The 72089-nt window shown below is 36.2% G+C and overlaps 3 protein-coding genes and 1 non-coding gene across 6 annotated transcripts in view; 3 read left to right on the top strand and 1 right to left on the bottom strand.

Moving 5' to 3' along the window:
• The window catches only part of LOC106875632 (uncharacterized), a 9214-nt gene extending 109 nt beyond the window's left edge, over nucleotides 1–9105 (top strand). Inside the window, exons 1-2 of the transcript XR_001410146.3 lie at nucleotides 1–204; nucleotides 8524–9105. The exon at nucleotides 1–204 is cut by the window's left edge and continues 109 nt beyond it. This is a non-coding gene — a transcript (uncharacterized LOC106875632). The remainder of the gene's footprint in view (nucleotides 205–8523) is intronic.
• Nucleotides 9106–16712: 7607 nt separating this feature from the next.
• On the top strand, nucleotides 16713–21734 carry LOC149134456 (uncharacterized). The gene has a single exon (XM_089356679.1). It carries the CDS (start codon nucleotides 16862–16864, stop codon nucleotides 18617–18619), a length of 1758 nt encoding a protein of 585 aa, XP_089212805.1. The 5' UTR covers nucleotides 16713–16861; the 3' UTR covers nucleotides 18620–21734.
• Nucleotides 21735–42499: 20765 nt separating this feature from the next.
• On the bottom strand, nucleotides 42500–47606 carry LOC149134455 (uncharacterized). The gene has a single exon (XM_089356675.1). The coding sequence runs from the start codon at nucleotides 46338–46340 to the stop codon at nucleotides 44331–44333; it is 2010 nt and encodes a 669-aa protein (XP_089212801.1). The 5' UTR covers nucleotides 46341–47606; the 3' UTR covers nucleotides 42500–44330.
• Nucleotides 47557–70675, top strand: LOC128248589 (uncharacterized). Of its 3 annotated transcripts, none has more exons than XM_089356689.1 (3): nucleotides 47559–47697; nucleotides 54233–55237; nucleotides 66721–70675. In XM_089356689.1, exon 3 carries the CDS (start codon nucleotides 67135–67137, stop codon nucleotides 67897–67899), a length of 765 nt encoding a protein of 254 aa, XP_089212815.1. In that variant the 5' UTR covers nucleotides 47559–47697; nucleotides 54233–55237; nucleotides 66721–67134; the 3' UTR covers nucleotides 67900–70675. The 3 variants fall into 3 exon arrangements, with proteins under 3 accessions (XP_089212817.1, XP_089212815.1, XP_089212814.1); XM_089356688.1 differs by having other exon boundaries at nucleotides 54233–55623; XM_089356691.1 differs by lacking the exon at nucleotides 54233–55237 and having other exon boundaries at nucleotides 47557–47697.
• Nucleotides 70676–72089: the final 1414 nt, after the last annotated feature.

The raw sequence follows: 72089 nt of genomic DNA, 5'->3' as shown, positions 1-72089 counted from the left end.
CTAATGCTGTGTGTGGAACAAACCATTTAATTACTTCTTTGCCAACTATATTTCATTGGACAAATTATTTTACTTCGTTATAAACACTTGGCAAATTTTTGCTGACGTTAGATATTTCTGTATAAACGTCATATTAATATAAATGAATTTCAGAAACTGCCCAATCTAAATTCAGTTTATTCACACCTTATGGAATGATATCAAGTAAGTATTCTTAATATATCTAACACAAACACATCAACGACATTTTCAGTATTTAAAATTGTTTTTATAATTGAATTATCACAATATTTAATATTTAATGATCTTTAAGTGATAAGGCTGCTATCATTATATATATATAAAAAAATATATCAGGAAATTATAATTCAGTGTCGAACTTGTTGATCATTTGCGGGTGAGACAACACAATGTTTATTGAACTAATAGTGTTGATAATTGAGGACATTCCAGTCTTAGGAATACAAAAAGGTGACTGAGCATTTTGCTCTGTTTTGGACATAGGTTTCTCCCTCGTTGTTTATACGTTTCTTGCCAATAGATTTAGAAATTTATTATATATTTCCATACAGTTTTACATATTTACACACGTCTATGGTTGTCGACGATACCATTATGATTTAACGTTCGCCTTATCTATACACAGGAGTACACACACACACACACAAATATTTTTGTGTGTTTAGATATTCCTTCTTTTTTTTTTTTTTTTTTTTTTTGGAAGAATTTTTAGTCTAACGAATCGAACTCAGTGTTTTTTTGGTTTTTTTAAAGCCTGGTAACTTATTCTATTCTTTTATTTTGCCGAACCGCTAGATTACGGGGACGTAAACACCGGTTGTCAAACGGGGTGGGGCAAACAAATACAGAGTCACGCACTCATCTGTGTGTGCGTGTGTGTGTGTATATATATATATATATATATATATATATATACATACACACACACACACACACACGACGGGCTTCTTTCAGTTTCCATCTACAAAATTGGTCGGCATGAGACTAAAATAGAAGGCCTTCGCCGGCTTTCTTTCGTTACTACCAGCATTTACGTCAATTAAGCACGTGGTATTGTTATGGTATTGTTCGTTAATTTCCGTAAAATTTTATTTATTAATTTTTTTTTTACTAGTCTTTGGAAGGTAACCATTTACTTTGAAGTAAGAGCAGAAATTGAAAGAGACGAGAAAGTTAAAATGCGACATTTGCTTTGAAATGAGAACAGGAAGTTGAAAGAGGGAAGAAAGTGAAAATGTATATACTTGTATATGAAATAGATGTGTGTGAGACACAGACAGAGAGAGGTGTGTGTTGTATGTATTTTTTTGCATGTGTAAATGGCACTCATTCGCTCTCTCTCACGCACACATCTTTCCTATACACGTACATCTTTTTTATGTATGTATGCGTGCATGTGTGAGAGATAGTGAGCGAGTGAGTGCCACTTACACCTACATGCAAAAAAAAATACATACATGACAACACACATCTCTTTCTCACGCGCGCATACTCATGTCCATTTCATATACATGTACATACATGTTCACTTTCTCATCTCTTTCATTTTCTGCTCTTCAAAGCAAATGGTCACCTAAAGATAGGTAAAGAAATAAAAATTTTGTACAGAAATTAATGAACAATACCATAACAAGGCCACATGCTTAATTGATATAAATGCTGGTAGTAACGAAAGAATGCCCACTCACCGAAAGTGCCACACAGTTCGACAGTCCCATGTAGTCAAAAATGCAGACAGTTTTTTTAATGATAGAAAATGGTGTGTCAAAACAATGGGAGAAACCATTGATAAATGACAGCAGTCAAGCAAATATATATATATATATATCATCATCATCATCGTCGTCGTTTAACGTCTGCTTTCCATGCTAGCATGGGTTGGACGATTTGACTGAGGACTGGTGAAACCAGATGGCTACACCAGGCTCCAATCTGATTTGGCAGAGTTTCTACAGCTGTATGCCCTTCCTAACGCCAACCACTCAGAGAGTGTAGAGGGTGCTTTTATGTGCCACCGGCATGAAGGCCAGTCAGGCGGTACTGGCAATGGCCACGCTCAAAATGGTGTATTTTATATGCCACCCGCACAAGAGCCAGTCCAGGGGCATTGGCAACGATCTCGCTCGAAAGTCCTTAGACATGCCGCGGGCACAAGTGCCAGGTATATATATATATATATAATGTATTACTTGAAGCTAGACGTATTACTTGAAGCTTTTGTGGAGGACAATTGGAGGTTCCTACAGGACAACCTGTTGAGGGCTACTGACCAGATTTGTGGCTGGTACAAAGTCCCCTTTTGACGTAAGGTCATATAGTGGTGGAACAATGTAGTTGACTGGGTCATTAGGGAAAAGAAACGGGCATGGAAGGACTGGAAGTATGGTGGTAGTAGGGAACTATCAGATTGCCAGAAGGGAAGCTAGGAGACAGGTTTACATAGCCAGAAGGGAAGCAGATAAGAGAGAAATTGCCAATGTTCTGCTTTGTGATGACCTGATACTTGAAGTGTTTCAACTTGCAAGACAGTGTGTGAGAGAAAATTGTGATGTCATAGGAGAGAAATGTGTCTGCATGGATGATGGCTCACTTGCATTTAATGAGGCTGCAAAGAGAGAAACTTGGAGATGCCACTATGACAGGTTTCTAAATGAAGAGAATGAATGGTAGAAAGAGAGTCTGCTAAATGTCCGACCCAACAGAGGGACCAACTATTCGAATTGAAGTACCTTGGTAGATAAAGCAATGAATGATATGAAGACAGGGAAAGCCCCTGGCCCATCAGGAATCACTGCTGAGATGCTTAAAATATCTGGCGCGGTGTCAGCTATAGTCTAGTTACCCGTACAGTCAACCAGGTGATGCATGAAGGAGTGATACCCAATGACGTGTAGCAGCACTATAGTCAACTGCTACAAAGTTAAAGGTGACTGAATTATTACAGAGGTATCAAATTGTTGGATCAGGTGATGAAAGTTACAGAGAGGATCATAGCCCAACTAATTAGAGAGAGAGTTAGTTTAGACGTGATGCAGTTTGGGTTCATGCCAGGGAGAAGCACCACTGATTCTATATTTCTGGTAAGACAGCTGCAGGAGAAATACCTAGCCAAAGATAAACCTTTGTACTTGGCTTTCGTTGATATGGAGAAAGCCTTTGATAGAGTCCCCCGATCCCTTATCTGGTGGTCAATGTGGAAACTAGGGATAGATGAGTGGTTGTTGAGAGCTGCACAAGCCCTGTATAGGGTTGCTATCAGTAAGGTGAAGGTTGGCAACGGGTATAGTGAAGAATTCCGGGTAGAAGTAGGGGTTCACCAAAGATCAGTCCTCAGCCCCCTCTTCTTTATCATAGTCCTCCAGGCAATAACAGAGGAACTTAAGACAGGATGCCCCTGGGAGCTCCTCTATGCTGATGACTTTGCTCTAATAGCTGAGTCACTATGAGAACTAGGGAAGTTTCAGGTGTAAAAGCAAGGTCTAGAATCGAAAGGCCTTAGAGTCAATCTAGCAAGACCCAAAGTCTTAGTAAGTAGAAAGGCAGACAAATCACAAATCCCTTCTGGTAGATGGCCCTGCTCAATCTGTAGAAAAGGCATAGGTAGAAACTCCATAAGATCTACCCCTTGTATGCTATGGACACATAAGAGGTGCCGCAATATCAAAGGAAGATTATTTGGGAAGATAGTTTTTGTGTGTGGCAGATGCACAGGGGCAATAAACACCGAAGGTGTACAGAAAACAAATTCCATCACTTGCTAGGGGGAAAAGACTAGAAATAGTTGATAGTTGCATTACCTAGGTGACCAAGTCAGTAACAGGGTTGCGAGTGTAGCTGCTTTAATAAGAATAACCTGGGCAAAGTTCAGAGAGCTCCTACTTCTGCTGGTAACAAAGGGCCTCTCACTCAGAGTGAAAGGTAGATTGTATGATGCCTGAGTGCAAACAGCCATGTTAGACGGCAGTGAAACATGGGCTGTGACTGCTGAGGACATGCATAGTCTTGAAAGAAATGAAGCTAGTATGTTCCGCTGGATGTGTAATGTCAGTGTGCATACATGACAGTGTAAACGCTCTGAAAGAAAAGTTGGACATAAGCATCAGATATGATGTACAAGAGAGATGACTGTGCTGGTATGGTCATGTATTGCATATAGATGAGAACAGCTGTGGGAAGAAGTGTTGTACCCTAACAGTGGAGGGAACCTGTAGATGTGGTAGACCCAGGAAAACATGGAATAAGGTGGTGAAGCACGACCTTTGAACGTTGGGCCTCACAGATGCAATGGCAAGCGACTGGGATCTTTGGAGATACGCCATGCTTGAAAAGACCCAGCAAGCCAAGTGAGATCATAGCCATGGCCAATGCTATTGTCACATAACTGGCCCATTTAAAAGTACTCTTCAATCATCGGGCAATATGCTGTGCTTGAGAAGACCTGTTGAGCCAAGTGAAATCATCATGGCCAGTGCTGCCTGACTGGCATGTAAAAAGCACCCACTACACTCTTGGAGTGGTTGGCGTTAGGAATAGCATCCAGCTGTACAAACCTTGCCAGGTCAGATTGGAGCCTAGTGCAGCCTCCTGACTTGCCAGTCCTCAGTCAAACACTCCAACCCATGCCAGCATGGAAAGTAGACATTAAACAATGATGATGATGATGATGATGATATATATATATATATATATATATATATATATATATATACACACACACACACACACACACACACACACACACACACACACACACACACATATACATGCAGGAGTTGTCTAAGAGACCATAAGTGGGGGAAATGATGCACTCATATATCTGTCAGTAGAGTGGGCATATTATCCGAAATGTAGTGTTAAATATCCATCACAGCTGGTTTTACCAATCAGTTTCACGTAAAGAATAAAATGGAGTGTTAGGTAACAAACCAATTATATAACTTTATGCTCATCAGAGTTAGCCAATATGGAAGGGAATATGATGCCATATTCCCTTCCATATCAGCTAACGCTGATGAGCGTAAGGTTGTATAATTGGTTTGTTACTGTTGTATAGTGAAACTGTACACCCCTTCTGATAAAAAGTGGTAGTATCCAGCCATTATAAATAGACCAGTAGCCGGTCAACAGAGTCAAAAGGTCAAGAGTACGTGTAGACTGTTGATAGTTATGTCTGTGCTGATATTGTAATTATACTGTGATACTGAGTGGATGTTATAGATACCCTATTCCGCACCGGCAAGATTTGTCTTCTACCTTGCATGGATGCACTGTTTTTTTGCAAGGTTGACCTCGTCTGGGTGTATCATCAAATTCCTCTCAGCCTGGATGATATGGATCCTTCGAATTTCTTTCCATGCCTTTTGGGTTTTGGAATGCTGCTAGCACATTCCAGAGTTTTATAGACGAAGTTATTTGTGGTCTGGACTTCGTCTGTGCGTATATTGATGACCTGCTCATCGCCAGTTCTACTAAGGAGGAACATACTCAGCATCTAATGCTGCTTTTCCAGCTTCTTAATGACTATCAAGCAAAAATTAACCCTGCCAAGCCTGTATTTGGTTCTTTGTCTTTAGAATTTTTGGGTCACATCATTGCAACATTCAACCCCTTCAGAATCTTCCTGCTCCCACTTCTCTTAAGCAGCTTCGCCATTTCATTGGATTGGTAAATTTTTACCGATGTTTTATCCCACACTGCACAGAAAAATTGATTCCCCTCACTTATCTTTTGAAAGATCACAAGGAAAAGAATGAGGTTATCTTCCTTTCACTGCCACTTACCGAGAATTTTCAAACTGTCAAAAGTGAGCTTGCTAAAATATTGTTATTAGTACACCCCAAATCTGATGCAAAGCTTTTGCTTGTTGTTGATGCATCTGATTCAGCTGTTGGTGCTGTCTTACAACAATCTCCTCAAGGAAATCTGCAACCTTTGGCATTCTATTCTCGCCAGCCGAGACACGCTATAGCACTTTTGGCAGAGAACTGTTAGTGATTTACCTAGCTGTCAAACACTTTTGTCATTTTCTCGAGGGAAGAGATTTCACTATCTTCACAGATCATAAACCGCTTACTTTTGCCTTACATTCAAAGTCAGATAAATACTCACCTAGAGAGACACAGCATCTGGATTTTATCTTGCAATTTGCTAGCGATATTCAGCATATCTCCAGTTCTTGCAATGTAGTTGCTGATGCATTATCATATCTACCAGTCTGTTCATTGTCGTTCACTTCTTCGATTGACTTGATCACATTAGATGCTGACTAACCTCCTTCATTGGACACTTCATCTGCTGAGTTTGCACATTGTAAATTCAAATACCTGCCTTTGTCGATTGCTGACCGATATATATTATGTGATGTTTCTACAGGTTTACCTTGTCCTTTTGTTCCTGAATCACATTGTTTGATTGTTTTTAGCTTTTTCCACACCTTGTTGCATCCGGGCATAGTGGCTTCAGTAAAGTTTATTATGGCCCATTTTTTCTGGCCGAATATGCGACAATATTCGGCCAGAACTGTGTAGTCATGTTCTTGTCTGCAATGCCAGCACTCTAAAGTACAGAGACATGTTCGTGCACTTCTTGGTACCTTTGAAAATCTGGACGCTCATTTCCAACACATCCATATTGACTTGGTTGGTCCTGGCCAGTTAGTCATGGATTCATTTATATACTTACATGTATTGACCACTTTTCATGTTGGCTGAAGCCATCTCTTGTCAATATCAGCACATAATCAGTGGTGTAAACCCTAATATGAAGTTGGATTTCCCGTTTTGGTGTTCAATTACAGATTACTACTGATTGCGAGAGGCAATTTGAATCCCAGCTTTTCCATTGACTTCCAAGCATCTTAGGAGTTTGCCATATCCGGATGACTAGTTATCATTCAGCCTTGAATGGCATGATGGAACAGTTCCACCATCAATTAAAGGTGTCGTTACATGCCTATCTGGATCCTCATCGATGGAGTGAATACCTACCTGTTGTTCTTTCGGGTTGCCACTCATCAGTGAAAGAGGACCTAGGATACTCTCCAGCTGAACTTCTCTATGGTTCACCATTATCCCTACCAGGCCAGATGTTGGCACCTGTGGACTTATCTACTCAAGATACTTCATCTTATGTACATAGACTACAAACTTTACAGATCTTCCACTGATGTCTTCTCAACATCAGACTGTTCCAGCAGACATCACTACTTGGACTCGTGTTCCTTAGGGATGACTGTGTGAGAGGTCCTCTCACACAACCATATAAAGGACCCTATCGTGACTTCACAAGATCCAAAAACTCTTCACCATAGACATTCACGGTAGAAAAGAAACAGTGTCTATAGATAAGGTGAAGCATGCTTTTTCTGAGGCCCTCGCTCCAGAGCTAAACATTCCCCTCCAATACACAAACTACAAGCACCGCACCCATGCAATCACCACCTCCAAAAGCACATGCACCTTTCCCTTCATCAACACATGTCACGATGACTCGTAGTGATCGTCGTGTACACTGGCCAAAAAAAGACTATGCCAGACTGTTTATATTTAAACTTCCTTTTAATGCATCACCTTTTGAACTGTTTTTTTTGTTTCACTTCACGTGTATTCATTTTGTTATTTGAGATTGTTATGTTTTTTATGTTCTGCTTTACCTCAGTCGCATACATTTTCTGCTTTGTTGTAAATATTTGTAACGTAGCTTGTCTTTCTTTCTGGTCCCCCATCTCAGAGCACTGACGTTTTTGACTGGTTGTCGAAAGGGGGAGTATCTGTGGCAGACTCTATCTGAGAGACAGGTAAATAAATGAGAGTTGTGTTCCTTCCTTCACTACAGAATATTCTGGGATATGTTGCAACTTCTGGTAGGATTGCCAACAGATGGCATTACCACCGGTCAACTATAAAAAGCGATGTACGATGCAATTCTCTCTTTGCCTGGCTCCCTCTGGCACTTTCTGTCTTGTGCTTGGCTTTTCGCCTGTCTCCTGGCCACTCGACTTGTGTAGTCACACACAGCTAGACTGATGTATCTCATTTACACCTAAGAACTTTATAGTGGCAACCACTAGATAGAACACACCCAACTAAAACGGTTATATCAGATTTTAATGTAAAAAGAAAAGGAAAAAAATTGTTGGGTGCGCACATAGACATACTGATACACATCGCAATTTTTTCATAATTCAACTTACTTTTTGTAGATATATGTGCGATGTCTATCTGTCTGCATGCATGTATCTGCATCCTCGCATAATTATATGGCGTCCAGGAAAAAGTCACCATTTTTACATGATCTTACTTTACTTAAGAAATTGAATAAAAAACTTTTTTCTATATGTGTAAAAATTGTGTATCAGTCACGTATTATCAGTTAATAACTGATTTAATATATTTTTTGTTTTATTATTTCAATTGTTTATAGTAATGAAATAAAATGTGACTTTGCTTTGAGACTCTTTTTCCGGCTACTGAATTAATGCTAAATTTTTATTGTTTTTTCTAGTGACCAATGAAGATTCGTTTTGAATGAAATATAAGCCCAAGAAGTGTTTAGTCGTAGTGTAACATGACTGAGTACACCTGTGATTGATTAAAGCTCTTTTAGTTGTGACTATCCTATATATTTATATCCAGAACTATGTTAACGCATGTATCCTTCCTTTTTTTTATGACGATGGATTTTTGGTGGGGAGGAATTGCTTGCTATTTTTAGCAGGTCACACAACTATATAGAGGCTTCTTTGTTGGTATGTGATTCTTATTTTGCTGTGTCATGTATTTGGATTTAGCATGGGTTGGATGTGTAGATGTTTTAAATTTTGCGAGGAACCTTTTACCCATGATACTGGTGTCTTTAACCCATTAGTGCCCAAATTTTTTTTCTTTATTAGCAAAAATCCTTTTTTAATACAACATTGATACTAAATATATATAAAAAATATTATTACAATATTCTAAGAAGAAAATACATTTTTAGTTTGGTCCTTTTTTAGGACCATGGGAATATGGGGTACTTTTGTTAAAAAAACAGGATTTTTTAAATAGAATACTTGATTTCAAAAAGGAAAATAAAAATAAAAATGCACTTTTATTTATTTATTAATTCAAATGAAATGCATATTACTTGAAAAAAAAAGAATAAAAAGTAATTTTTTTTCTGAACAATCTAAATATAGATTGCTTCAAATGCCATTTGTTGAAATATTCACCCATATGAAGACTAACATCATGTTTTACACATTGTTTTGAAACCCTTTTTAGCAAAAGGCATATTTTCTTTGTTTCCCTCCCTCTATCAAGAATATGTCCAGTAGTAGAAAATCTAATTTCTGGTATTACTTTTGAAGAAAATACTTTTGGCCGTCCTGAATTTTTGGGATCAGAATCTGAGGCTAACTCCAAATAAGCTTGTGTAACTGACCTCTTGAAATTTAGTAATATCAAAGTATTTCCATTTGCAAAACAATATACAATCCAGGAATTAACCATTATAGTATCAAGGAAATTTGTGAATAGACTAAAGTACCACTTCTTAGATGTAACAGAGATGTGATACCTTTGGATAAGCCATACATTTGTTATACTTGGATATGAGAAATGGCTGAGGAACAAATATTTCCTTTCTATGACTGGTTGACCATCTTTTAGCATTACCAACAGGGGTGGCAGACTAATGAGTGTTTGCAATTGTGAAAACATTGTTGTCATGCCATTTAAAAAAAAAAGAGTTCTTCCTTTTCTTCAAATTTGTAGTCATATGACCCATGATTTTCCTTTTTCAGAGTTCTGTCATCCTTCAGGGGACATTTGGATGTTCTATTTGAATGTACTGTACCTGTGATTCTGATTCCTAAGGGTTTCTTTTGTACAAATAAGGCTATAACTTGAGAAGAAGTTATCAACATAAATTTCATGATCATTGGGGGTCTCTAGGTGATTGGTCATTGATAAAACCACTCTTGAACCTAGACTGTCATCATTCTTGGTATTGGAAGTAAGATTTTTTTGCTTTCCTTGATATAAATCCATTTGAAAACAATAGCCACTAGTGGCACAACAAAGCACCCACTGCTTGAAACCAAATCTTAATGGCTTACCTCTTATAAATTGTTTTAGAGAGCATTTTTCATATTATTTTACTATCTGTTCATCTATAGACAGTCTCTTAGAGAATATTCCAAACTGCTTGAACTTCTGAATCAGAGCATCAGCTAGCAGTCTAATTTTGAATTCTTTATCATCTTTGTAGTTTTCTGCATTTTCATTGTGAACAAAATGAAGAAACCTTTCGATGCTTAGAAATTTGTTTCTTGGTATTATTTTTTTTTTTTGAATAATTGAAGTTTCAAGGTTTTCAGACACACTCCAATAATGTTGTTCACTTGGTAGTCTGTGGTATCCTGGAAAAAGTAGGATTCCAATGAAATTTCTCAGACAACTTGTTGACAGACTAAAATCATGTACATTTTTCTGTGTGGATTAAGTGCCAGATTCTCTGCAAATTTCATTTAGTAAATCTTCCTCAAGGAAAGGTTAAAAAGTCTCAACTGGTCTCTTACCAAGTACTTTATCTTTCATTGATTTCATTCTTTCATCTGCTCCATCAGTAGTTGGTGATGCAAATATTGAAAATTTAGGCAGTCTTTTTCCAAGAGAAATCTGAGCTTTTCTTTCTTTTTCCTTTTGGTTGTGTTAGTTCTTCTTCATTATCATACCAATGAAGTTCAACCCTTCCTGGCACATCCTGCAAGGTAAATGTCAGATCTCTGTTCTCGTCATATAAAATCTCATCATCAAAGTCTTCTTCATCAGTTTGTTCATTTACTGGTGGAGGAATTTCAACAATATCAAAGTTTTCATCACTAGGAGACTTGTTTTCTTCCGCATAATTTATTGCATCATGAACTGAACAGAATGACTTGACTGAATGGTAGAAAGCCATGGAAGAGTATTTGAAAATAAAACTAAAATAAGAATAACAAATAAAAAATATATATTTTTCACAGCTGTTTATACATAGTAAATGTTCTCAGCATGAAAAATTTACCCCTGCAAACCATTTTCTCTTTTATGCAACATCCATAGAAAACGGAAAAAATGGAGGTCTAGTGACCATGGTCCTTATATTAGGACCAAACTTTTAGAGCAAAATTACTTTCAAAGATTTTCTTGACTTTATAGGACAGTTAGGACAATTATTTATACTATATACAAATATGGATTGGACATAAGTACTACTTACCGAAAAATTTTTGATCGAATAACAAATGAAACTGAGTGTATCCTTTCCCTCATGATTTTCACACTGTACATCAGACAGTAGGTGTAATATTTGAAAGACACTCCAGTCTTGATGATTAACTAAAGATATCTCAGAAAAATACAGGTGTTGCAGAAGTATGATGGATTATCCTTCTAGTCCTAAAAAAAAAGACCAGGTTAAGGTAAGGGAAAAATTATCAACAATACCACTAACTCTATGAGTTTAGGTAATTTGTAATCATGCATAGTAATAATCTCAGATGAGCATTAATATATGGGAATAACATACTGTAATGTACATGTTTAAGGTACATATGTATGTAGAGCAACTTGGTGTTCTATCAACGTCCTGATAAATATTTTGTGTCTTTAAGCAGACAGGGTAAATAAGCCAAGAACTTCTCTCATCATTCTTGACTTTTCATTTGGCTTTTATTATTTTGATTGGTTACTTGGACACCAAAACAAAAACAAAAAAACAGTCTAATAGGTGTAAAAAAAATGTGTGGAAAACGAATATGAAAACAAAAATTTACGTGGAGGTGGGGAGAGGACTTTTGGAAAATTCACACAATCCAATTTTTCCCTCATAACCTTCAGGAAAATGGATATATATTGCTGAAATTTTATAGAAATACCGTTCAAATGGCATAGATTTTGATTGTAAAAAAAAATTATCAAAATTTCTGGGGGAAAATGTTTTCCAAAGGGGTGGGAAGAGGATTTCAGAAAATTCACACGATCCGATTTTTTCCCTCAATATGAAGTATAAAATGGATATCTTCTGATGAAATTTTACTGAAACGTCTTTCAAATGGCATAGATCGTGATTATAAGGAAATTTGTTTGGGGGAAAATATATACATATGATGGCCGTCCACTCGTGACCAAGGAAGACCTTTGCTGACCTTTAGGAACATTGTTTGTTCTAGGAATAACTTATATTTCGCATTTGCAGCTCTGGTTAATGAGCTCTGCTCTTGACAGGCATGCAAGACTGCAAGCATTGCAAACCAAGCTTTCCCCCATTCACTACTCTAGCAGTGCACTTTCGAGCAGCATGCTTAAATTCTTCATGAAGAATACATGCTCTTTCAAAGGTGTCGACCCCCTCCTTAACCTGCTTCCTCCATCTGTGGCAATGACAGGCATTGCTCTCCCAGTCGGTCTTCTGCATATCACAAGCCTTTAATGAGGACTTGACACAGTCCTTAAATCACAGCTTTGGTTTCTGCCAGGGTCTCTTTCCACTGACAAATTCCCCATATAGCATCTGTTTAGGGTTCCTGCTATCCTTCATTCTAATAAGGTGTCCAGTTCAATGCAACTGGTGCTTGTGCACCATTGCCTCAATACTCAAGATATCAGTTTTCCTCAAGACCTGTGTGCCTGGAGTTTTTAAGGTCCAGCTAACATTCAGAATGTGTCTGATATTTCTGATGAAAGCGTTCAAGGACCTTTACATGACGTTTGTAAAGGGTCCATGTCTCACATGAGTAAAGAAACGATGTCAGTACACATGCATGGTACACAGCAATTTTTGTTTGCCTTGTGATGCTATGCTGGGATCAGACACAACACTCAAGAGACCAAAAGGAATCAGTTGCTCTCTGCAGCCTAAAAGATGTATTTCATCATCCAGAGAGTGATAATGGCTGAGTGTGCTACCCAGGTAGACAAACTTGTCTACCACTTTCAGTATTGTTCCTTCAACCAAGATAGCTGGTTCCACATATGGATTTCCTGGTGCATTCTGAAACATTACAACAGTCTCGTTCAGGCTAATGTTGAGTCTAAATGATTTGCAAGAAGCAGAAATATGATCCACAAGTATTTGCATGTCATCCACTGTATTAGGAACTATAAGTCACAGACATCTGCATATAGGAGGTCACAAATAAGAGACTAGAAAACTTTTGAATTGGCAACAAATCGGCGCAGATTAAAGAGGCGGCTAGAAGATCAATTACCAGACATACATGCCCAAAAAAGCTAACCTTAGCAAAAGCATGAGTAAAAGCAGCAGCAAAGTACAAAGAAATGAGAGTTAGGGCAAGAATGTCACCCTGCTTGACACCATTCTCTACAGGAATGGGTCCCACCATGCCACCATCAACATTGACCCAAGCCTCATCCCCATCATGAAATGATTTAATTATCGATACAAAGTGACCCGGACATCCAAGTTTGCCAAGTATTTTCTATAGCAAGGCCCTATGCACAGTATCAGAGGTTAAGTCAATGAATACTTGGACAAGATCCATATTTTGCTCATAGCACTTCTCCGGCATCTATTTTGTTGTGAAAATCATATCCATTGTCCCTCTACCAGACTGGAAACCACATTGAGATTCAGATAGGACATCATTTATTAGACACCCATTCAGGCGGGTAAGAAGAATACTTGCCCAGATCTTGCCAACAGCTGATACTAGAGCAATACTTCTGTACTTACCACACATTATTCTGGCTCCTTTTCCTCTATAGAGAGGAATAATTGCATCCTTCCAGTCCTTAGGCATTGCACCATCCCTCTAGACTACACTATGTTCATGAAGGGACTGTAATCACCACCAAATCGCAAGACCTCAGCACAAATTCTATCCCTTCCAGGTGCTCTACCAAGATTCAGTTTACTTTTGCTGTCATTACCTCATCTATTGAGGGCATGGAATTTAAGGAGCCAATGGTAGGTCTTTGTTGCATAGTATCACTCACTGTTTCATCCACAACTGACTCATGGTTTAGGAGTTCTGAGGAGTGTTCAGTCCAGCAACCTGTGATTTCTGTTGATTTAGTAATTAGAGTAGAAGACTCCTTTGAAAGCAAAGGAACTGATACAGAGCTCTTAGACCCATAAACTTGCTTCATAAGATGGTAAAACTTCTTGCTGTCATTTGCATCAGCAGCAGCCTGAACATCATAAGCAAGGTCCTCCCACCAAGTGTTCACCATCTTCCCGAGAGTCGCTGCAGAAATGATTTTAAGCTGCTATAGTGGGCAAGTGTTAGATTTCGCTGCACAGCTGAAAGTCTTCTGTGCAGCAATACATTGTGGGCATGGCACTTCACAACCAACAGTCGCTGAACTTTAGCATCATTTTCATCAGATCAATCTCTGTATCTGACAGTAACATATTCCAGTGTTTCAGTCGTACATTGAAGAACCTTGTCTCAAAAATCTTCCCATACTGTAGTATTTTCAATGCTGGACAAGCGAGTCTGAAGCGCTTTCCTCAACACAGCATCATATATCTTGTGGACATTCAGACATCAAGGAATGCCAACTGGCCCTCTTCTCTCTTTCACTCTAATCATCATCCGGAACATTGCTCACACCAGACTGTGGTCTATCCAGCATTCCAATCCACGAAAGGACTTGACATTACAAATGTCATAGATGTCATGCTTGCAGATGATGACATAATCCAGAAAATGCCAAACTTTAGACCTTGGATGCATCCATGTTGTGTGGTGCTTGTGATGTAAAAGTCCATGTTCGTTGCAAAGCTCCAGCAGCATGAGACCATTGCTTTTCATTTTCCCTACACCAAAACATCCTAGAGAATTCCATTGTTTGCCAGTCTGTCCCAACCTTGGCATTGAAATCCCCCAGTAGAATAACTTTCTCAGAATTGGGGATTTTCCTAAGTATGGTTCTTGGCTGGGTATAAAAAATAGTTTCATCTTCATCACAACCAGTCAAAGTAGGTGCATAGGCATTTATTAGAGTAGCAAACGCCCACCTTTCAGGTGCAATCATAGTCATTAGATGTTCATTTATAGGGACAGGAAGCTCCTCCCACTTCTTAAGGATTTCAGATTGAACTGCAAAACCAACACTAGCCTTTCTGCACTTCTTCAGCCACCTCTTCCAAAAAAAGGTGTGTCCACTTCCTACTTCCTCAAGCTGACCATCACCTTTACGAGTCTCTGAAAGTGCAGCTATATCAATGTTATAGCAGTTCAGCTTGCGAGCAACAAGTGCAGTGCATCTTTGAGGCCTACAATCACTCTTGCTATCCAACAGAGTGCACACATTCCAACATGAAATGTTCAAGTTCCATCCAGAATTTGTAAAAAAAGTCTCTTTGTTTTTCGAGTGCAGGGTGGATATCCATCAGTCACACTAAACTGACCAGATAAAGAAAGACAGGCAATTTTTGGTTCACATTTTCTAGAACCTCCTAGGCCTCTGGGTGAGCAGTGCCCTCTCCAAATGGAACTGTTCAGACACCCATGTAGCAACTGAATCCTATTGCTGTCTTGGGCGACAAGGAGATGACTTTATATCTAGCATGGACCACCTACATCCAGGTCGCTGACTGCATGCTTCTAAGCCATCTGGTCTGCATGCTTTGCCACCATCCCATTGCCGCAGGACTTCCAAAAAAAAAAAATAAATAAATATATACTAAAAATAAAGATATATACTGAGAATAAAATAAATATATATAAGAAAAAAATGCAGCACATATCAAGCAGAGGTCAGCAATGCCTTTGCAGAGTTTTAGGTCCAATAAGGCTTGCATGACCCTCATAGACCCTCCCCACTCTATTGACATTATCCAGAGACCAGCCAGAGTGGGATGTCTGGTGCCAGTATACACATATATGTATGTATATATGCATATATTTATATATTATTCATATTATATATATATACACATGCAATTTTTTGTTTTCATATTCGTTTTCTACACATTTTTTTACTCCTATTAGACTGTTTCTTTCTTTTCTTTGTTTTGATGACCAGGTGCTAAACTAGATCCTATGAGTTATGAAGGAAAAAATCGGATCATGTGAATTTTCTGACAGTCTTCTCCCACCCCTTCGGAAAAGATTTTCCCTACAGATTTCTTTATGATCATAATCTATGCCATTTGAATGGTATTTTTTTATAGAATTTCATTAATAGATATCCATTTTTCGAAAGTCATCTCCCCACCTACCCTTTCATTTGTGCAAATTTTTGTTTTCATATTCATTTTCTACACATTTTTTTTACCCCTATTAGACTGGATATTTTTTTTTGTTTTGGTGACCGGAAGTTAAACTATATATTAACCTTTTGGTTATCAGCTTTGTTACACATTCTACTATAGACGGTAAACAACCCTGATATATTATGAATACACTTGCGCATAGATATGTACACACACACACACGCACACACATGCCTCACATTTTCTTAACCCAACCTCAGTCTTATGCCATTCTATCTTTTCTTACTTTACAGCTGTGCTAACAGTGAACCATTACAACTTGTTATAGAAGACTGTTTCCACCTGAAAGTCGGTTACCAGTTATTTATGGATTGTCTATGTTTTAGCCTGTGTAACATACATTAATCATATCTGCATTTATTAACATAAAAATAGAAGTGTTTTTGCCTACAGTACATGTGCCACTGGGAGAGGATCCAGTTAGTAACAAACATTTTAGTGGTAAGTAAACAGTACATTGTATATTTCCCTCGCATATAAACGTAGGACCATGGTATTCAAGGCAAGAAACTGAACCACAATATATCATAGTTGCAGACATTTCTCAATTTTTAAGAATTCTTCAAGAATTGATATGGAGGACATTAGTGAGTTGAACACTGCTAACATAACTGTTTGTAACAATGTAGACTCAATTACACAGACAATCAGTGGTGAGAAACCTTTAGCAAGTGGAACATTTAATGAAAAGACATCAGTAAATAGAAATATTTCTGATTATTGCTGTGCGATTTGTAAGAAAGCATTCTCTTCAGAACATGAAGTGTTCACTCACAAAGAAATACACAATAAGGAAAAGCCCTATCATTGTGAAGCTTGTGGCAAGTCTTTTGCATATAACAGCAATTTAATAAGTCATAAAAGAATGCATACTGGAGAAAAACCCTATCACTGTGAAATATGTGGGAAATATTTTGTATCTAACAGTAATTTAACAAGTCACAAAAGAATACATACTGGAGAAAAACCTTACTCCTGTGAAGTGTGTGGGAAATCTTTTGTTAATAATAGTGATTTGAACAGGCACAAAAAGATACACACTGGAGAAAAACCATGTCGCTGTGAAATATGTGGAAAATCATTTATCACAAACAGTAAGTTAACAGCACACATAAGAGTACACACTGGAGAAAAATTGTTTCACTGTGAAATATGTGGAAAATTTTTCACTCAAAATTCAAATCTTGTCATCCACAAGCGTAGGCACACAGGAGAAAAACCCTTCCATTGTGAAATATGTGGGAAATCATTTATCACTAATGGTCTCTTAAAAACACATAAACAAATACACAGTGGAAAAAACCCATTTCACTGTGGAATTTGTGGGAAATCTTTTGTTGATAATAATTATTTAACAAGTCACAAAAGAATACACTCTGGAGAAAAACCATTCCATTGTGATATATGTGGGAAATCCTTCTGTGTTAATTCTGGTCTTATTGTTCACAAGAGAATTCACACTGGAGAAAAACCCTATCACTGTGAAATATGTGGGAAATCTTTCATTGAGAATTCTAAGCTTACAATCCATATACGTAGACATACTGGGGAAAAACCTTTCCACTGTGAAATTTGTGAGGAATCTTTTGTCTCTAACTCTAAGCTTACAGTTCACCAACGTATACACACTGGGGAACAACCATATTGCTGTGAAATATGTGGGAAATCTTTTGTGAATAATAGTGATTTAAACAGACATAGAAGAATTCACAGTGGAGAAAAACCCTTCCACTGTGAAATCTGTGGGAAATCTTTCATTAATAATTCTCATCTTGTTATCCACAAACGTAGTCACACTGGAGAAAAACCTTATCAGTGTGAAATATGTGGTAAATCTTTTGTTGATAATAGTTACTTAACAAGTCACAAAAGGATACACACTGGAGAGAAACCCTTCAACTGTGAAATGTGTGGAAAATCTTTTGTCTCTAATAGTTATTTGACAAGTCACAAAAGAACACACACTGGAGAGAAACCATTCTACTGTGAAATGTGTGGAAAATCATTCATTACTAATGGACTCTTAAAAACACATAAAATGATCCACACTGGAGAGAAACCATTCCACTGTGATATATGTGGTAAATCTTTTATCACTAATGGTCATTTAGCAGCACACAAAAGAATCCACACTGGAGAGAAACCATTTCAGTGTGAAATATGTGGGAAATCCTTTGTTAATAATTCAAATCTTATTATCCACATACGTTGTCACACTGGAGAAAAACCATTTCGCTGTGAACTATGTGAGAAATCATTTATCTCTAACGATTATTTAAAAAGACACAAACAAAAACACATTGGAAGGAATCTTATTAACTGTGAAACTTAAGAAATCATTTTCTTGCAACTCTAAACTTGTTTTACTATGTTGTATAAGGCAACATCTATCTTGAAAAATGTCAGAATTTCTTTATTTTGGTGTTTAAGTTTTGTTATCCACAAGAAAACACTAACCCTTTTCATACCAACCTTCCTAACACCCCCCCCCCCCCAGTTCTCTAATACAAACTTCCTGATTTAAAGATATCTATATTAAAACCTATCTAAATTTCATGTTAATTTATGTTCCAAACACTAGCTTGATAATGACAGTCATTTTGCTAAATTCTTCATTATTTTCAAAATTAATTAAAACTAAGTTAGTGTATTTCAGCAGAAATACAGTAACAAAAAAATGAAAGTGTTTGTTGGATGTTATTTTCTGTTATTTACATGTGAGGAATCAATTTTTTAAATTTAATCTCTAGTGAAAACACTAAAATAAAATATTGTATAACATTGTCTCCATCCATAACTATAAACTTAAGGAATGTGGTTCCTATATCTTGAAACACTTGATGTCAGAACATTTTAGTAGCTTGGTTTTAGTGAAAGTGATCATATTGCTTCACTGATTCAATAGAATTCTGCAGATAGATGGGTGTTTTGATATTTTCAGTATTTGCTGGTTTATGGTAACCTCCATTTGTGGATGCTAGTTGCACAGCAACACAATTTTGTTTATTTGCTGCAGCTATTAAGTTCAACTCTATCAGCACTAATGCCAATTATTGTAAATAAATATTGCTAAAACTGCAATATGACAGGTAAATACTAGGTTTTAGAGAGAGAGACTATTATTTTTAAACCATATAAAAATAGCAATCCCTGATTATCCCTAGTTACAACAGTAAGTGAATTACAATGGTAGATGAGAGAAGAAGGTTTAATTTCTGTTGTAGTTTATGAGATGCTACAAGCAGCTGCTGTAGCCATTATATTGTACACAGTATCTGAAGAAGGGTCCATCTTTGTTGTAGTTTAGTGAGGACCAATAACCAGCTGATGTAGCCATTTTATTATCATACACATTATCTCTTGCTTGTAAATATTTTTGATGATCATAAACAACTTAGCTCATAGTATGAAATGTGACTGTGTCACAGCCTGTTTCTCAGGTAGCTTTGTGTACAAAACTAATTTTGATGACTGCAAGCATATGATTCATTATTTTAGCATTAGACGATTGCACTTTCAGCCACTAAACTGCATTTAAACTATGGTTGATACTGCATATCTTTGTATTCTGTCATTACTAGGTTAAACTTGTAATATGGCTCATATTATTGGGTATAGGAAGTGTATGCACAGCCTGGATGTCTTCTATTACATTTGTGAATCATCTGCAATAGTATAACAGTGGCAACTTGTTTGAGATTTTGTTAGAACATATATCATATTTTGGCATGAAATTATGTAATCAAAGCAAATCATGGCCTCCTCACTTCCAGGCTTGCACATAAATCTAAGACAATAGACTAAAAGAAAGAGAAAGAGCTTTAAGGTATCAATGGCCAGGAGAGATCCAACAAAACCATTTTGAAGATTGCTATTTTTGCAGAGTTGATATTTCTAGGCATAGCTGAAGGACCTAATCAAAGCTAGTTTACTCAGACTTGCTGTCAGCCATAAAACCTGACTCTGATGATGTACTTGAAATTTAATGAGTTTGATTACATCAGTAACACGAAGTGCTACACATCTAAGGCAGTTATTGAGTATGAAACTAGTACAGGGGCACCATAACCAGTTTGAATTAAAGTGGTTGAGGGCAAATTTAGATCTTTAAAATGCTCAGCATTTTTATTATGTCTTGGACTTAATCAAAATAAACTGCAGCCCTGGGAAGAGCAAATCTGTTGCAGTTGTTTAGTATAGAAGATGACATTACTGTCATGAGGTTAATGGTTTGTTAAATGTAATGGAATGTCGATATAAATCAGACAAATGGTGACTTATCACTGAAAACTCTGAAGGACAGTTTAACCCTTTAGCATACAGGTTATTCTGTCAAATGTAATGCTCATTTATTCATATTGTTTAGAAGTAATCTTGCATTATCTTGTAGTTTTGAGATTTTGATTAATGTGATCGCTTACTTTAAGAATGACCTTGTAGGGTAGGTGTGAGAGGCCAAATCTGGAAGGTTTTAACATAGAACATGTAGAATATTTGTGCTCAATTTGGCCAGTTTAAATGCTAAAGGAATGTGGGTTTTGGTGAGTAATGAAACAGTGATTTTGTAAGGTACATCTAAAAGAAAGTGATGTAACAACAAAAGTGGAAATGAAAACTTCAACTACTTTACATTTGGATGATTTGCAGATATTAGAAAGGGGCTTACATATAACTTACCCAATCAGAATTTTTGTTGTTTTTTTTTTTAATGGGACAGTCAGGTTGAATGATAAAATAATAGTCAGAAAGAAGAGATATTAGTGTTGGAAAACAACATGAACAGCTTCACCACCTAGTAAAACCAGAAAACACCATTTTCACAGCACTTTATATGAGACTAGATTTCAAAGTACAGAATATCTAGGCAGAAAATATTATGCTGTAAATCAAAAGACATTGAAGGCAAGTATATTTGAGGGGCCTAAGAACATTAAAGAAGAATGTGTTATTTATAAGTTTAACCTGTTGAGAAAAATACATGGGTAGCATTACCAGAAGTTGAGAGAAACTTTTTGTATTGGACAATGAGAAGTCTAAAAACTATGAATATCTGAAAAAAAATTACTTTTCACTTTTAGAAGCTTGGATATAATGTAAATATTAAAGTGTATCTCCTCCACTAGTTCCTTGCCAATTTAGAGGCTGTTAGTGAAGAGTAAGGAGAGTGTCTCCTCCAAGATAGCAGTGAAATAGAAATAACACCAACCCTAATCCTAATCATAACCATAACCCTAAACCTAACCCAAAAAACCCTAACCCTAACACCCTAGTGGAAATCATGCGGGTGTTAATCTGAAAAATTACCAAACCCTTTTTGTGGTCTGAAAAACGGGTTGGTGTGTGGTGGAAGCCTCGGAAATTTTACCTACTTATATTGTGTAATTCACTGACAAATTGTTACATACATCTTTGTTTCATTGTTGTTAAATAAATGGATTGTCAATAAACTTTTTCCTTCGGCGTGAAATATAAACAAAACTCTTTCGTTCCCAAAGTAGTATGTGTGTGTGTGAGAGAGAATGAGAGGGGGGAGAAAGACGAACGATTTAAAATAAATATATTTTAATTGTTGTGTGAGAAAGTATATATAATCTCATTATAAAATATAGTGTCTTTCAAAAACATCCTATATTTGAAACTATATCTCATGTTTAAGAAAAAAAAAAGCATTTTACGTTTTCATTTTTCATGAACGCTGACACTCTGTCTTCCTTATTCCCCTCTCCCACTTTTTCTTTCATTAGACGCTTTCTGTCTCCCTCTCCCACTTTTTCTTTACTGTTTTTTTTTGTTAGATGCTGGCAAACGATCTCTATCTCTCACACATACATCAACACAATTTGTCTCTTTCCATCACATGCATACGCACACTTTGACTTTGCCATGTTAGCAAAATTCAAAATTGGTAAAAGTTATGGTTGAAAATCGATTTTTACAGCTATACGCAGGTGCCTCTGAGAGAAAAAGTTGACGAAAATGCAGATAGGATCATGACGAATGTCTTCCTAAAATTGGAGTGACATGCGTGCTAATTTGTAGACGTGCATAAATTACATTCATACACACACACACACACACATCCTGCCTTTTATATATCCAAATATATAAACAGTTAATTTTAGCTATTTCTACAGAGATGGAAAGAAATGATGAACAACCTTAACTGTGAGTAAATACAAACCTAAAGGTATCTTAAAAGGGTTAGATTCATCAAAGAAACAGTTAAAATGACTATCCTATCTTTTATAACATACAGGTGTAGATATGAATTATTGTACCATATAAGCTACTAATGTGTGGAATACACAGACATGATAGTACTATTCTAAATATATTTCTGAAAAAAACCTGTTGGGAGTGCCCTCAGCAGGTTTTAGTCAGTGTCAAAACATAAGGACAACTTTTTTGAAAGAAGTATACTTTTTTTAAAGCAAGCCAGTGCCAATGTAGCAGATTCAAGAGGTATTGATTGGGATGGTACTTATTTCCACAAGTTTGTAGTAAACATGAGATTCAAAAATATCTAAGATACATAGTGATCAAGGATGTAGCAGACATGTCATTGGTCAAGCATGTAATAGACATGTCATTGATCTAGGATTTAACAGATATCTTGTTAATAAAAAGTGTACCAGACTTGTTATTGGTCAAGGATGTGGAAAACAAATCATTAATCAAGGAATGTAATGGACAAGCCATTAGTCAAGTATGTAGCAGACATGCTACTGGATAAGGATGTAACATTCCCTTGGCCAATTATATAGTAATGAATCCACTGGTTAAGGAAGTGACAGACATATCATTGGTCAAGCATGTAGCAAGACATCCACTGATCAAGGAACTGGCAGATGTCTTTGTTCTAAGCTGTACTTGACATTCTACTGGTCAAAGATGTAAGACATCACAATATCCAAGGATATAACATAAGCCAAATATGTAGCTGGTGTGCCATTGCTGAAGGATATGGTGCATAATTTTTGACAATATACAATATAAAATCCATAAGTGGAGGAAATCTACAATATTTGTTAGAATGATATATATGTATGGGTGTAGCAACTCATGATGGCCTGAACTTAAACTCTAAGTTTGTAGTTAATGACTTGAAGGAAGCTGGTGTAGCAGCAGCTAAATAGTTGAACGATCTCTCTTGCAAGAAAGATTACAGAGTAACCTCCCTTTACTAGGTTTCTCGAAGCATCTGTGTCATGAGACATGATTCTTAATTATTCAACAAGCCTAGCATTTCTCTTGGAAGTTTCTAGAATGTCTAGCATTCCATTAATAAAAATAGCTTGCTAACCCTGCTCTTCACTTCTTTGTCGATTAGACTTAGAGCCATTCACGTCATTGCTTTGTCCGTCTATTTCTCTACATCACATGACTGAAAACCACCACTTAGCTGTTATTTCTATATTTCCTATCTCTGAACTTTCTTGCATAGATTACTTCATTCAACTAGATTCTACATTTTGATTATGTTTCAACATCGACCAATAAATAAAATATATTTTTATGTCGTAAACATATAGTTTTTAAATTTATTCTTCTTCTCTGTAAGAACTCTTGTAATAATATACACACAGCCATAGCAACACCTGGTACTGAATGTATATTCCCACCATATAAATTGGTGACCAACCGATATGGATCCCAAATTCTACACTGGAGAATAATCACCACACTGGTATAACCATCAGCTCAGGAAAGTATTTGCTTAATTTAATAAGATATTATATTTTTGATATGTTTTAAAGGAGAGTGTTTCTTCATTTTGTTGTTTGAAAATTTTTGATGTTTGGAGATCATCTAATTAAAGGTTGCTCCTAGTTAAACTAGTAATATTTCTATGTGTGTAATTTAAATGGCTTTGAGGAAGCTATAATGGTTTTCTTTTTTAAAACACTGTGCATGACAATAAAATTGTTTAGTTGAAAGAAAATGGGACGAGTTTATATTTGGTACAATTGAAGTAAATTAAAACCACTTTTCTTCTTCAGCTTTCTCATTCTTCAAAAACATCCAACAAATATAAAATGATATTGAAATCAACATAATTTGGCTGACACAAATGTTTTTACTGATACATTTGTGGAAAGTAGCAACATGAAGTATATGAGAAAAAAAGACAAAGAGGGAACATTAACTGTCTCATAGTAAATTCAGATAAGTTTGTAATTGAAATCTTCAATAATGAAAGAATCTTGAAAGCCACATTTCGATAACAATATGTTAAAATTATAATTTTTAAGTATTTTCTAGACAGTGTAGACTTCAAGAATTGCTTTTAATTAATAAGCAGCTTTTGTTATTATAGTATAGATAGTCATAGACATGTAGTTATGTAATCATAACAGCAGCATATAATCATATAGAAGTTGAACCATAGTGATCTGGACATTCAATGTGATGTAGAGGACTACATCCATAGTTGACCTAAATGTGCAGAATCTTTTTTAAAATCTCAGAAAAGAAACTTTATTTATTACAGAGATGCACTTGCATAGCAAGTGACCTGATCTGAGATCGTGTGCTGGAACGAAAACAATTGTAGCGTAGAAGGTGTTTATAAGCTATTTAAAATAACACACAAAATCCGTTAGATTCACTTCAACATTTAAATTTAATTTGTCAAAATATTTTTGTCGCTTTGAGACCGCGACCTGTTCACTGACAAAATTCTGTGCTGCATCTGAGAAAGTAATAGTTAGTTCATGATATATATGTACATGTGTATGTATGTATGTATGTGCGTGTACATGTGTGCGCGTATGCATCTGTGTACATGCGTATGCATGTGTGCATGCCGATACACATGTATGTATATATGTATGTGAGTATGCACGTGTATACTTATGGATGTACGTGAGTAATAGGGTAAGTGTGTAGACGTGTTTGTGTGTGTGTGTGTGTGTGCATATGTATGTACATGTGAATGTATGTTTATGTACTGATATGTGCGTCAGTTCAAGTTGTATACATAACAGTTACTTTGTTGAAGGTTGTATATACGCACATATATACATATGCATACACACATATGTAAACATGCACACACATATATGTGTGTGTGTGCGTTTGCCCCTCTCACTCTCACTCACAGACACTGTTAAACTTTATTTACAAACTCCAAAAGCTAGAACTACAGGATACATGTTAATGATATTCAGTTGTTGAGATGAACTGACTCCTTTTCAGAATAGCCAATGGTTATGTGCCTTCCTGATAGGAATATTTTTTTTAATTCAAACAGATTTTACATGGGATTTTTGGTGGCAATATGAATGCATAATTAGGAGTCAGCAAATATCATAAATATTTTTTTCCTAAGCCTCAAATCATCTACATCTTTATCAATGAAAAATAGATCTCAACAGCATTCATCTCTTTCAAGGGCATATCTTCAGATCATCACATCATATTGAGTTGATTCCAACTGCATATACATGCACGTAGAAAGATGTACTTGAAGAAACCTCCATATAGCTGGAAACAACCAACAGGTTGGTTGAGTTTCTTGAAAGCTTGGGGCTCCTTGTTAATGTTCAGTATGGCTTTCATTCTACTACTGATTTTCTGACTGTTATTACAAACTGCATCTACTGATTTATGCTGTAGTTCTTGATATATCCTAAGCCTTTGATAGGGTTTGGCATGCTGGTTCATTCTAAAAGTTCTCTAACTATGGTGTATGTCGAAAGATCTTTGACATTATCAGGCCATTCCCTTCTTGTTGTGTACTTGTCACTCTGAACAGTATTACTTCTGAGCATTCTAGCAATGCTAGTATTCCCCAAGGCTCTGTTCTTTCTTTACATCAATGTTTATGCTGAAGATACTACCCTTTATTCTAGTTTTACTGGGAATCTCTCTCCCTTGAAACAACTGGAATTTGCTGGCTCAGCAGGCTAAGAAGTGAGAGCAAGAAACGGTAACTTTCAACCCTGGTAAGAGCAAACTCATGTCTTTCAGTAGGAAGCAGAATCCCTATCTTCCTCCCATTTACATGAATTATAGTTCTGAGGTATCACTTGAGATAGGCAGACCATTTAAGGAAAAGATCTTTGGAATTGTTTGTCTCATTTTCTCACTTGATCTTTCTTGGGCTCTTACAACCAATTGGTAGATCTACTTCCCACAAGGAAGGTCATTGTATAAGTGAAAGGATTCCCTCACATCCAAGGTCATTTTGTATCTTTACATATCCATAATTTGTCCTTGTATGGAATATTTGTTGCCATATTTGGGGAGATGCACCATGTTGTCACTTGGATTTCTGCAAATAGGTTCAGAAATTAATCTCTAATTTGATTGGTTCCTCTTGTTTCAACTCTGCAACTCTTATCACATCAACATGACAACTCCAATCTTATTATTTTCTATTTCTATTGCCACAGGAAGTGCTCTGAACTTTCTTAGTTCCAGATCACTTTGTGTCATCTTGCCTGTCTCAAAATTCAGTGTTTTTATCCAGATGCTGTTGTGCTTTCATGAATAAAGAAGTCTTTCTACAGTTGTAGTTTTTTTTTTCTTCGAAATACCAGATTTGGAACTCTCTATGTCATTGTTTTCCTCCTACTTGTGACATGAACTTTTTCAAGTCTAAAGTAAATTAATCCCTTTTGTTTTAATTTCTCTTTCTTCTTAGTCCCTTACACTAAGTGGCTTCACACTTTGTCTGGGACTTCCATGTAAAAAAAAAAAAAGAAAAAACTAGCCAACAACTTTGACATCAGGGATCAATTTAGCATAACACTTTGAAATTGTTTCAAATTGCTTCAAGGCAAAGACAGTCATTCCAACCTAAATAGTATTTAGTTTTGAAACATGAAATTCACCACAATATATTTCAACAATGCAGAAATTTTATTCATCAAAATAAGTACCATTTCAATCAACACATTTTTGCCAACGAGTTACAAGTTTGCTTATTCTGGTAACATAAAAGCCTAGAGTTCTGGAGCTGATGAACTCTTTGAACACACTTCCGGCATCGGTTTGATTTTTGAACTCCTCTCACAGGAAACCATAAAGGTGCTTGAAAAAATGGTAGTCAGCAGGAGAAAGGTTTGGGGAATAAGCTAGGTGGGGAAGAACTTCGTAGCCAAGTTCCCTCAACTTCTGAAGCGTCATTAGTAAAATGTGTTTGAGCATTGTCATGAAGAATTACTGGATCTCTTCTGTTGACCAATCTGGGATGGAAGAGTAGCAGTTTTTTGTTCATTTTGGCAATATGTTCCTGCAGTAATGGTTTTTCCAGGTTTTAAGAAGTTATAGTGCATGAGTCCAGCAGTACACAACCAGTCACCATAACCTTCTTTTTGAAGAGTTCAGGCTTAGGGAAGGTTTTTGGTGCTTCATTTTGGTCCAACCACTGCAAAGAACATTTTCTCTTATTGTACAGAATTCACTTTTCATTGCATGTTACCATACAGTCGAGAGTTGGTATGGTTATGGAGAAGAAACAATGAGCAAATTTCATATCTGTGCATTTTCTGATTTGCATTCAAATCATGTGGTACCCATTTGTCAAGCTTTTTTGATTTTCTGATCACATGCAAATGGTTGCAGGCAATTTTCTGGCTAACTTGAAGTTCTTTTGCCAATTCTCAAGTGGTTTTATGTGGATCCTTCTCATCATCATCATTTAACGTCCACTTTCCATGCTGGCATGGGTTGGACGGTTTGACTGAGGACTGGTGAGCTAGATGGCTGCACCAAGCTCCAATCTGATTTGGCAGAATTTCTACAGCTGGATGCCCTTCCTAACACCAACCACTCTGAGAGTGTAGTGGGTGCTTTTACGTGCCACCGGCATGAGGGCCAGTCAGGCGGTACTGGCAACAGCCATGCTAAAATGGTGTTTTTTACGTGTCACCTGCACAGGAGCCAGTCCAGCAGGACTGGCAATAACCTTGGTCGAATGTTGTCTTTTAAGTGCCAATAAGACGACACTAGTAATGATCATGCTCGAATGGTGCTTTTTATGTGCCACTGGCACAGGAGCCAGTCAGCAGCCCTGACAATGATCATGCTCAGATGGTGCTCTTAGCGCTCCACTAGCACGGATGCCAGTTAAGCGGTGCTGTCATCGAATTTGATTTCGATTTCACTTACCTCAACAGGTCTTCGCAAGCAGAGTTTAGTGTCCAATGAAGGAAAGTTATACATAAGTGGGCTGGTTACACCACGGGTTATGGTCTCACTTGGCTTGCCGGGTCTTCTCAAGCACAGCATTTCCAAAGGTCTCAGTCACTAGTCACTGCCTCGGTGAGGCTTAATGTTCAAAGATCGTGCTTCACTACCTTATCCCAGGTCTTCCAGGGTCTACCGCTTCCACAGGTTCCCTCAACTGCTAGGATGTGACACTTTTTCACACAGCTATCCTCATCCATTCTCACCACAAGACCATACCAGCACAGTCATTTCTCTTGCACACCATATCTGATGCTTCTTAGGTCTAACTTTTCTCTCAAGGCACTTACACTCTGTCGAGTATGCACACTGACATTACACATCCATCGGAGCATACTGGCTTCATTCCTTGCAAGCTTACACTTGTCCTCAACAGTCACGGCCTATGTTTCACTGCCATGTAGCATGGCTGTTTGTATACATGCGTCATACAGTCTATCTTTTACTTTGAGCAAGAGGCCCTTTGTCACCAGCAGAGGTAGGAGCTCTCTGAACTTTGCCCAGGCTATTCTTATTCCAGCAGCTACACTTTCAGAGCGCCCACTCCCACTACTGAATTGGCCACCTAAGTAACGGAAGCTATCAACTACTTCTAGTTTTTCTCCCTGGAATGTGGCATAAGTTGTTCTCTGCACATTTTCAGTGTTTATTGCTCCTGAGCATCTGTCACATACAAAAACTATCTTGCTAGTTAGCCTTCCTTTGATATTGCTGCACTTCTTATGTGTCCATAGCTTACATCGGGTACATCTTATGGAGTTCCTACCTATGCCGTTTCTACAGATTGAGCAGGGCCATCTACCTGAAGGGACTGGTTTGTCTGCCTTCCTACTTATTAGGACTTTGGTTTTAGCTTGGTTGTCTCTAAGGCCCCTCGATTCTAATACTTGCTTCCACACCTGAAACTTCTCCTCTAGTTCTGATAGTGACTCAGCAATTAGAGCAAGGTCATCAGCATAGTGGAGCTCCCAGGGGCATCCTATCTTGAATTCCTCTGTTATTGCTTGGAGGACTATGATAAATAAGAAGGGGCTGAGGACTGAACCTTGGTGGACCCCTACCTCTACCTGGAATTCTTCACTGTACTCATTGCCAACCCTCACCTTACTGACAGCGTCCCTGTACATGGCTTGCATAGCTCTCACTAACCATTCATCTATCCCTAGCTTCTGCTTTGATCACCAGATAAGGGATTGGGAGACCCTGTCAACGAAAGCCAGGTACAGAGGTTTAGCTTTGGCTAGGTATTTCTCCTGCAGCTGCCTTACCAGAAATATAGCATCAGTGATGCTTTTCTCTGGCACAAACCTAAGCTGCATCTCATCTAAACTGACTCTCTCCCTAATTAGCTGGGCTATGACCCTCTCCGTGACCTTCATTACCTGATCCAACAACTTGATACCTCTGTAATTATTTGTATCTAAAGCATAACCTTTACCTTTGTAGCAGTTGACTATGGTGCTGCTACACCAGTCATTGAGTATGACTCCTTCATGTATCACCTGGTTAACTATACGGGTAACTAGGCTAGAGCCGACACTGTCAGATATTTTGAGCATCTCTGCGGTGATTCCTGATGGTCCGGGGGCTTTCCCTGTCTTCATACTTTTAATTGCTTTATCTACCAAGGTACTGTCAATTCAGATAGTTGGTCCCTCTGTTGGGTCAACATTCAGCAGACACTCTTTCTCCCATTCATTCTCTTTATTGAGCAACCTTTCATAGTGGCATCCAAACCTCTCTCACGGCAGCCTCATTAAACGCAAGTAAACCATCATCCATGCGGACACATTCCTCTCCTATGACATCACGATTCTCTCTCACACACTGTCTTGCAACACGAAATACCTCAAGTCTTTGGTCCTCATGGCGCAGAACATTGGCAAATTTTCTCTTATCTGCTTCCCCTCTGGCTAAATAAACCTGTCTCCTAGTTTCCCTTCTGGCAGTCTGATACAATTCCCTGCTACTACCGTTCTTCCATTCCTTCCAAGCCTGTTTCTTTTCTCTAATAGCCCTGTCAACAACATTGTTCCACCACCACGTTACCTTGAGTCGAGAGGGGACTTTGCACCATCCACAGATTCGGTCAGTGGCCCTCAGCAGGTTGTCCTGAAGAAACCTCCAGTTGTCTTCCACATTATGTGATGCTATATCCCCTTCTATTTCGTCAAAGGCTTTGAGTAATACATCTCTAAATCTCTGTCCGTTTGCAGAATCTTTAAGCTTCTAGACCCTTCTAAATGCTGGTTGTCTTCCGGGCATCCATTTAGCCCTGATCCTGAAGTCGCTAACTACTAGTCTATGTTGTGGGGTACATTCTTCATCTGGGGAGGTTTTGGCATTCATAAGCAGCCATCTTTCTCTTTTTCTGGTGAGGATGTAGTCAATTTGGGTAGTGTGTCTGCCAGAACGGTAGGTGACTAGGTGACTGGCAGGTTTCCTGAAGTTAATATTGCAAACCATAAGATCATTTGTATTGCAGAACTCCAGCAGCCTGGTTTCCTCCTCCTTGCAGGAACCAAAACCATAGCCTCCATGTATGCTATGGAAGCCCCCTGCATGTTGTCCAACATGTCCACTGAAGTCACCAGCCACAAAGAGAAGGTCCCTATCATTCGTCAACAAGGTAGTCTGCAAGAGGGTGTCATAAAATCAGTCTTTCTGTCCATCAGGCAGCCCTGACTGAGGGGCACTTCTCAATGGTCTTTAATTGGCCGTCATTGATGATAGATGAGCATCCACTATGCTCACGATCTTCAAGGCTCAGCTCTGCACTACAAAATTGTTTAAACCATTTTCAAGCTGATCACTCACTGGTCATTTCTTCACCAAACATTTCGTTGATATTGTGATCAGTTTCAGCTGCTTTATGTCCTGTTTTGAAGATGAACAGCAAAATTGCTCAAATATCATACTTTGACAGTTCCATTTCAGATGATTTTAACAATGGTGAAAAAAATATCAATGTTAATTTATTGATGCATTTGGGCAAGTCTATGGCTGTATTATCAGACAATTGCAAAAAAGCATTAAAAAAAAAAAATCAAAACTCTGCAAGAATTTGGTACAAATTCTTCATGGTTCAAAATGTTGCTTACTTTTTACTCAACCTGTTATATGCAAACTTTGTGAGCACACACAAGAAAGCAGTTGTAGAATGAATATCTCTGATGCCTAAGCACAAGCATAAAGTACCCCAGGAGTTGCTGTGAAGTGAAAAACTCTGAAGATGGCCAGACTGAAAAACAAATTTCCTACTAAAGAGAACATTAACAAATACAAGGAGAGATCTGGAAGAAATATACAACATCAGAATTACAGTCAACAACAGATAAATACCATTCAAATAGCTGCCAACAACCAGTTGTTCACAAGGCAACTGATTGCCTGAACAGAAAACAATGTTATTGGGAGGAAGCAATTAGCTCATGCCAAACTAATGGTAGCAAGTCAGGAAGAAAGATTACAGAAATGAAGAGATCATTTTGAGAATTTACTTGAGGAGAGTTCATGTCATCAATGATCTCCCAGTAAAAAGAATCACTGAAACTTAACTTCCTATCAAGAAAGGCCCATTCGCTAAAGATGATTTAGAGACAGTACTGAAGAGACTGAAGAATAGTAAAGCAGCTGATTTGGATGAAGTGTCCCCTGAAGTCTGACAGACTAGAAGCTTTAAATGATATTCTCCTACAGTGATGTAGGAGTTTGATTGTCAAAATGCATTCCCAGTCTGGACAGAAGGATGCATTCTCCTTTTTCTGAAGAAAAGAGACTTGTCGCTAACCATAAACTACAGAGGCATCACACTTATGCTATAGCTATTAAAATCTACAACACAATGTTGTGTAACTGAATCTAATCTGAAAATGAGAAAGTCCTTTGCCCAAATCAGCACAGATTAACACTTGAACAGACATTGACAGTAAGACGAATCACAGGCAGTGTTGCTCTTATGGACTTCTACAAGGCTTTTAATTGAGTGCATTGAGAAAAGATGGTCAAAATACTGAGGATCTATGAAATACCATGAAAAACAATGGATGCAATCATAATGCTGTATAAATACATTCAGGTGGGAGTACTACAGGACAATACACTGGCACCCTTTTTGTTCATCATAACACTGGACTGTTGTATGTATGGCTATTGATCTTCACAGTAATGTTTTTACTTTACAGAAAGCTAGAAGCAGGAGATATCAGTCAGGAAGATCACTGATGCTGATTATGCAAATGACCTTGTGCTGTTTGCTAACAAGATAACAGATATTGAAATACTACTAGAAGAGGCAGCTTCCAGGATTTATCTTTATGCGGATACTGAGAAGACTGAATACATATACTTTGACCAGAATGGTTAGATCAGCTTACTGAGTGGCACACCTCAAAAGAAAGTCAAATGTTTCACTTATCTTGGAAGTGATATCACATCTACTAAAAAAAAGATATACCAAATCCACATAGCAAAAGCATGGATGAAAAGGGAATTCTTCAGCGTTATCATAGAATCAGTTCTTTAAAGTTCATCAGTATGGACTCCTACAAAAAAGATAGAAAGCAAGCTTGATAGGAGCTACACATGCATAATGTGTGCTATTGTCAACAAATTACGGAAACAACATCCAACAAAAGAAGAGCTTTATGAAAATATCCCCAACATCAGACATTTGAGACTGGAGGACAAGACGTGCTGGTCACTGCAACTGAAGCAAAGATGAATTTGTGAGCTCCTTTCGTGGATCTCAAGTCATGGAAATTCTTATGTTGGAAGACCCAGAATGATGTAAATTAATCAACTCTTATGAGAGATGCTGAGTTACAAATAGAACACCTTACAAAAATCATGGAAGGCAGGAATGCTTGAAGGGAAAGAGTGGCTTTTGTCTGGGCAACCTGAAATGATAATGTATTATCATGTTTGTTCTAGACATCATATATACACTACCCTATATACATTGCTGATATGTCACCATGTTGTTGTTCCATATATATATATATATATATATATATATATATACACATACATACACACACACACACACATATATATACATAGACATACACATATATATATACACAGCTGTGTAGCTATGTCATTTGTTCTAGATACCATAAATGACAAATGTAGATTTTAAACTGCAATCAATTTACATAAAATTAAACATAAAGTGCCAAATATTTATAATATCAGTGATTGAGAAATATATTTTCTTTCCACTACCATCAACCAACTGGCTACATCACATATTCACCAGATAATGATCATCATCATAATTTAATGTTTAATGTACAAAGTTATCCTCCTGTCTATTTTTCATTCACTTCATAACCTCTTATATTTAATAATTAGTATCAAATGAAGTCAACTAATTATGATATAAGTAAACAGTAAAGATCAGTTTGGAAAAATGTGTAACTACATTATTTACATTTGACAGATATTTGTCCTCATCTTGTTTGTTGTTAACACATTTTGGCTAATATACCCTCCAGCCTTCATCAGGTGTCTTGGGGAAATTTCAAACCTGGGTTCTCATTCCTAAGGTATTGTTTGATGTTATTATTATTATTATTCAGGTCACTGCCTGGAATCGAACTCGGAATCTTGGGGTTAGTAGCCTGCGCTCTTAACCACTACGCCATAGTGGTTAAAAGCGCGGGTTACTAACCCTAAGATTCTGAGTTCGATTCCAGGCAGTGACCTGAATAATAATAATAATAATAATAATAACAACAACAACAACATTGAAAAATACCTTAGGAATGAGAACCCAGGTTCGAAATTTCGCCAAGACACCTGATGAAGGCTGTGGGGTATATTAGCCGAAATGTGTTAACAACAAACAAGATGAGGGCAAATATTCGTCAATTGTAAATAATGTACATAATTCCTCATCTCTTAATTATAGAACTGGAAAATGTGTAACGGTTTTCATATAGTAATCAAGTTTGTGAATTTTGTAGTTTACAGTTGTGTCAGCACAGTTTTTAGTTAGATATTCTACATAGGCGACGTGTGGCTGTGTGGTAAGAAGTTTGCTTCCCAACCACATGGTTCAGTCCCACTACGTGGCACCTTGGGTGAGTGTCTTCTATTATGGCCTTGGGAGAACGAAAGCTTTGTGAGTGAGTAGATGCGGTATCATGGCACTCCATTGGTTATGACGAGGGAGGGTTCCAGTTGATCTGATCAATGGAACAGTTTGTTCGTGAAATTAATGTGCAACTGGCCGAGCACTCCACAGACAAGTGTACCCTTAACATAGTTCTCGGGAAGATTCAGCGTGACAAGGCTGGCCCTTTGAAATACAGGTACAACAGAAACAGGAAGCAAGAGTGAAAGAAAGTTGTGGTGAATGAGTACAGCAGGGTTCACCACCACCCCCTGCCGGAGCCTCGTGGAGCTTTAGGTGTTTTTGCTCAATTAATACTCACAACGTTTGGTCTGGGAATCGAAACTATGATCCTACGACCGCGAGTCCACTGCCCTAGCCACATAGATATGTACATATCTATGTGTGTGTGTCTTTGTTTATCCCCACATCACTGCTTGACAATTGGTGTTGGTGTGTCTACATCCTCATAACTTAGCAGTTCAGTAAAAGAGACCGATAGAATAAATACTAGGCTTAAAAAAAAAATCCTGGGGTCGATTTGTTTGACTAAAACCCTTTGAGGCAGTGCTCTAGCATAGCTGTAGTCAAATGACTGAAACAAGTAAAAGAATATAAAATGATAGGAGAGTAAGTTACGTGTAAAACAGTTTTATTTTAAATTCTACAGCCTCAAAGAAAGAGGTGATAGAAAAACAGAAAATGTGGTGATGTGACAGGCATGCAGTGTGGACATTAAAATACTGAGGGTGATGATGATGATGATGCTTTATGAAGACCACCCATTAATAAAAAAAAAGTTACACTGACACTTGCAAATTCAGCTGAACTGTTATTGTGAAGGGATTATGCTAAATTAATTATAGACTCTATAAATCTAAACAACAAAATTATTTCCTCTAATGGTTTTGTATGGCATAGCATCTAAAAGAAAGAATGTATGAAAGATCTAGTTTATAAAATATTATGCATGTAACCTAGTATGCTTGATAAATTTTCTTTTACAATTTAAGGAATAATTACAATGAATTATCCTTGATTTATGAAAATATATTTCTCAGTTATTTAACCACAGTGTCAATCTTTTCCCTTTCTAAAAATGATAGAATGAATGAATGAATGCAGGCACGTATGCATATGTGTGTGTGTGTAGGTAGAGAGAGAGAGAGAGAGAGAGAGAGAGAGAGAGAGAAACCGAGTGTTTTGAAAAATGAGTTTCTATTGAAACTACAACATATGTATCTTAGATCTGTAGATTTTGTAGTTACATGAACTATAATGTTGGGCAGAAAAATGGGGCAGTTCTAGGTGCAGACGGGAAGTGGTCAAAATTTTTTCTGTCCTACCTTCATTAAGGTAGAGTCATCAAAATGTCTCTTCTCCTTCGCTTCATTTATGTCAGTTTAGATAAACACATTATTGAAGCACTGTTTAGAGCCAGATGCTCTTCATGTCACTAGCCCTCACTTGATTACCCTTACCAGATATTGCTTTTCATAGAATGAATTTTGACATTGACAGAGTTGCTTTTCTGTTTGAATAGAAACATCTTCAGTTGAGTCTATTCTGAGAGAATGATTTACCACAGATATCACAGTGATATGGTTTATCTCCTGTATGATAATGCTTATGAGCAGTGAGATTTGTCACGTTCATAATTTTTTTATCTCACCACAATAGATGGATATGTTTCTTGTTGTTGTTTGTATAGTTTATATTAACTAAAATATTCCTTTTTCTATATTTCTATGAACTGTGATCTGTATTTATATCTGAAAGTATTGTAATTTCTTTTGTAAATTTGTCCAAGTTTCATAAAAATTCCAAATTATCTTGTACATAAACAGAGAAGTATAGAAATGTTGCTGTTAATCTTTGTTCAGGGGAAATATTTCACAATAATCCTACCACAGATTTACATAAGCGGTATTATATCTGTTCTGTGTAACATCTACCTTTAGTCTGTAAAATATGATGAATATTGATGATGATATCTGATGTAAAAAGTTCTTTAAATCCAATGCCATCTGATGTTCTGAAATAAAAGAGAAACAGTATAGGATACACAGAATACTTCTATATTGATAAACGGTAGACATACATTTTACTTAACAACAGAACTCATGCAACGTAGAAGACTAATTTACATGATTTCTAAGGTGTCTTCTTTACCCTTGTAATAATTGAATATGATGCTGCTACACCAATTGTTGGCTATGAAACCTTCCTGCACAAACTGATTAACTGTACAAATAACTAGGCTGTATCCTACTCTGCCAGATATTTTAAGCATCTCAGCAGTAGTTCCAGATGGACCAAGAGCTTTCTGTCTTCATATTCTTAATTACTTTGTCTATCACACTGCTGTCAACAAGAATGGCTGGATGCTCTGTCAGGTTCACATTAGGAATACTCTTTCCCCCATTCTTAGAAACCCTTTATAATGGCACTTCCATACCTCCTTCTTTCCAGAATCACTAAGTGCAAGTGTACCATTATCCTTCTACTATACTTCTCTCCCATATGTTGATTTTCTCTGATATACTGCTTTGTAATCCGGAACACCTCATGCCTTTGGTTCTCACTTCATAGAATGTTAGCAAACCTTTCTTTTCCTCTCTGCTATGAGAAATGGGTAAAGTGATTACAACAGTCAGAGTTTGTGGTAGGATTATTAACAATGCCTGCACCACCCAAATTTCACACACTAACAACTCTTTTACTTGTTTCTGCTCAAGATTTGTGGCCATGCTGGGGCACCACCATTGGTTTTGTTACATTTTTATTAATTGCCCTCATACGAGTTTCCTGCTTTGAAGTTGGCTCATCCAGGACTCTTGACAGTAGATCTAGTTTTGTTTTGAGGAAAACATCTATCCACATGTAGGTCTCTCAAGTCTTTCATGAGGATACCAAAGAAATGTTGGCCCTTGTATCCTTAGCTATTGCAGTATCTGGTTCTGTATTTCATGGCAAGGGCAACAGCACTCCATTCTGGTGTTTGTCCCAAAGTTTGGGACAAGACTTTCAAGATGTATATTACAGGATATTTTTCCAGCTTCAATCCAGAAAATAGAGTCTTAACCTTTTGAGTCTTTCCTAGTAGCTAATCTGCTGCATTGAGACAATCTTCTTTGTGTAGCATTGAGTTTTGCCATTAATTTTACATTCTGTGGTGACCATAGTTAGGAGTAATAATCCAAACAGTTTAGGACAAATGTCTTCCAAATAACCATCATGGTTTCCTGCACTTCTGTTCTGAAAATTCTAGAAATCCAGCCAGCCAGCTGCCCACATTTCATTGCCAACCTAGTAATGTGTGCATGAAAAGATACAGCACTACTCGTGTCAATGTTCAGATCACACACTGAATATGATTTTGGTCCAGTGTATTTTGTCTGCATTGCATGTTATTACTTTCAGCTCGTTGTATATTGCATCCGAATCTTGTTGCAAGTGTGAGACATCTTCAGGGTTGTATTACCCATGAAACTTTTGTATCATCTGCATAGCTTGTCACAGTGGCTGTCTGTGTGCAAAGAGATTGATCTAGTTGAAATTGAAAGTACTATATATATATATATCAGTAGCGTGCAGTCTCAGCCATGCAAGCTATGCACCGCATGCCCTGTTATATAATCGGAAAATTAGATAAAATAGTTACTTTCTTGCAAAAAATAATCCAGTTTTCGAAATATTCTGTCTCCCCTTCCCCTCTCTCAGTGACTAGTAAAAGCTTTGAGAATCCAGCATATAGACACTCCCTAACTCCCTATCTATGTTAGTTTGTCCTTCCTTCCTTCTCCTCTCTCTCTCTCTTAGTGACCTGTCAAAAGATATGCTAGGACCGATCTCCCCTTCCCCTCTCTCAGTGACTAGTAAAAGCTTCGAGAATCCAGCATATAGACACTCCCTAACTCCCTATCTATGTTAGTTTGTCCTTCCCCCCTCTCTCTCTCTCTTAGTGACCTGTCAAAAGATATGCTAAGACCATAGCATATATATTTTGTACCCCTTCCTCTCTCTGTCAGTGATTCCACAAATTTATCATAGGAAATAATGCCCCCACCTCTCTATCTCTTTGTTAGCTGGTTCTGACCGGAACTAGAGCAGTTCTCAAGAACTGCTATAATTAGCCATAATTCTTGGAACAGCCTGGCGGTAAGTTTGAATCTTTTATTCAAAACATCTGTTTGCACTATTATATTTTTGGAGTGTTCTGAAAACAAAAATATTTAATTTGACTAACGTCATTTTTCCATTTTTTAAAAAATTTACTTACAATATACGCAGATGCTTACACGTATGTTACTTTTTTCCAAATGAGTGAAATGTGTGTTATAAACGATATTTTGAGAAATAGTTTTTCGAAAAGAGACTTCAATGGAAAACAATTAATTATAAACGGTGGGTGACCAAAGAATTCGCATATTTAATCAGTAAATATGACAAAAAAATGGAAAGTCATCTAGATACAGCTTCTATCTTCACTGGTCTGTCAAACCAGTGATTTCTTATTTTTGTTAGAAGTATTCAGTGACATTTTTTCTTTTACTGACGTCTTATTTAATATCCAGAGTAAAAGTCATGACATAGTGTATTGTAAAGAGCAAATAGATAAAACTAGAACTGTACTCGAAAACAAACTTGATAATTTTTCAATCTTTTATGATATATTAAGGGAAAAATATGGAGTCGATGCAGGAATCGGAATTCAGAGATCCAAAAATATATCTATTGAGCCTCAACGACATTATTAGAATGCATTGTAATAAAATTATCAGTACAGTAGTTGACCAAATAAAAGCACAAAGTTGATGAATATTGCAAACAATTTCCTGTGGACTCTATACATTCTTTAAAAATCACTTATGGCAGATTTTTTGATGTAATTCGATTACAAAGTGAGCTCAATGTGACGTATTCAATGAAAGATTTTAAAAAGCGAAGTTAAGTCATTTAATGAGTTACATTTACAGCAGTGACCTTGTTGAAGCTATGCCAGAACTCTTCAATCTGTGCAAGTTGATTTTGACAATTCCGTCTACCACTGCTTCTGTAGAGCGATCCTTTTCTGCATTAAGTAGAATCAAAACATACCAAAGAAATGCGACAGGAGAAAGAAGACTGTCTGGGTTAGCACTAATGTCAATTGAAAAAGATTTACTGCAACAATTGATGAAAAGAGAAGATTTCTATGAAAATGTGATAGATATATTTGCCCAAGAAGATCGAAGAATTGAATTAATTTATAAATGAGGTAAATAACATTTTAGAACCTTAAAAAAAAAATTAATATATATTACAGGTTTTGGTTAGTGTTTGTTATAATGTAAGGTTCGACCATCTTACATCAGTATTGTTAGGCAGGAGAAATGGTTCGACTTCTTCGTCATGCCTAACCTACATAAGTTTTCCTTTCTGTGCTGCTGGGTGTAGTCTATTTACGGCCGTAAATGTCTTGTTTCAATCTCAGAGATGTTGACTTCTGCCACAACAGTTTTGGGGGGCTTTTTATAATGTTGAATTTTCACGGTCTTTCATTGTGTGTATTCATGTATATGAGTGTATTTTCAATGTGTGTGCGTGAGACGTAGTCTTTTAATATACGGAGTTCAGTAAGTCTCAGAACAGTCTGCTTGAGTATCGATAATTTTCCCAGAATTGACAAGTAGCATGATAAAACACCTGACTTGTCTTCCAGGGCGTAACGATCTTAAAGCATGGCCATATAATGTAACTAAATGTGTTCTCTTAATTAAATCATTTCAATTTGATTCAGCTCAACCAATAGGTATAAGGGCTAATGCAGAATCGCACCCCTTTGAAAAACGAATTTTGTGAAAAATTTTTTTCTGATTCCTACCTTTAACAGAGATTCCGAATATGCAAAAATATTAACAGAATCCAATTTCATCTTTATTACATTTCACTTATGATTTTTAGACTTTTTAAGGGAGAGTGAGGATGGGAAAGTACTGACGTTTTGAAGAGAGAGAAAAATACAAACAATACACTTATTTCAGGCTCATCTTTACAGAGCCATTTTTTATTCCCTGCTTATTCTAGGTCATACGGGGGTGATTGCATATTCAGAATCTCCCCTATGTAAATTGTAGGAATACGAAAATTTATTTACTGAAAAATTGCCGGGGAGGGGGGGGAGAAATTCATTGCATGCCCAACCCCAGAAATCACCGCACGCCACTGATATATATATATACACTCATATTATAAATATATATACTCACATACAATATATAAACATGGATGTGGACAGCTGTGTGAAGAAGTGCCTATCTCTAACAGTGGAGAGAAGCTGTAGCAGAGGGAGACCCAGGAAGACATGAGATGAAGTGGTGAAGCATGATCTTCGAACATTGGGCCTCATGGACGCAATGACGAGTGATCGTAACCTTTGGCGATATCATGCTTGAGAAGACCAGTCAAGCCAAGTGAAATCATAGTTGTGGCTGTTGTTGGTGTCATGTAACTGACACCTGTGCCGGAGACATGTAAAAAGCACCTTTTGAGTGTTGGATCTCACGGAGGCTATGTGGCCGATGCCAGTGTCGCATAGCTAGCACCCCTACTGGTAGCACATAAAAAGCACCTTTCAAGCATTGGGCCTTATAGAGGCAATTGCAAATGACCAAGACCTTTGGCAATATGCTTTACTTGAGAAGAAGATCCATCAAGCCAAGTGAAATCATAGTCGTGGAAGATACTGGTGTCACACAAAAGCACCCATTACACTCTCAGAGTGGTTAACATTAGAAAGGGTATCAAGCTGTAGAAACCATGCCAAATCAGACTGGAGTTTGGTGCAGCCCCTCAGCTTACCAGCCCTGCTCAAACAGTCCAACCCATGCCAGCATGGACAATGGACGTTAAATGATGATGATGATGATGACATATACTCACACACACACACACACATATATATAAATGTGAATGTATGTGGTTATGTATGAGTGTTTAACGTAAAAAGGCTCTGAAACAGTGAATCCTTGAGAAAAACAAATTTGATTTTTGAATTCTGCATCCCACAGACAATGTTGTTCATAAATAATAATAAAAAAAAACGTAATTTTCTTTGAGAAATAACTCCACTTTAGAACCACAACTCTCCCACTATCATCATCAAACTATCTCTCTGTATTTACTATACTCTTTGACACTCCGTGTATGTATTAACTCTTCCACAGACAAGGTTGTTCGTAAATAATAATAAAAAAAACGTAATTTTCTATGAGAAATAACTCAACTTTAGAACCACAACTCTCCCACTCACTATCACCATCAAACTATCTCTTTGACACTCACTCTCTTTGTATATGTATTAACTCTCAAGCATAACTTTCATTTTGTTTAAAAATATCTTCTAATGCTTACTTTCATTTTATCACAGCTATCACAAACAAAAATCCCATTTTCTGATTGGATAAAAATGATCAAACTTTAACCTCTGTAACATTTAAAAAAAAAATTTCTGGAATAAATGAATTACAAACACAGATCCATCCTGAAAAAAATATATTAATATACCAAATTTGAAAACTTTCACTTAATTTAAAAATTTTGAAATCTGTGACAAAGACAGAAAAGATCTCATTCTCTCTCTCACATTTATCTATTTCTTTCACTTTCCCACTCTATAAAAGTATATCGCTCACACTATGTGTGTTTGTTACGGAGTGGTTGGCATTAGGAAGGGCATCCAGCTGTACAAACTCTGCCAAATCAGATTGGAGCCTGGTGTAGCCATCTGGTTTCACCAGTCCTCAGTCAAATCGTCCAACACATGCTAGCATGGAAAGCGGACGTTAAACGATGATGATGTATGCATGTGTAAAGAATTTCAGTAAGGTGACAGAGTGAGTTAAAAAAAGATAAACATGTGTAAAAGATAATTTATTTTAATAGCATACTTTTCTGTAAGTTTTTCTTTGGACTCACTTGATGCAGGGTGGGGTTAAAGTTTTAAATAATTTTTTTTGTGGCTGTTGCTTATATCCCAGCAATGGACCACATCATCATTCCATAAAATGTGTTTATGGGGAGAAAATCAATACATGAGTGTTTTTTATAACCATTTCATGGTACATCATAATGAAGTATCAGTAGTACTTGGTGTTGCTTTCAATCAGTTTCATTGACGCAGAACAAGTCTCATATCATACAGAGCAGTGACTAAATTGGTTATACTTGAGATACTGTGTATGATAATAAAACAGTTACAGCAGCTCCTCACCAAACTACAACAGAGATTAACCTTATTTTAGATACTGTGATATTATAATGGGTACAGCAGCTACTTGTAGCTACTCACAAAACTACAACAAAAACAAAACCTTCTCTCATCTACCAAGGTTTAAAGTTGACAGTCTCTCTCTCAAACCTAGTATTTACCTATCATATTGCAGTCTTAGCAATATTTATTTATAATTGGCATTGGTGCTGGTAGAGTTGAACTTAATAGCTGCAGCAAATGAACAAAAATTGTGTTGTTATGCAACCAGCATCCACGAATGGATGTTATTATAAACCAGCAAATACGGAAAATATCATAACATCCATCTATCTGCAGAATTCTACTGAATCAATATGACCACTATCACTAAAACCAAGCTACTAAAATGTTCTGACATCTAGTGTTTCAAGATATAGGAGCCATTTCCCTTAAGTTTGTAATTATGAATGGAGACAATATTATTCAACAATATTTTGAAGGCCGATCTCAAGCTACTAAGCTTTACAAAGGAGATGACTAACGACTGAGATATCTGGCACATTGCTGTACCTAAGACCTGTCTTTCACAGTAGAATTGATACCAGTGCTGGTGCCACATTAAAAGCACAAGTTACACTCTATGGAGTGGGTGGTATCAGGAAAAGCATCCAGCCATAGAAACCATGCCAGAACAGGCAATGGAGCCTGGAGCAGCTCTGGGCCTTACCAGCTCCAGTCAAATCATCCAACCTATGCCAATATGGAAAATGGGCATTGAATGATAATGATTTTATTAATGTTTTCACTGGTAATTAATGTTAAAAAAATATTTCCCTTTTCCAGATTACTCCATTCAACAAAGTTATAAGATTTTAATTTCCATAGGAAAACAAATCTTTTGTCACAAATTTCAGTGACAAGATTTTACACAAATCTCTCAGAAATTAGTTGGTTTTACTATTAAAGAGAATGTTTCCAACAAATTCTTCTCAATATTTTCCATGTCTATATGTATTTATGTTTAACATGTTCTTTGAATGAGAATCATTTTCCACAAATTTTACATCTATAAAGTTTTCCTCCTTTATTTTCCCAGTCAAGAAACTTTAATGATAAATAACAGTGAATAGATCTTCTTTCAGGGTGTATTTGTGGATATATTAGTGGATTAAAAGACCAGAAATATTTCACAATGATAATTTTTGTCTCCAGTCTGTATTCAACTCTGGATTAAAAATGTAGACTTACTTATTCCTGAATGACTCCTCACATATTCTACACTAATATTGTTCTATGCCAAGTGTTTATTCATTTCGCAACTTCTTGAAGATCAGAATTCATAAATATTTAAGTGAAAGGGTGTTTTTCAGAGCATACATGTGTACACAAAATCATAATTTGAAGACAATGATTTCTAACATAATTCACTGTGATCAATGTTTGCTAATGTAGGTATATTGATGGACTATAAATTTAGATTTACAAAGGAACAATTTCTCATGTTTCATGGTTAAAAGATTTCCCTCTTGTGTGTATTTGTTGGTGTCTTTTTAAGAGAGTGTAAGTGATAAAGGATTTCCCACATATTTCGCAGTGGTATGGTTTCTCTCCAGTGTGTATTCGTTTGTGCCTGTTTAAATCACTATTATTAACAAAAGATTTCCCACACATTTCACAGTGACAAGGTTTTTCTCCCGTGTGTCTACGTTTGTGGCTTAATAGATCAGAATTCCGAGAGAAGGATTTGCCACACATTTCACAAAGATAACACTTTTCTTCTGGGTGTATTTGCTCATGACATTTTAAATCCTCATTTTTAAGGAAAGATTGCCTGTAATTTTCACTGAGATAAGGTTTCTCTCCACAGTTTTTTTGTTTGTGGAATACAAGTAAAGAATTCAAATGAAATGATTCCCCACATGTTTCACAGTGGAAGAGTTGTTCTCCAGTGTGGATTTGTTCGTGGCTTTTTAAATCACTATTATTCACAAATGATTTCTCACATATTTCACAGCAGTATGGTTGTTTTCCAGTGTGCCTACGTTTGTGGACTGTAAGCTTAAAGTTTTCAATAAAAGATTTCCCACAAATGTCACAATGGAATGGATTTTCTCCAGTGTGGATTCTTTTGTGCCTTGTCAAGTTACTTTTATAGACAAAAGATTTTCTACATATTTCACACTGATAAGGTTTTTCTCCAGTGTGGATTCTTTTGTGAACTGCTAGACTAGAATTAACAGAAAATGATTTTTCGCATATTTCACAGTGATAGGGTTTTTCTCCAGTGTGGATTCGTTCATGACTTTTTAAATCACTATTATTCACGAATGATTTTCCACATATTTCACAACTATATGGTTTTTCTCCTGTGTGTCTTCGTTTATGGATTGTAAGCTTGGAACTTTCAATGAAAGATTTCCCACACATTTCACAACTAAATGGTTTTTCCCCAGTATGTCTACGTTTGTGTATAACAAGATTCAAATTATCAGTGAAAGACTTCCCACACATTTCACAATGAAATGGTTTTTCTCCAGTGTGTATCCTTTTGTGATTTATTAAACTACTGTTAGACACCAAAGATTTCCCACACACATCACACTGATAGGGTTTTTCTCCTGTATGACAACGAATATGAATAACAAGATGAGAATTTTGAGAGAATGATTTCTTACATATTTCACAGTGAAACGGTTTTTCTCCTGTATGTCTACGTTTGTGTATAACAAGATTCAAATTATCGGTGAAAGATTTCCCGCATATTTCACAACGATATGGCTTTATTCCAGTGTGTATCCTTTTGTGACTTGCCAAACTACTATTAGAGACCGTTGATTTACCACATATATCACAATGGAAGGGTTTTTCTCCAGTGTGGCTACGTATGTGGACAACAAGGTGAGAATTCTGAGAGAAAGATTTCCCACAGATTTCACAGTGAAACGGTTTTTCTCCTGTGTGACTACGTTTGTGGATAATAAGTTTCCAATTATCAATGAAAGATTTCGCACACAAATCGCACTGAAACAGCTTTTCGCCAGTGTGTATTTTTTTGTGTCCTTTTAAATTACTATTATTGACAAAAGATTTCCCACATATATCGCAACTATACGGTTTTTCTCCAGTGTGACTACGTATGTGGATAACAAGATTCGAATTATTAACGAAAGGTTTCCCACATATTTCACAATGAAACAGTTTTTCTCCAGTGTGTATTCTTGTGTGTTTAGTTAAATTTCTGTTAGATACAAAATATTTCCCGCATACTTCACAGTGGAATGGTTTTTCCTTATTGTGTATTTTTTTGTGAGCGAACATTTCATGTTCTAAAGGGAATGTTTTCTTACAAACCTCACAACAATATTTAGCAATGTTTCTGTTTACTGGTGTTTGTTTAGTAAATGTTTCACTAGGTAAAGGTTTCTTACCACTGACTGTCTGTATAATTGAGTCTACATTGTTAAAAACAGTTGTGTTAGAAGTATCCAACTCATTAATGTCTTCCATTCCTGAAGAATTCTTAAAAACTGAGAAATGTCTGTTACTATGTTTTATGATTCAGATTTAGACTTGGATATTATGGGCCTCCGTTTACATGATATGATTAAAATAAATGACTATAAATAATTATAATAATATTAGTTTCAAATTTTGGCACAAGGCCAGTATATACAATAATATTAGCCGAACTTTCAATAAACACACGAAGTAAACGGTGTAACTGATAATTTTTAACTTCGTTTGAATCACACCGGTGACATACAGAAGAGTTCCTAACAATTTAATAGACAGAATTTAATAGACAAAAACATCATCCGACAAAATAGACTGTTATGTTATTGAGGAAACATCAACGTGATCCTTCGATGTGTGAGAAATAGCGGTCAATATATAGTTTAAGACCCGGTCACGCCAAAAAACCCCCAAGCCTAGTAGGTGTAAAAAATGTGTAGAAAACGAATATGAAAAAAAAAATTGCGCAAACCAACGGAGTGGATATGTATTGATGAAATTTTATAGAAATACCGTTCAAATGGCACAGATTACAATTATAAAGAAATTTCTGGGGGAAATGTTTTCCGAAGATGAGGATTTCGGAAAATTCACACGATCCGATGTTTTCCTTCCTAACTTTCAGGAAAGTGAGTAGCTTTTAATGAAATTTGACAAAAACACCTTTCAAACGGCATAGATTATAAAGAAATTTGTTGGGAAAATGTTTTCCTAGAAGTTATGGGGAAAAAAAAATTGGACCGTGTGAATTTTCAGAAACTCCTCTCCCCACCCACCTTCCTTCCGTTCGTTTGCACAAATTTTGTGGATCTTTTCCTTTTGGCCAGCACATAGAAAAAATTAATAAAGTTAGAGGCATTGTTGTTATAGCAACTTCAGTGTATCGTTGTTTACTCGTACTGCTGTGGGTGAAAGAATTGGCAACTACTATGTCTTGTAAGGAAGAATTTAGCGATTGGTGCCTCAATTGCTGTAGACTACAAATTACTAATGGGAAAACATAATTACAGGTATGAAATAGATAACGTATGTTATGAAAAAAAAAAAAATGCAGAGAATGACCCGGAAACGGAAAAAATACCGTAGCTCTAGTTACCTCCCCTTACCGGTAGTAATTTATATTTTTTTACAAATGAAATTTTCTAAAGTATTGAAATTGCTAATGATCTTTGGTTACCAAATAATTTTCTTATTAGAGAACTGTGATAATGTGTTTGTTTACAATGTCGAAATATTATTGAGAATGTTTATTTTATACGGACAACACATGAAAATTTGCAGCGATAATTATTCCTCACCTCGTCATTTTAATTTAATGGCCTAACCATTAAAACATTGGATATAAGACATGGTCAGTATAACTTAAAACAGAATTTACTAGTTTTTTGCTTTACCTAACATCCCAGACTGAGAATCACGAACGAAAATTATTTTATTTATTTATTTGTTTGTTTTTCTACTGACTCGGAAGAGATTCAGAGGTAATCTTGTAAAATAAAGTCGGAAATTAATTCGACAAAAACTGTTTGAAACATCGCAGATTATGATTCTGAAAAAAAAAGAGAAAAATTATATTTTTTGCTTTCGTCTCCTTTCTGAAATTTTTCGTTTTTTGACATTTTCGAATTATTTTTCACATATGAATTTTTAAAAACATTATAGATTACAATTATCTAAAAATATTACGTCAAAGCCCATTAAGTAGTATGTTTCTTCGAAAAATTCGTCGAAATCTCTTTTGAAAAATTATTTTTCTAAATAAAATCCGCCAATTAATTTGTGAAATATTTTTGCAGAATCTTATTCTGATGTTTAAATTATAAATATTTTCAGAAATGACAGTTTTGGGCTGTATTTAGATTTGAGGTCAGTCCCAGGGCTGACTCGAGGCATCTTTATCGAAAGAATGCCACTAATTATATTTAACAATTAAATTAGAACCAGTTTTCAATGATTTGTGTCCTTACCCTCACACCAAATCGAATGAAAACCTTTATTAGCAGTTGGCTATTTGGCACTGTGGTGTGGGCTGTACCACCGGCATCAGCGGCAGGACTCCGCTCTCTACTTCTTCTTCTCAAGGGATCAATATGCCCTCCTTAATCCACCGCTCCACCTCCCCCTCGAACTCGCTTCTGGCATCTCCTATCAAAGTATGCTGGTAGCAGCCCACTTTATTTTTTAACGTCGGGTGCTCCCCCCTCCAGTGCCACTCCACTGTCCACCTCTGGCCATCGAAGGCGGCACGAAAATCCTGGTCTTCAATGGTGCGCGCGGCATAGTTTTCTTCGCGGTTCTCACCAATGCACGGCGTCGCCATACACGGTTTCCCCGCGACCCTGAAAGTCACACCGGCCTCGTTGACAGTGACACCTCCTAAACGGGTGATTGCATCCATCCCCATCACCACGTCAATCTCATCCACCAAGTGGCCAACTACAATTGCTTGCAGCGTCAGCTTTGTTCCCTGCACCTCAATCTGCACGTCAGTAATGCCTTCACAGCGTACCTCTCTTCCGTCGACTGCCCTCACACTGCTTTCTCCACTCCACGTCTCTACCACTCCCGGAGTCATCAGGGTCGTTGTACAGCATGTGTCCACGAGGGCTCGCGACATCTTCCCCTCCACCAGCACCTCAACAACGGGTAGCAAAAAACGCGCCTTTATTGATCCAAAGAGATGACCACTGGCGCAGTAGTCTCCCTTAGACCGTTTCCCTGCAGACATTCGCTGGCTATATGTTTCGCGACAACGGTAGCAAATGACCTCAGGCTTGGGTAACTTGCAGTCTCACACCATGTGCGGGCCCTGACACCGGAAACACTGTCCTTTGAATGGTCGCACACGTTCCTTGTTCGACCCCTCTCCGCTACTCCTTGGTCGGCCACCTTTTGCTGTTGCAGTTGCTGCCAACGGCGTCGATCTACAACACAAAACTAACATGCGGGCCCTCGTTATTATATCCGCCATGGGCATGGCATTCACGTCCAGCAGTTTCTGCAATTCAACCGACATGTGGTCAGGAAAACCAGTCACAAACGCCAACTTTACTGTCCGATCTAGCGATTCTCCCTCGTAGCCCGCCAGTTTAGCCAATCTCCTAAGTTTGTTGGCAAACACGTTGACCTGTTCGCCAGTCCACTTCGCTCTCCCCAGGCGAGCGTACGCTTCAAACATTCCTTCTGCGAAGGCCTCCATCAAGCGGATTTCTATTTTCTCCGCGCTAACTTGGTCCCTCTCTTCCATCTCTAAAAATAGCGCCAACGCTGGACCATCTAAGTACAGTAGTAGAAAGCTTGCCAAGTCGCCTATCCCATGGAGCTTCGCGACCAGCTTCATCTTTTTTAGCCACGCGACCACGTCCGTGTCACCGCAAAACGGTTTAATCATATCGTTCGAAATCCGGACTACACTCATAATTTTTTTTTTTTTTTAATTTTTTTTATGGGCCGAAATAGCTTGTGGTGTGATGGAGGAAAAAGACAACAAGAAGCAAAAGGACAGAATGAAAACGTTGGACCTTACCTTGTCGACCGCGGTGAAGTAAACGATCGCTCCAGATCAAAACACGTCTTTCTTGTAAGCTGTCTGTCTTCTGACTGCCCCCCACGTGCTGGCCTTCGACCGCGTGTGTCCGACTTCCCGTCTGGCCCTTCCGGTCTGGCTTCACTTCCGTTTGCTTCATCTCTCTCCACCAACAACACATAGCTCATCACAGCCCATAACACCACAGGCACAAAAGATATATTTTCTAACCCTGACCTTGCTCTTTTCACATTTTCTATTATTTTGGTTTGAGAAGCTTCCAAGATAAGTTTCTTTCAATGTTGCTGTAATAAATGTCTGCTGTGTCTTACTGAGAATCATTTCCCACATATTTCCTGCGTTGTTTTATTTTGGATTTATTTAAGATATCGCTTGTTGAAATCTGAAATGGGCAAAAGTCGGCAAAACAACAGAACTATGTGCCCCTTACCCCTCAACTATCGAATCTTTTCCCTGGTAGCTTTCTTTAAAATACTGACTGGTATTTTAAATGAAATGTTCTAGAAATTCGTTTTCGTGAGAGCAAATCACAATTATCAAACAACGCAAAAAGAGGGGTTATTTACACCATCTATCTGGAAAATTTCGTTAAAAACACTAGCCCCTTGTTAATATTTTCACATTTGATTCCCAGTTCTAATAATTTTTATATTTTATCTTTGTATAATAGTGCTCACTTGCTTAGTAAATATTACTTTCTTTATTTTATCAGTCATAATTTCTGTCTTTTAAACAAACATCACGGTAGTCCAACAGCAGAGGGAGAAGTAATTTGTGAAGTTTTACCTTCCCCTCAAAGCAACATAGAGATTACAGTTCAGTAGCCCACCTGTAAACATTGCAGTGTGTGTGTGAGAGAGAGAACATTGCAAACAATGAATGAAATAAACATGAAATGAAAAAATCGTATAAATAAAAGGGCATTACTACAGATGTATACACCCCCGACTTTGTTGCCTCATGACATCCAGAAAAATGGATACTTTTTAACAAAATTTTCTACAAATACCGCTTAGATGTTGTGGCTTCAGAGTATATAGGAATTTATGGGAAAGAATTTTTCTGAGGGGGTGGAGAGAGGAGTTTTGGAAAATTCACACGATCTGACTTTTTTCCCCTCATAACTTTCAGGAAGATGGATATGAAAATTTGTACAAATCCCTTTCAAACGGTGCTAGATTACGATTATAAAGAAATTTGGGGGGCAAAATTTTTTTTGGGATTTTCCCCATTTTTTTTCAATCGCAGCCTTCAAAATGATGGGGTTGGAATCTTTGTATGAAAAAAGTTTTGAAAATTTTTTTACACCCCTCTCCACACTCATCATCCCACTCTGGACCTATTTTGAGCTTTTTTTTTTTGCACTTCAAAACCATGGAAAGAATATTTTCGGTAAAAAATAAAAAATGAAAAAATCGTTAATATTTTCAGAAGGAAAAGTGAGTGATTAAGGGTGATTTTGGTGGTGTTTCTAGCACATCCAAAGACAACCCTCTTGGTTTCTTTATCACTCTTGCATATTGATGTTTTTCAATATTTTCCCCCCATAAATAATACATTTATACGTTATAAAAAAGAAAATTTTAAAAATTATGAATTTTTTTGCAACCTCACTCCCTGCCTCCAATTGTTTCTGTTTAGAAATTAAAATATTGGAGAACCTGAGGTCATTGCTGGCATTTATCCACAGTGATTTAAAAAAATTACGGAGATGCACTTCCATAGCAAGTGACTTGTTCTGAGATTGTGTGCTGAAACAAAAACAATTGTAGCATGGAGGATGTTTGTAAGCCATTCAAGAACACACAAAAACAGTTAGTTTCACTTTAACATTTAAATTTCATTTGTCATCATCATCATCATCATCATCATACGTCCGCCTTCCATGCTAGCATGGGTTGGGTGATTTGACTGAGGACTGGCGAACCAGATGGTTGCACCAGGTTCCAATCTGATCTGGCAGAGTTTCTACAGCTGGATGCCCTTCCTAACGCTAACCACTCCGAGAGTGTAGTGGGTGCTTTTACGTGCCACCAGCACAAGGGCCAGTCTGGCAGTACTGGCAATGGCCATGCTCAAAATGGTGTTTTTTACGTGCCACCTGCACAGGAGCCAGTCCAGCATCACTGGCAATGACCTCGCTCGAATGTTTTTTCACTTGCCACAGTCAAAAGATTTTTGTTGCTTTGAAACTGCGACCTGTTCACTGACAAAAGTTCACGAAAGTGATGTGTGTAAGAGCATCAGACTTCTTCATTGTTGTTGGTGTTATGAAGGGCAACCAGCCAAAGTAGACATTGGAGCTCAGTGATGTCGTCTGATTTGTTAGATCGTGATGCACTGTCCAACACATGTCAGCATGGAAAACAGACATTATATCTATTGGCTCATCCCATAAATAATGTGTTTTTTTAATACTCTTATTTTTCAAAATTAAGATAAAGTTCTTTTTTAGTCTAAAATATACTCTTCATTTTCTACACTGCTCTTCCATTTATCTGGTAGACTTGCAAGGCCCCTCTTCCAAAATTCACTTGTCCGTGGTGAAAAATACTCCTCCAGTACTGTTTTGACTTTGTCTACAGAATTCATATTTTTTCCGTCCAAACGATTTTGAAGTATGCGGAATAAATGATAATCAGATGGGGAAATGTCTGGTGAATATGGTAGGTGGAGCATTGTTTCCCATTCAAACTGCTCCAGCCTTTGGAATGTCATCCTTGCTGTATGTGGCTGAGCATTATGCTGGTGGAAGAACACCTTTCACTGTGAAACCAAAGATGGTCATTTTTTCTTCTAGTACTGACTTACGCTGCTTGCAGTAGATCTCCTTTGTTAACGTTTGATTTGGGTTTAAAAGTTCAAAGTGGACTAAACCTTTCATATCCCACCAAACAGATAACACTTTAAGTAGGTGAAGGCCTTCTTTAGCCTGAGGTGGTGGTGTTTCTCCCTTCCCTACCCACTGTCTTCGGTGCTTGACATTTTTATAGAGAACCCATTTCTCGTCACCAGTCATTCAGTCCCAAAAAAGTTCATTCGTGAGACGTGACAGCAAAGAAGAGCACACATTCACTCTCTGTGCATGATTAGACTTGGAAAGTTTGTGAGGAACCCATTGACTCAATTTACTGACTTTTCAAATGGCATGCAAGTGTCGATGAATGGTTGAATGACCAAATCGAAGCTTCTCTGCTAGTTCCTCAACAGTTATGGGATTTTGTTTCACCAGAGTTTGCAGGACGTCCTTGTCAAGCTCTGCAAATCTTCCAGAATAAGTCTCGTCTTCTAGGATGTAGTTTCTGGTTTGGAATTTCTGGAACCACCATTGACACTGGCTTACGCTTATTGTCCAATCCCCATATAGTAACTTAGAAAGAAAACACACACACACACACATTAATATTCCTTGCACTTTCCGTTGTGTTGTTGCCTTTGTTGAACCCATAAAACAAAATATGCTGAATATGCTCCTTTGCCACTTCTATTATGGCTTTGAAGAAATAACTTAAAATCAAACTGTACTTTCAAAACTTGCACTAAGTATGAGAACAGTAAAATTACTACCAGAAATACACTTGCATACATACACAAACAAATTTTATTTCACCTTTATTTTTATTTATTCTTTATTCCTGCTTCCTTATTTATTTAGTCTATTATATATTTTAATCGTTTACTTTTACTCTTATATGCTTTAATTGATTATTATCATTATTTTTGAATTTAAATATAAATATCAAGTAATGCGCAAATGAACATACACGCTCACACAAATAATAAACATACTTTTATATTTAAATATAAATGATTACTTTCATAACCTTTTATAATATGCATAAATACTTACAAATTAATACAGTTACTTAGGAAGAAAACACACACACACACATACAATAATACATAAACAAAGACATTCATACTTATTTGATATGTATATATGCATTTAAACCGATATAATATACGCATGAACTTATGTTTATTTCACTTTCATGCAGTTTATTTTATTTTATTTTGTTCATTTTATTTTAATTTTCATTCTTTAGTTTTTATATTATATTTTTGCTCTTATATACTTTAATTTATATACCCTAATAAATAACTTAAAAAGAAACATATATATGCATCCGCATGCACGTTGGTGTATAAACTATTGACATCCATACTTGTTGTGTGTATATATATACAAGGGTTGGACAAAATAATGGAAACACCTAGCATCATAGCATCATAATTTTGAAATATCTATAAAACCGTCAAAAGCTTGTTTATTTTTGTTTTTTTGATTTATTATTAGTGTTGCTTAATACATTTTTCTAAAATTGCTGTTTCTTTTCAGATATCATCAGAAAATGGTAATTAAAATTCATTAAAATGACAGATCTATTGGACTTTCAAAGTGGTCAAATTGTTGGTGCTTGTATGGCAGACGCTAGCATAACAAAAACAGCAGAAATGTTTGGTGCATCAAGAAGTACTGTCTCGATAGTAATGACAGCCTTTGAGAAAGAGAGAAAAACCTCCTTGTCAAAACAAAACTCCGGAAGAAAACCAAAACTTTCAGATAAGGATTGTCGGACTCTTACGCAAATTGTTAGAAAGGATCACAAAGGTACAACTCCCAAAATTAGTGCAGAGCTTAATGACCACCTTGAGAATCCAGTTTCCACAAAAACTGTTCGCTGGGGGCTGCACAAAGCTGGATTTCACTGGAGGGCTTCAATCAGAAAACCACTACTTTCAAAAACAAACGTTGCAAAGCGTTCATAGTGGAGTAAAAACCTACAGAATTGGTCCCTAGAGCAATGGAAGAATGTTATTTTCTCGGACGAACCATCCATTACCTTATTTCTGACCACTGGCTGAGTATACGTGTGGAGACAGCCGAAAGAAGCATTTGACTCAGATTGCCTTCTTCCAACTGTTAAACATGGAGAAAGATCTGATGATCTGGGGTGGGGTGGGGGTCTATATCTTGGAAATCCGCCGACCCAGTGGTTTCCCTTCATGGCAGAATTAATAGTCAAGACTATTTAAGCATTTTACCTGATTAAATTCATCGTATGGTTGCAAAACTGTTCACACAGCTAAAGTTGTTACTGAATGGCACGAGGAACATTCTAGTGAAGTTGAACATCGTATCTGGCCACCACAGTCCCCAGATCTCAATATTATTGAACATTTATGGTGCATACAGTTCTATATTTAAGAGATGAGGAATTATGTATATTATTTGGATTATTTACATTCGACGGATATTTATGGTGCATTTTAGAAAAACAAGTAAAGAGTCAATATCCTCCACCATCATCACACATCCATATGTGTGTGCATCTGAATATATGTACATATATTTTTTATATATATGCATGTGTGTACATGTCTGCGTGTGAGTGTATGTGTGTGTGTATGGAAACACTCAGTGATGCATGGTATATCGGTGTGTAAGTGATTGTATAAGTATGGGCTAATGGATGAATGTATTTTGCGTAATGGTACAGTTTGGCATGTGCAGAATAACATGTTGAAACTGAATAAATAAACAGACAACGTGTACATTGCAGCTCATGTCGAACGTGATAACACACTCATACCAAGCAAATTGAAACCGTCAGCGTTTGTAAGTTTCAAAGAAGAAGCCATGAATGTTGTAGCATGAAAATCTAAATTTACTTACGGAAACAGTAACTGAGTATCGCTGAGGAGATACATATAGATCTTCTTATACAGGTAAATCGTTACATAATTTAATTTAAACTTAACTTTATATCCTGTATATACGAGGATCTGTATGTATCAAAACATTTGCAGTGATTAAAAAGCTGCCTAACCGTACTAACTCTTACTTTTGACTCTTTTACTTTTTACTTTCACACATGAGGAATACCTAAGACTAGAATTGGTAGCATACCATAAGAATACTACCGGCTATTTCGGAATTCTAAAGGTGAACAAGCTGTATTTGAGAATTTCTTGGATTCCATCAGGACCAGCAGTTGAGTTTGCATCCACCTCATCTATGGCTGGTAGTAAATCTTCTTTGCTAATATCGATGCATTCCATCGTAACTGCCTCGCTGGTTATAGGTGAGGCAAGAAAGAGGTCCACTGGTTTATTCACTTCTCTGTGTTCCAACGGGGTGGTAAAGACACTTTTGAACTGGCCATTCAGTACCTCACTGATCCTGGTTGGAATATCTGTGAGGGAGCCATCCTTTTGGAAGAGGGGGTCCTATCTTGCAGCGTAATGAAAGAAGGCCATTGTTTTTTTATAACCCAGGCTTCTTTGTATGTTCTTTCCCTCACATAGGATTGTTGCGGGCTTTTTTCAATCTCCATCAGTGTTGTTTTTAGGCAGGACCTTTTGCTACTTGTGGGATGTTGGTTGAGATGATTTGCAACCTTCGTCTGTTGTCTCATGAGGATCTTCCTCTCCCTTGGAATCTTGTTCCTATTTGCTATGGCCTTCTGCTCTGAGACATATTTCTGGCATATGGTTTGCACAAAAGACATGAAATATTCTAGTTTCATGCCAATGTCTGGTGTGGAGAAACATTTTGACTAATCCTGTCTGAGGATCTCTTTTTGGATCGATTTCCAGTCTGCTTTGTGGAAGTTCAGATTGGAGAGATTTTGGGTGCTTCCTTTAGGCTGTATGTCTCTGGCTACTTTCAGCCCAAACATAGACAGCCCTATTATGTTGTGATCCGAGACTAATGTTGGCGTCACTTTCACATCATGAACAATGTCTATATTATTCGTGGAGCAGAGATCCAAAATGTTATTCGCCCTAGTTTGTCTGAGTACAACTTGCTCTATAAATAGGGCATTGGTGAGGTTGAGCAGGGACTCCACTTGTGCTTGCTTGTAATGAGGCCTTTGGGCCATTTGACATTGGGGAAGTTGAAATCACTCATAAGAAATATGCTCACATGGTGTTCCAGTTTCATGAGGATTTCTTTAATTCTTGTGAGGCAATCTTCAAACTTGCTTACGTGGTTTGGAGCATCTGGTGGGCGATATGCATTACATATGACTATATTGTGTTGTCTTATGTATACAATTAGAGTGTCACATACTGAATTTCAGTATGACAATATGACCTGGGGTGTGAGGTCTTCATAGATGTATACAGCAACTCCACCATGGCTCCTTTCCTTTCTGTCTATTCACAGTATGGTATATTTTGGTACGTGTACTTCAGCATCCTCTATATCAGGGCTCAGATGAGTTTCCACAAGTGCTATGCATAGGGCTTGATTGCATGCAGCAAGGTCTCTCAGGAAAAAAATTTTGCTTTTGTTGTTGTGATGCCACAGGCCCCCAATATTTAGTAAAAATATTGGCATGACGACTGTGCAGGCATTAGGGGAGGCCATTCTGTGTCTGTTTATTGTGGTGGTCTTGCACAGTGGTGGGCAAGGTTCCTTGTTTATGCTTGATGTAGCCAGGTCAGCTGCTGCACAAATCTTTTGCACCCTGCACAAAAAAGACTCTTGCTCAGCTGTTGCCTTGCACATAACATCTGAAGAGCACACTGCATTTGTATGTATTTTCTGTGGTGGAAATTGGTGCCTTTCCTCAGGGAAGTATTTCTCCTTAAGGCCCCTGTAGTTTTGGTGGTATCTTGGGTGAACAAACTGGCAGTTTGTGCCGTCTTCCCATGCCAAGATTTGCTTTGCAGGTCCTTGAGTTCACTCCAAATTTCTTCTCTGCTCTAGGGTTTTGGATTCCATCGGAGCCTCCATGTTTTTGTTTCTTGTTTTGTGGTTTTGGGTTTCAGTTTTAATTATTTCATTTTTTCCTTTTCCTTTTTCTCCCCTTATTTATGTTTGTGCTCATGTTCTTTCCTTCCTTTTCTGGTGGTTGCACTTGCATTCCTCTGGTTGTCCAATGGGGTGAGGACTCCATTCCTTTGTAGGACCACTGGCACAGAGGGGCTTCTGGTTGCTGCTTCCTTAGCTTCCCTATCCTTATCAGCCTTGTCATTCACAGGGGTGGGAGATCCATTCCTTTGAGGAACCACTGGATCAAAGAGACTTCTGGTTTTTGTTTTGTTTTCCCTATCCTTGTCAGCCATGCCACAGTAGTTTTCCATGATGACATCAAGAGTGTCAATGTGTGGTCTGATAAGGGCATAGGATTGGAAGAATTCATTTTTCTTTCCCTCTATCTGCTCAGTGGTTCTACAGAAGCCATTATATATATATATGTATGTATGTATGTATAGTTTTAGGGAAAAGAACCACGGTTCATGAACTCATCGATGAAAATCCACTGTCACATATAGAAAAATTAATAATTAAAAGCACAATAAATGAGTATAATATAATACAAAGTAAATATCATGAGATAAAGACAATAAAATGACTACATGTGTTTCATAACTAATTTTCAAATAGGAAGGAAATTTAAATCGATTAAAACTATCGAAAATCAATTCTATTCAAAAATATAGCTAATCTTCAGGTCAAAATACAAAAAATAATAACAAATGAATGTATATATCAACCAACAATAAATACCAAATGAATTTATATAAAATACTTATTGTATAAAGATAGAAAAATATTATTAATAATATCAAAATAATAAACATTCCATAATCAACCCTATGTTCATTATAATATATGCTAACAGGTATATTATATACAAAAACCAGCTTAAATAATTTATTTTTTTTTCGTTTCAAATACAATTTGAACGAAGTTTAAGGTTAAAATAATAATAAAGATAATATTAGCACATATTTAAATGATGCAATAGTTAAAGCTAGACTATTTAAGACTAAAAATGTTTATTTAATTATCATTAAAAATCAATTGAATAAGAAAAAAATACAAGAATACTTATTTTTTTCAAATGATATAAACAAAGTAAAAATTATACTAATCAAAATGTTGTTGCAGTTCAAACTGAAACTTAAACGTAAGAATCAGAACTAAAGGTTTATTAGAAATAAAAATATGAATGAAAGATTAAACTTTATATAGCTTAAGTCTTAATAAAAAAACCTTTAACGATATTATCTATAACTATAGTATAGCTGAGTTTGTGAGTGTGTGTGTTGCATCTATAGAAATCCACATTTTCCACTTTTTCGTAAAATTTTTTACATCAATGGAATTTTCTCGATGTGAACTTTCCAGTGCAGTGATTAGATTTTTTAAATTCCATTTACTTTGTGTGATTTAAGGGAGATTTGGCTGTTATTTCTAGCAACTTTCATATTTCTTCCCTTCTACCTGTAACAGCGTTCTTACACATCGATCACGCGTTCAACATATAATATAGAGAGTAAGAGTAAAAGAGGGAGAGAGAGAGAGAGAAAGTGATACATACAAAGTCATAGATTAACTTGGTTTACCTTTTCACTCTTACTTCTTCTTCCTCTCTCTCATTTAATACCTTTCCTCTACCTCTAACATATTTTTCATGATATAGAAACGTAAAAACACACAACCACACATACGTGATCTGTGACAACAACACACATAAACACATACACACATCAACATTATAGATATAAGATTTACTTTGTGTGTGTTTATTATACAAACACGCACATGCGTTGCTATCTTATAACTGTCTTCCGTTTTCCCTTCTTTTCTTTCTCTCTCTTCATTACTCCCATTCTATATTCCTTTCTCTCTTCCTGTCTCCCTCTTTTTTTTACAAGTTTAAATGGTCCCACTCACACAAAGCACTAATAATAAATTGTTTTGTTTAAGTTAGCACTACACTCTGAGTGGTTGGCGTTAGGAAGGGCATCCAGCTGTAGAAACTCTGCCAAATTAGATTGGAGCCTGGTGTTGCCATCCGGTTTCACCAGTCCTCAGTCAAATCGTCCAACCTATGCTAGCATGGAAGGCGGACGTTAAACGATGATGATGATGATGATGATGAGGACATGATAGAAAGGAGAAAGATATTCATTGCAAATCAGTGAACTTCATTAGAAATGTGGGTAATTTTTCAGATTAACACCCGCACGATTTTCACTATGGTGTTAGGGTTAGGATTAGGGTTAGTGTTACAGTTACGGTTTTAAGGTTAGGGTTTTAGGGTTAGGGGTTAGGGTTTGGGTTAGGATTAGGGTTTTAGGGTTAGGGTTAGGTAATCGTGCGGGTGTTAATCTGAAAAATTACCGAAATGTGAAAACTGCCGACCCTGCCATCTGTTATAACTTTTGTTGTTCTGTTTAATATGTACATAGATTATGCCTACAAAGAAGAGAGTTTGCTGGGGAAAGAATGCAACCGGTTTAAAAAGACAGCAACAGACTGCACCAATTCACCACATTCCAGAAGCTACTTCAAACATAATGCAAAATGGTGCATCAACATCTATTGCCCAATCTGATAGAATTCTAGCAGAACTGTGTAGCAACAGATCGCCAGCAATTGCTTCATCACAAATTGCCGTCCTAGCTCCTGCGAAAAGGGATTATCCTGCTATGTATAATCAGGGTAGCACAAAAAGTTGTTTTGCACAAGCATTTGTATAGCCAATTATCACAATTTTAAAGTCGGAGCATGAGTTAAGTCCCCTTCTAGCGACTGTGATCCTTCGCAAACGATCACCGTCTATTTTGTAAACAATGTTACGAAACTGTTCGTTTTCGCCGTTTCTCCACAACTAATTTCCAAAGATTAGCTATATTCTTTAATAGAATTGATTTTCGATAGTTTTAATCGATTTAAATTTCCTTCCTATTTGAAAATTAGTTATGAAACACGTGTAGTCATTTTATTGTCTTTATCTTATGATATTTACTTTGTATTATATTATACTCATTTATTGTGCTTTTAATTATTAATTTTTCTATATGTGACTGGATTTTCATCGATGAGTTCATGAACCTTGGTTCTTTTCCCTAAAACTATATATTTATATATATTTTACTCTGAAACTTAATTTAATTTTAATTTTTAATAAATTGATTTTAATTGAGTTTTTACCTGTAATTTTGGATTTTATCCCTAATATTATTATTATGTGTGTATATATATATATATATATACACATACACATATATACACATATACATAAATGTAAATCACAAATGGAAAAAAACCCAACGATACATACACACACACACACACACATTTATATATATGTATGTATGTATATAGATAGATAGATAGATAAATAGATAAATAAATGGAGTTAAACGCAGGTGTTATTGAAATCTTTTTACTTCCGACATATGTTTCAAAGAAAACATTGGTATTATTCCAGAAGGAATAAAATGATGTAAAACAATGCAATCATGTCATCAGGAAAAGAAAGAAACCAAACACATCAGTAAGACATTTTAACAGAATGTGATGACTGCGTATATGATGAAGGGAATGCTAGCAAGTTTTTAAAAATAAAACCGTTAATAGATATAACGTCAAAGGCAGTTTATAGAAAGAGGAGGAGAAAGAAAGAAATTAGCAGAAAACTAATAGTGGAAAGATATATAGCGATAGGAATAAAGCTTAAAGGCTTGTAAGTAGATATATTTAGTGGAAGTGAAATGTAAGAAGACAGTTAAAGGTCGAATTTTATAGAATGGTAAAAATCATGTATACATATGTATATATACACATACATACATGTATATATATATATATACACACACACACACACACACATACATAATGATTCAAAATCAAGGTGCAGAAATGGCGTATTCCGAATGAACAAGGTAATGTAATCCGATGGTAGAAAGAATTCCGCGAATTAGGTATTCTGAAGTCAGTCAGAAGGTTGGGGTTTATGTGAGCGTGTGGTATATAGTAAATCCCAAAAAGAACAAACAAACACAAAAAAACAACAACGCGAGGACATGGTACATGTAAAGTATTAGCAGATGCTCAAGGGAGGAAATAAAGATGGTTTAACATTTCGAACAGACGCTATTCTTCAGAAACAGAGGAAAGTCCAATAGAAGGTAAGATGGAGGAAGAAAATCTCCAATGATTTCAAAATGTAACTACATGTGAATCACTTCAACATGTAACCACATGTGAATCGTTGGCGATTTTCTTCCGTCTTCCCTTCTATTGGACTTGCCTCTGTTTCTGAAGAAATGCATCTGCTCGAAACATTAAACCATTTTTCTTTCCTTCCCTGAGCGTCTGCTAATACTTTACATGTACCACGTTCTCGCATTGTTGTTTTGTTTGTTCTTTTTGGGATTTACTATATATATATGTATACATCTGTGTGTGTATGTGTATATATATATATGTATATATATATATATACATATATATATATATATGTGTGTGTGTGTTTAGTAGAAAATATTTTAGTGGGGAAACATGGTGGATATATATAAAGCGAAAAGATGAAAAAATATAGAAGATTTGTTTTACATGATTTAAGAGTATATTAGGGCCATGATAATAAAGGTATTATACAATTTTGTGCAAAATCAGGTTTTGTTCTTTCAACATAATTGAAGTAAGGACCAGTTTTGCATTGCTCATCAAACTGAGAGTTGAAAAAGATAAATTGCTAGGGAAGATAATTGTTCACTCATTTATTTTGCAGTAAAGGGGAAGTAAATCTGTACTTTTTTTTTTGTTCTTTTGTGTTCTATAAATTATTTTGGCTTATATCTTCCATAAGATGGGGTAAGTCCTTTATTTTTAATATGGGTTCATATTTAATTCTTTTTTATATTTTTGGATAAATCAGGCTTCTTTGTTCAGTCTTACTTGTGTTGAGGTCCAGAAGGCAAGTTAATAAAATGGGAAAATTATGAATTGTAGTTGTAATTGTTCTGCACATTTGTTAGTGTGTTGACTGAGGTATATTTGGTGATATTGTTGGGGAGGAAATTTGTCTGTGGAACATACATCTCTTTCAGATCCAATTTCCTATTGAGCCAATATAGTTTCGATGGCAGCCCAAGCATCTGGTTGCATAAATGAGGTTTTTGGAGGTGCAAATGAAGTTAGATTTGATTTTGAATATTTGTCCTTGTCAGAAATGGAATTCTGATGCTTCCAAGAGACTGGGACATGTTCTGAAATTAGGGCGACCACACTTTACGACTATTGTGTCCGTTGTTCTAGAGAATAGTTTGACATTGCTGAGAATCTTTTTCAGTATCTTAGGCTGTTTGCTGCTCTTAATGATTTTATGGTTACTTAGAATTTTTTTGTTTATTTTTTGAATCAGTATGTCTAGGAATGGGAGTGCCTCATGGTTGTGTTCCATTGTAAATTGTATGTTGGTGATAATGTTATTGAGAAGTCTTTTGAACTCTAGGAGCTTATCTATGTCTTCATTCCAGAGGATGAAGCAGTTGTCCAAAAATCTTTTCCAATTTTCTTTTATGTATTGGGAGACAGGGTTTCCAAATTTTGAAAAAGACTCCTGATATATTGTTATTTCTAAATAGCTCATTGTTAGATTGGCAATGGTTGGGGCTGCCTTGGTTCCCATTGCAATTCCAAATTTTTGGCAATAAACAGTGGTGTCAAACATGAAATGGTTGTTTTGGAGGATGAATTTAATTGATTCGATTATGAAATCTTTGTTGATCCATTCTGGTATTTCTTATGAATATTTGTCCAGCCAGAAATGGATTGCTTCTATTCTATAACTATGGGGTATGATGGTGTATAAATTAATCACATCAAATGATACCATGATTGTTTCCTCCTTGACTCTTTCTGGAAGGTGATTTAACATATCTTAGTCATCTCTAATATGACTCTTGATATGTTTTAGAAATGGTTTCAGGAGAATGTCCATGAAGCAACTTAATGTATTTCACAGGATGGTCCAGCTACAATGGGCCATAATTTTAGGTCTGCTGGTGTATGTATGTATGTATGTATGCCTTTGGAGATTTTTTGATGGCTTCGTTTATAGTTTGGCTTTTGTAAAGTTTAGGTAGATCATAGAAAAGGCTAGGTTTACATTTATAGTTTATCAAATAGTCTATTTCTTTTTTTTGTTACGTCTTTTCCATGGGTTTGGAGTATTGAAAAGAGGTTTTTCATTATTTTTCAGGGTATGTAATTGTTGACTTTTTTGTAGTGTTCATCATTATTAAGTATGGATACTACTAGATTTTTGTAGTAAAATGTGCCCATTACCACTACTGCACTTCCTTTGTCCGCTTCTTTGATTGTTATTTCCTCACATCCCCCACAAAGACAGAAATAATAATCTCAATGAATTTTGTTACCGCAGTGAAAATTTTCCCTATTATGCCCTGCACAAACAAAAAATTACTTCAAATTTCAGCACCACCCAATGGAAAGAGCTAAACTACAAAACAATGAAGAAATAAGATTGTTAATATTTCACATGACTCCCATCAATATTGCACACAGACAGGAACAGACAAACATGAAACTCATTGATCCAACTTCTCTGTTCTTTTTTTTAAGTTCCTATTATTATTTTCTCTCTGCACTAATGAGTACTATGATAATTTTCAATTCAAATATGAATTTTATCTATGTACAAAACAATTGTATGCATGAATAAACTTCTTATAACTTTTTAACATCTTATCTCCTCCATTTTGACAAATATGATTGGATTTGTAGAACTTCATTCCATGAATTAATCATACACTTAATATTCTAATACTACTATTCATATCTTCGCCAATTTATACCAGTAAACTCACAGCAAAGTATGAAGAATCAATGTTAGAAATCTCTTTTGGAAACCACTCCAATTAAAGGACGAATCCACATTCATTCAACCTGTTACACATGTATATGTGTGCACATGTATGTATATTTGTATAGGTATATATGTGTGTGTGTCTATGTCTGTGTTTATATGTATATGTCTATATGGTATATATGTATGTACATATCTCTTTCTCTCTCTCTCTGTATGTGTGTGTGTATATATATATATATTCAAGTAAAGGATATAAACCTCATTAAGGGATAATAAAATCCAATGAAAATACTGGTTAGTTACCAATCCATAGAAAGTTCAACTATAAGGTAACCATATAAACTGTGGTTCATATATCTATATATTTAAAGAATAAGGAGAAAATGGAGAGGTAATTAATAAAGTATTATTAATTATAAAATATGACAACATATCTGACAGGTATTTCGATTCAGTAATCTTTAGATAATTAATTTATAAAATTAAAATCATTATAAGACAAGTGGCTATAAACCATTAACAGTTAATAGCTGTTATCTCAACATGTATTTCTAATTGGTATATCTTTACTACCTCTGAAAAGATTCATCTTATAATGATTTTAATTTTATAAATTAAATATCTAAAGATTACTGAATCGAAACAGCTGTCAGAGATGTCATATTTTATAATTAATAAATAATATTTTATTAATTACCTCTCCATTTTCTCCTTATTCTTTATATATATATATAGTAACAAACTGAGGAAACGAAATCCTTCAAAGGAGTGTGTTGAACATCCAATTCACTGGTACTTCAGTTGGATACCATATAAATATTGGTATAATTCAATAATAAATATAAATTAAATATAGAGATATTCCATTGACATTCAATAATTTATTTATATTACAATATTACATTAAATACTATGAATATGATATATAACATAACATAATATTATATAAATAATTATAAAAACTGTAAAAGGCCAACAAATTGTTTCAACTTATATATATTTTTTCTGATATATAAAATCACAGTTCAATTATATATAAGTCACTTCAGGGTCCATTGGTTCAGAAAGACGAAATTCGGTCTGGAAAGGACGGCTGGATTGTAAAAGTGACTTGTATATAATTGAAGTGTGATTTTGTATATCAGAAAAAATATGTGTCGAAACAATTTGTTGGCCTTTTATGGTTTTTATAATTATCTATATAATATTATGTTATATTATATTCATAGTATTTAATGTAAGATTGTAATATAAATAAATTATTGAATGTCAATGGAATATTTCTATATTTAATTTACACACACACACACACACACACACACACACACACATATATATATATATATATATATATATATATATATATATAGTGTTTGTGTGTGTATGTATATTTGTCTGCATATATGTATATGTCTGTATGGATGTTTGTGTGTGTATGTTGATATATATATATATATATATATATATATATATGTATATATATACACATATCATCTCAACATACTCTCGCCCTTTCCTTCTCTTGTAAGCAGTAATTACTAATGGGCCAGAGGAAGGTCTCTGACCTATCAGAAATTACTGCTGAGATGCTTAAAATATCTTGTGGAGTGGGATATGGTTTAGTTGCCCATATGATTAATCAGGTTATCCAGTAGAAGGTCATATCCAACAACTGATGTTGTAGTATTATAGTCAACTGCTATGAAAGTAAAGGTGGGCCTCAGACAGAAGTAATTACAGAGGTATCATATTGCTGGACCAGGTGATGAAAGTTACTGAAAGGGTCATTGCTCAACTAAGGAAGAGAGTTAACCTAGATGAGATGCAGTTTGGTTTTGTGCCAGGGAGAAGCACTAGTGATGCTATCTTTGTAGTAAGGCAACTGCAGGAGAAGCATTCTATTTCTTTTCATTTTGTCTGTTTATTTTCATTCTACTCATTGTTATTGTTTCTTTCATTTTCTACACTTTCCACTGTTTTACTTGATTTCATACATTATTTATATATCTGTCTCCTCCTTACTTTTCAATCTTTCTTGTTCATCATGAGAAGAGTGGGACATATTGAGTTCAGTTAACTGTTTATATATAAATATAGTAAAATATTTAGTTGAATCTCTGCATTTTAAGTATCTTCTATATCTTACACTATTTCTCATTTTTTTTTTTTTTTTTTTCAGAATATCAGATGGCATTATTACAACATTTTACATGGGATACGTCATCGTCCATATTTATCATCTTTTACAAACTGAAGGAAGATGCTGTGTATAATAAATATAACCCAAATTGTATAAATCTATAATAGAATTACTGTGAAATATTTTGTTTGAACTGCAATTATTGTCATCAATTCTCTACTGCTTGGAATGAGTACAAGATGATTTTGATTGTAATTTAACTTGGATAAATTTACAAAGAAGTTTGCTGCATCTTCAGGTATTGACACAGGTCACATTTGATGTAACTATAGAAAAGTAAATACAAACGTTAAAAAAACAAGAAAACTAATTATTTATTGTAATGAGACAAGAAAAATTATGGACAAGTGAATACTCTGTGTAACTTAAAAATTGATTTTGTTTCCTGAAGAGATGCCGAATGAGTGTGGAAAATCATCATATCACTGTGATATTTGTGATAAATCATTCTCTCAAAGAGGTAACCTAACTACCCACAAACGTATTCATTCAGGAGATAAACCACATCACTGTGATATCTGTGGTAAATCATTCTCTCTAAAATGTAACCTGACTACTCACAAACGTATTCATACTGGAGAAAAACCATATCAGTGTGATGTCTGTGGTAAATCCTTCTCTGGAAGTAGTGATGTAACTACACATAAACGTATTCATACAGGAGAGGCACCATATCACTGTGATATCTGTAAAAAGTCATTCTCTCAGAAAGGTAATCTCACTACTCACAAACGCATTCATACAGGAGAAAAACCATATCAGTGTAATATCTGTTGTAAGTCATTCTCTCGAAATGAGTTAACTGTTCACAAACGCATTCATACAGGAGAGAAGCCATATCATTGTAATGTCTGTGGTAAATCATTTTATCGAAATGATGAGTTAACTACTCACATACGTGTTCATACAGGTGAGAGACCATATCACTGTGATATCTGTGGCAAATCATTTGCTGTAAATAGTACTTTAATTACTCACAAACGTATTCATACTGGAGAGAAACCATATCAATGTGATGTCTGTGGTAAATCATTTCTTCAAAACAGTGATGTAACTAAACACAAACGTATTCATACAGGAGAAAAACCATATCACTGTAATATTTGTGGTAAATCATTCTCTCAAAATAGTCACTTAACAAAACATGCTTGTGTATGAACAAAAAAGTAACTATTTCAATGTCATAAAAAAATCTGCTTTAATTAAAGAAGTTATGTTTTCACACAAGAAAGATGCAATAATGTGATAACAGCCTGCCAACACTATTTTTTATGATTACAACTAGGTCTATATGAATGAGATAACTTACTATTTTTGATAAGACTGTACTCTCAGAATTCTCGTGTATGTCCTGTTTGACATATTTTCATAAAGAACTAAAAGTTAGTGTTGATTTATTTGACATTGAGGAACAGCTACCCACCACATGGTTCTGAGTTCAGTCCCACTGCGTGACACCTTGGGCAAGTGTCTTCTACTATAGCCTCGGGCCGACCAAAGCCTTGTGAGTGGATTTGGTAGACGGAAACTGAAAGAAGCCTGTTGTATATATATATATGTATGTGTGTGTATATGTTTGTATGTCTGTGTTTGTCCCTGCAACATCGCTTGACAACTGATGCTGGTGTGTTTACGTCCCCGTAACTTAGCGGTTCAGCAAAAGAGACCGATAGAATAAGTACTAGGTTTCCAAAGAATAAGTCCTGGGGTCGATTTGCTCGACTAAAGGCGGTGCTCCAGCATGGCCGCAGTTAAATGACTGAAACAAGTAAAAGAGTAAACTATGAAAGAAAATATTTCATCATACCATAATAGAATATGTTGTTGGCACTCCGTCGCTTACGACGTCGAGGGTTCCAGTTGATCCAATCAATGGAACAACTTGTTCGTGAAATTAACGTGCAAGTGGCTGAGCACTCCACAGACAAATGTACCCTTAACATAGTTCTCGGGAAGATTCAGCGTGACACAGAGTGTGACAAGGCTGGCCCTTTGAAATACAGGTACAACAGAAACAGGAAGAAAGAGTGAGAGAAAGTTGTGTACAGCAGGGTTCGCCACCATCCCCTGCCGGAGCCTCGTGGAGCTTTAGGTGTTTTCGCTCAATAAACACTCACAACGCCCGGTCTGGGAATCGAAACCACGAGTCCACTGCCCTAACCACTGGGCCATTGCACCTCCACAATAGAATATATGTATATGAATATATACAATATCTTATATATTCTGGACCTTACAAAGAAAGATTATTTTACAAAAGAAATCTCTGCTTAGTTGAGCATTGTTGTACATTGTGCAAGTTGAAGGACACAAATTAAAGTGAAAAATATTATTTAGAGGTACTCTTCCTTTCATTATTACAGAGTTACAACTTTTCAGAATTTTTAAAAAATGGAGTGCTGTATAAGGTGAAATTAAGATTATAATGGTATTATTTCTTGTCCAAACAGCAATCACTGTGTTTGCTCTTTAGAGGGACATAAGATTCTCTTTCTCAGTGGCAATGTACAGAGGAAGAGCAAATTGGTGATTCCTAGTATCAGGCTTTAGAATTCTTCCCTTAATATGGGTTTTAAGTTAAAGGTCAGAGGTTTAGTTGTACTGTTTAATTATAGAATTAGAATATAGAATAACAAGCTACTGTAACTTATTTTTGGAGCATAATAATTTTCTCAGTTGTAATTTGGTTTCAAATTTTAATCTTCATGTTGGAAAATACGTTTTTTTTTTTTAAATTTTAGTTTTTGACAAAAAATGGTTGACCACTGTATGTTGGAAAAGAAAATTAGAAACTCTAATGTTGATAATGGAAATTATGCATGGAATCAGGTGTATTAATAAAATACTCTGAACGAGTTTATATTAATATTGGACTCATGAAGGAGTATAAATACATAGATATGTACACCTTCAAACGAAAGGAAGAAAGCTTTTCTAAGAGTTTGCCGATAGAAACAACAGAAAATACCCAGCATCATGGAACATTAACCAGTATATAGGTTTTTATTGTTCATGAAGTGAGAAGTGACTCCATTAAGGACTCCTGAGGCTACAAGTTTGTCGAGCTACAAGCATCAACAAAATCTACAGAACCATTCATATACTGCTATGCCCAGTCATTTTACATTGGTTTTGTGGCAGGTCTACCATCATTATCTTGTCAGAACAGATCAATCTCTTTCTTAAAGCAACCCCAAGAAAAGCAAAAGGCAACAGAGAAAGAAAAAAAAAAAAGAGTACCACACTCGTTTTGAAACCAATAAAAATGTATGGGGGAACTGAAGAGAAGTATCTCAGTCTAAAGACTACCAACATTGCAAAAGATGATCTTGTTTGTTAAAGAAATTTCATCTCATAATGGTGTTGACTCTTCTGTGTTCTGTGATGACAATTCATACTTGAATGTTATTGATGCTACTAATAATTATAAAATTTCATCTAATGAAATATATAATGTAATACAGGAGGATACTGCTTTTGTCTAATTCCTACAGAGAAAACCATTTGCCACTACTTCAACCAAGTCATTAAAATCCCACAAGATGCACATACACAATACATTTCTTTTAAAGGTGGGGAAAAAACACTAGTTTTACTGTTTTGTGTTTCCTTATGCTGAGGGCATTACAGAAATTCTGTTTGAGTACATAGACGGCGTCTTAGCAAATCCCATTCAAAAACAAACAAATTGCTCACGTGACATGCCACTTTGAATTCTCTATTGACATCACTAAATAGTTTTGTTTCATAATATAAGCATTCAAGTCTTTCTATTAAAAATAATCCTGTCAATACATTACATTTGTTCTAACTAGGAAACTAAAACAACACTTTTATTGTTGTTTCTTTTTAAATTAATTCTGAGATTTTATGGTTTGTTTATTTGTAATGTAGTCAGTGATTCAACAATATTTTAATAAAATGTGATGTTTTACCCTGGGATTTGTTTGAATCATTCAGCTTTAAGTCATTGTTCCCAAGGAGATGATTTACTATGTACTGGGAGTGAGACAGAGTGAATTAGGGATGGGGTAGCCAGTAACTGCCATTTCTATTAAATAATATCTATTTCATAGCCAACTTATTACTTATTTTTTTAACCCAAGTATGTTAATCATTTCTGGTTCATACTCAAGACCAACAATTTTGAGGGGAGGAGATTAGTTGACATCATCAATCCCACTTCTTGGACTGGTATTTTATTGAAAGGATAAAAAGCAAAGTTGACTTTTGTGGAATTTGAACTCAGAAATGAAGAACAAAGCATTTTTTCTATGCTCTAGTGATTCTGCCAGTTCATTGCTTTCCTAAGTTTATTAACAAAATTAGTTTCTGTCTAAAGATGTTTTTTTTTGTACCTCAGTTTCCCTATATTCTTTCATGTTACATATATTTTTGTTTCAATTGTTTTATCATACACACACACACACACACACATATATATCTTCAAAAGAATAGGTTGGTTTTGGGTGTAGTTTTATATAATTTTATCGTTTCTTTATAATATGATTCCTTCATGACTTGAGGGCTAAACTGAATATTAATTTATCAGTGTGGCGTAATCTTCAACTTAGGACATAAGCAAAGTGGGTTATAGAAAAACCTTGTAAATCATCATCAATGTTTTAATGCCCATCTTGCAAGCTGGTACAGGTTGGACATGCATGTCTTGCATGATATCACCACATTTTCTCAATCTCTTGTCATCTCTATGGAGGTGACACTCAGAATCCTTTGTTCAGACCTATTAACTCTTTAAAAATATTCTTAATGATAGGGAAAATTGAATAAAGTTGGTTTACTCTTAAGTTATTCTCTTACCATTTTATATATAGAATACATAATTCTATATGTGCAGTAGTTATAGGTTGAACTAGGTAATGACATCTGGGAGATTTAAAAATATTCCTCTAGGGACAAAAATATCAGAAAGACTTAATAAATAATTCTTCCTATTATAGGCACAAGACCTGAAATTTTGGGGGAGGGGTCCCAGTTGATTGGATCGATCCCCAGTATGTAACTGGTACTTAATTCATCAACCCTGAAAGGATGAAAGGCAAAGTCAATCTTAGCGGAATTTGAACTCAGGACGTAAAAGAAAGACTTAATAAATAATGCCAAAACCAAGACAAAACAAATCCCAATTCTTGACAATCCTTTCATAATAAAGAGGAAGACACAGAAATATTCAATTCATGTAGAGAAAGACTTTGTAGATGGCAGATATGCATGAGTATAGTGGAAACAGATTCTCTCATGCCTGGGAGGATCTCTAGAACTAACTGATAGGCGACTTAGTCTGCAGTGATACAAGATGTTCTGAAAGTATAGTTGCTTTGGTAAGA

This window comes from Octopus bimaculoides, chromosome 8 (assembly GCF_046866305.1).
Source record: "Octopus bimaculoides isolate indiv1 chromosome 8, ASM4686630v1, whole genome shotgun sequence".
NCBI lineage: Eukaryota > Metazoa > Mollusca > Cephalopoda > Octopoda > Octopodidae > Octopus > Octopus bimaculoides.
The sequence above is the reverse complement of the archived record's forward strand: the minus strand, read 5'-3'. Positions and strand labels throughout refer to the sequence as shown.

What these genes read in the sequence shown, in the direction of transcription:
- LOC149134456 (XM_089356679.1), top strand. Translation starts at nt 16,862, where the DNA reads ATGGAGGACATTAGTGAGTTGAACACTGCTAACATAACTGTTTGTAAC.
- LOC149134455 (XM_089356675.1), bottom strand. Translation starts at nt 46,340, where the DNA reads ATGGAAGACATTAATGAGTTGGATACTTCTAACACAACTGTTTTTAAC.
- LOC128248589 (XM_089356691.1), top strand. Translation starts at nt 67,135, where the DNA reads ATGCCGAATGAGTGTGGAAAATCATCATATCACTGTGATATTTGTGAT.